Genomic DNA, 71,193 nt, shown 5'->3' with positions numbered 1-71,193 from the left:
CATCTCACACTAGTCAGAGTGACCATTATCAAAAAGTCAAAAAATAACAGAGGCTGGCGAGGTTGCAGAGAAAAAGGAACGCTTATACACTGTTGCTGGGAGTGTAAATTAACCATTGTGGAAGAAAGTGTGGCGATTCCTCAAAGACCTAAAAACAGAAATACCATTCCATCCGGCAATCCTATTACTGGGTACATACCCTAAGGAATATAAATTGTTGTATAATAAAGACAAATACACACATATGTTCATAGCAGCACTACTCACAATAGTAAAGACATGGAATCAACCTAAATGCCTGTCAACGATAGACTGGATAAAGAAAATGTGGTACACATACACCGTGGAATACTATGCAGCCATAGAAAAAGAATGAGTTTTTTTGTTTTTGTTTTTTTTTGATATCAGTGCTACTATTGTCCTCCCTTTTACAAATACGGTCACAGGCACGACAGAACAAGCTCTTACTTGCTTACACAGTTCATAAGTGGTAGTGCAAGATTCAGCCTTGGCAACCTGGCCCCAGAGCCTGAATGCGGTGGTGACTGTGCTCTTTCCCTAGGAGGGGGAAGGAGTGGGGTTTCAGAGGTCCACAGCCCTGAGCTTAAATCCCACCTCTGCAGCTTCCTGGCAGTGTGAGCCCTATGGACACCCCATTGCAGGAATCCTGCCTCACAGGGCTCTGTGGATGTTTGCTGGGGGACAGCCAGGGAGCTCAGGTAGGGCCAGCTGGGGGGATTGCCCATGAGGCTCTGCTAGGGATCACAGCAGAGGGGACAGGGGCTCTGGGAACATCAGGCTCTCCAGGGATCCCAGCTGGCCCAGGAAGAGGGAGGGCTTTCAGCCTTAGGGCAGAGTCTGGGCAGCTCTTCTGCCTCCAGGCTGTCTATTCACCCCTTGCACTGATGTGAGCACTGGGTCTAGGAGGGAAGGAGCTTAGCACACTGATGGTGGCAGCAAAATTGAGAGCAAACGCTTCACCAATGTCCAGCCCAGGCCTCTCCTGATCAGTAATGGCAACATCTAGAAATTTCAAGGCCGGCTACCACGTACTCCTCCGGGAGCTTTTTGCAGGTACTAGCCCATTCAGTCCTTACACACCCAGTGAGGCAGGCAGGACCATCCCCATTTCACCGGGGAGGACAACTGAGGCGTGGCGAGACAGCAGCTGCTTGTCCCCTACACTTGCTACTCAGAGCCTGTGCAGTGGTGTCAGGGGCTTCCCAGGCTCACAGCTCAGTGGCTGTCCACCAGGTTTAGAGGAGTGGCTTGAAAACCCTCCTTGTACATGTCTGTGGGTGACAGTGAGTGCAAGGCACCCCAGGTGTCACAGTGGAGAGTTGTCTGGACTAGGAGTCAAAGGTGATCATTGAGCCAATTTCAAAGTCCTCAGACCCTATCTGGGGGCTTCCAGGGGTTGTGGGGTTCACCTGTTATTTCCTCTTCCTTTGGCTTATCTGAGGGTGGGTGCTGGAAGTCTGTAGACGTAAGGCTCACAGTGAGTGGGTTGGTGAGGGTGGCACATATTCTGAAAAGGAAGTGCCAACCCCCAGGACTTCAGGTGCAGCCCAGGCAGACGTGTGCAATCACTTGGACTCAGGCGGGACAGTGTCTGGGATGCCAGGCAGGGTAGTAAATGCAGTCAGGCCTGCCCTTGGGAGCTCAGCTGCCTGGGGTGGAATCCCAGCTTGTCTCCTGCCACCTGGGTCATGTAACTGCCCATGCCTCAGTTTCCTCATCTGCAAAATGGGAGTTATAATCAGGCCTTCTTTGGAGTGTTGCTGTAAAGATGCACTTAGGGGGCCCAGCTGCAGAAAGCACCATGTGTCAGCTTTTCCTGGGGTGAGCTCCTCCAAGCCTGCCCGCCCTAACCTTGGCCCTGTGCACCACCCTGGGCTAGAAGGGCCTGAGATCTTCCCACAGAAGAGCCTCTCAGAGAAGCCTGACAACGTGCCAGCGCCAGGGTGCCTCTTTTTTGGGAGAACAGGGAAATGGGATTGGGTTCTGTTTTCTATGCTAAATTATGACATATTTCAAACATACCGAAAAGTATAACCCCATCCGTGCCCACTACTCAGATTCAATGCAGTGCAACATTTCCTTTTGGTTTTTAAACAAGAAATAAACATTTGATTCGGCTGGAACCCCACTCCCTCGCCGTTGCCCCATCCTCTTTCAGAACTCATTCCCCTGTGTCTCCCTGGATGAGACACTCTTTTGAGGTTGATTACCACATTTCCTGTAGATGTTTTTATGTTTTTACTGTGTACATCCATAAATCCATTTGAGATTATTTGTGTACTTTTTCATACACATCGGTTTGCACATATCCTTCTGCCAATGGCTTTTCCCCCTCCACATAACTTTCTTTTATTGAGGTAAAATTCACGCAACATAGAATTAACCATTCTAAAGTGTATGCTTGAGAGGCACCCAGCACATTCACAACGCGGTGTGGCTATCACCTCTATCTAGTTCCGAAAGATTTCTGGCACCCCTAAAGGAGACTTCATACAATTAAGCAGTACACCAGCTCCCTGACCCGGAGTCCCCATTCAGACAACCACCAATCTGCTTTCTGTCTCTGGATTTATCTCTGCTGGAAATTTCACATAAATGGAGTCTCCAATAGCCATGTGATACCTCCAAGGCTCACCCATGGTGGGACGTGTTGATCCAGCTCCTTCATCCTAGCTGCTGTGAGGAGTCCACTGCTCTGTAGACCACAGGTGAACCCAACTACGCCCAACCCCTTGCATGCCATTCCAGGGCTTCACCAGTGGGGGGATTCTCCTTGTGCTTCTGGGGAAGGTCCCCGGTCCAGATTCTCTGATTTCCTAATGCTGCCTAACAGACCACTCAGAACTCAGTGGCTTAAAGCAACCTGTTGATTATTTGTCTTGCTTCTGTGGCTTAACTGGGGTCAGCAGGCTGTTCTGCTGGTCTCACTCACAGTCAGATGGCGGCTAGAGTGGAAGGCTCAGGGGGACACTGGGATGGCTTGGCCTCTCTCCCTCTCCCCGTGGCCACTCCAGCAGAGTAGCTGGTCCATCCATCGGGGTTCTGGGCCCACAGAAGTATGAAAGCAGAAACTGCCAGGCTTCCCTATGGCCCAGACCCAGACACCCAGGCTGTGCCTTCCCCTGGTTAAAGCAAGACACAAACTCACCTAGCACCAATGTGGGAGGGGCCCACACATGTGTGGCTACTGGGGGCCATCCCTGAGACCACACTGGGCTACGGGGCTCACAGTAGCTTCGCCAAGTCGTGGGTGTGGGCACGTCCAGTGTCCTGGAATGCTGCTAAGCTGTTCTCCCAAGCGAGCCTCCTGTCCTGCAGTCCAGCTTCTCTGTGTCTTGGACCCTTCGGTGTCGCCTGTTTGGTGTGGAATGTGTGCCATTGTCATGTTTGTCATTTTTGTTTGCTTCTCCATGATTTCTGGTGAAGGTGTATGAGTTTCCTGTTGCTGCTGAAACAAATCAGCACCACTTAGTGGCTTCAAGCAACATAGATGCTGTACTCTTTTACAGTTCTGGAGGTCAGATGTCTGACACAGGTCTTACTGGGCAAAGCAAGGTGTTGGCAGGACTGCACCCTCCTGAAGACTTTAGGTAAGAATGTTTTTCTTCTCCCTTCCCAGCTTCTCGAGATACCTCTCCTTGGCTCGTGCCTCCTTCTTCCATCTTCAAAGCCAGCAGTGCAGTGTTTTTAAATCTCTTTCCTTTGCTATGGAGACTTCTGTGGTGACTCTGAGCCCACCCAGGTCATCCAGGATGCTTTCCCCACCTCAAAGTCCACTTCACCACATCGGCAAAGTCACTTTTGCCATACGCGGTGACACATAAATAACTTCTGGGGATTAGGATGGGACATCTTTGCTGAGTGTGGAAGGTGGCTCTCCCTGACGTGTGGTTGTGGGCCACTCCCTTTTCCACTAGACAGTCAGCAGTTTTCACTCTGTCGTCTCTCTATTGTGTTGTAGACATTCACTGTGTGCAGACATCCCTGGTATCCTGGGGGATCGGTTCCAGGCCTCCCACAGATACCAATATCCACAGATGCTCAAGTCCCTGATCTAAAGTGGTATGGTATTTGCTTATAACCTATGCACATCCTCCCTGTACTTTAAATCATCTCTAGATTGTAATAGACAATACAATGTAAATACTATGTGTGTAATTGTTAAAGGGTATTTTTCAAACTCGTATTATCATTTATTTGGAGATGACATCTCACTCTATTGCCCAGGCTGAAGTGCACGGGTGCGATCTTGGCTCACTGTAACCTATGCCTCCCTGACTCAAACATTCTCCTGCCTCAGCCTCCTGAGTAGCTGGGATTACAGGTGCATGCCATCACGCCTGGCTAATTTTTGTATTTTTAGTGGAGACAGGGTTTCACTACATTGACCAGGGTGGTCTTGAACTCCTGACCTCAGGTGATCCACCTGCCTTGGCCTCCCAAAGTGTTGGGATTTACAGGCATGAGCCACCGCACCCGGCCTATTATTATTATTTATTTTAAAAAATATTTTTGATTCTCAGCTAGTTGACTCTGAGGATGCAGAGCTATCTGCAGATACAGAGGGCTGGCTGCATATCCTCCCATGGCTTACGTGTGCCAGGAATATGCTTCCAGTGTTGGCCTTATCCCTTTCTAACAAACAGGGAAACAACTGGCACCCTCAAATTTGGTTTTTGAGGAGAGTTCAAGAGAGGGACTAACAGCAAAGGCACTGAGAAACCAACAGGGGCTGCTGCAGTTCCCCCAAGCAGGCACTGAGCCACAGCCCTGCCATCCCCAGGTCTGGAGGGAGACGGAGCTGCGTGCAGAAAGCTGCCCAGCTGGTCTTATGCAAGCCCACGTGGTGCTGTCGAAGGGTCCTGGGACTAAGATTCCTCACCTGGCCCTTCTCAGCCCTACAGCCTCCTGCCTGGGCTCCTGCTGGCCAAGTCCCAAGCCCTCCCACAGGGCTCAAGGAAGACAGCTGTGGCTGGAGAGTCCAGACGACCACCTGTCTCATAGGGCAGAGAGATGCAGAGGTGACCACAGGTGTGCAGGGACAGGGGAAATGCAGTGCATGTCCCATCTTTGTGATAGCATCTTCTGTTCCATAGAAAATGTCAATTTGGTCATATAGCAATATTTCCTTTATGAGTGCTTTTTTTCCTGTTTTAAATAGGACAGTTTTCCCTATCCTAAGATTATGTAACACCACGAATACAGTATTTTAAAAAATTGTATATACATATACAATTTGTTATATATACACACAATTTATTATATATATGTATGCATGTTTATGTATAATTTTTAATTGTGGTAAATTAAAAATCCCCAGAACTGTCTTCATCTTACAAAACTGACACTCTACACCCATTAAACTGCTCTCCACTCTCCCTTCTCTCTCTGCCCCCACCCATGGCAACCAGCATTGTACTTTCTGTTCCTATGAATTTGTCCTTTTGTGTCTGGTTAATTTCACTTAGCATAATGTCTTCAAGATTCACCTGTGTTGCAGCTTGTGTCAGGATTTTATTCCTTTTCATGGCTTAATAATATTCCATTGTATGGAGAGACCACATTTTGTTAATCCATTCACCAGTCACTTGGGTTGTGTGTTAGGCCGTGCTTGCATTTCTATAAAAAAATACATGAGACTAGGCAATTTATAAGAAAAAAGGTTTAACTGGCTCCTGGTTCTGCAGGCTGTACAGGAAGCATAGTGCCAGCATCTGTTTCTGGGGAGGCCTGAGAAAGCTTTTATTCATGGTGGAGGTGAACCAGCAGCGAACATTTCACATAGTGAAAGCTGGAGCAAGAAAGAGAGTGAGGGGTGGGGGATGCCTCCCTGAACCCGGGAGGCAGAGGTTGCAGTGAGATGTAGCGCCACTGCACTCCAGCCTGGGTATCAGTGATACTCCGCCTCAAAAAAAAAAAAAAAAAGGATCATTTATAGGACCATTAAAGCAAAGAATCTTAGAATCACAGAATGTGACTTGCTTGATGTTGTGGAATTGAATTGAGCAGAAAGAAGATATGCTGTTCATTAGCTGCGTGAGTAGGAAAACTGCCTAGCCTCTCAAAGCCCTGGTTTCCTCATCTGTGAAATGGGAACAATGACCAGAATGTTCTCAACTGGAGAACATAGCCACAACATCATATACTATAGTGCTTAGAATATGGTAGGAATTCAACAACCCCAAGCCCCTTTATTTTTTATTTCTATTTTATTTATTTATTTATTTACAGACAGGATCTTGCTTGTTGCCCAGGCTGGGGTGCAGTGGCATGATCATAACTCACTGCAGCCTCCCACCCCTGGGGTCAAGTGATCCTCCTGCTTCAGCCTTCTGAGTAGCTGGGATACAGGTGCACACCACCAGGCCTAGCTATTTTTTTAAAATTTTTGTAGCGATGAGGTCTTGCTATGTGCCCAGGCTAGTCTTGAACTCCTGGGCTCAAGTGATCTTCCCACCTTAGCCCCCCAGAAGACTGGGGTTACAGGTATGAGCCACTATGCCAGGCCCCACATTCCTTTAAGCTTTATTTTCACAAACTTGAAATCCTGGAATATTAAAGATTAAAAAAACTTTCACTTGCTAGTTCAATTTCCTATACCATTTATTAATGTCCTCTAAACAATATGTAAGCTGCCTGTGTTCCTTTTAAATATAGAATTTAAATCTGAACTTTTCTGGCTCATGGACAATAAGGCAGATCTATACACAACTAAACATCAGAATAAAAAACCTTTGTTGAGCCAGTCAAAACCAATGAGTCAAAGCTGAGTTCCCTGTTTGATATTTGTGCAATTGTTTTTAGAACTAAAGTGAAGAAGATTGCATTTATATCTCCCACATTCCATATCATCAGGCTTGGCCCATGAGCTCAGGCTGGAGGGACACTATTTCATTCCCCTTTATACCCTTCCACATTCAGAGTAGGGGAAGAATCTCAGGGAATTGCATTGCAACCCACTGACCGGCCACATTTGCTGAAGAAAGTTGCTTTATGTGGCCCGTCTCTTGTTTCCTGGCTGCAACCTGTTAAATGTGCCCAGCAGGGCCTTCCAGAGCACAGCCAGGGCACAGTGTACCTGTCAGCTGTCCACCTATTCTTCTCCTTTTGCATTAGAATGCATTTTACAACTTGATGAGGTGTCTGCCTGTTGCCAACCCTAGGTTGTGTTTCTAGGTTGCAGCCTCTGAACGTCTCCTTATTATTTTTATTTTTTTGAGATGGAGTCTCACTCTATTGTCCAGGCTAAAGTACAGTGGTGCATCTTGGCTCACTGTAACCTCCAACTCCCGGGTTCAAGTGATTCTCCTGCCTCAGCCTCCCAAGTAGCTGGGATTACAGACATGCACCACCATGCCCAGCTAATTTTTCTGTATTTTAGTATAGATGGGGTTTCACCATGTTGGCCAAGATGGTCTTGATCTCCTGACCTCATAATCCGCCTGCCTCGGCTTCCCAAAGTGCTGGAATTATAGGTATGAGCCACAGCACCCAGCCCAATTTTTGTATTTTTAGTAGAGACAGGGTTTCACTATGTTGGCCAGGCTGGTCTTGAACTCCTGACCTCAGGTAAGCCACCTTCCTTGGCCTCCCAAAGTGCTTGGACTACAGGTATGAGCCACTGCACCTGGCCAGCACTGACAATTATTATTATTATTATTATTATTATTATTATTTTTGAGACAGAGTCCCGCTCTGTCGCCCAGGCTGGAGTGCAGTGACATGATCTCATCTCAGCTCACTGTAGCCTCTGCTTCCCGGGTTCAAGAAATTCTCCTGCTTCAGCCTCCCAAGTAGCTGGCACTACAGACGTGCTCCACCATACTTGGCTAATTTTTTTTGTATTTTTAGTAGAGATGGGGTTTCACCATGTTGGCCAAGCTGGTCTTGATCTCCTGACCTCGTGATCCGCCCGCCTCGGCCTCCCAAAATGCTGGCATTACAGGCATGAGCCATCGCGCCCGGCCAGCACTGACAATCTTCATGAATATGTCCTCTGATTCTCCACTGGGACTGGCAGGTATAGGAAATTGGGCTCTAATGTGAAGAAGTCAATACCTAAGAATTTAGGAAAAATGTTTTAACTTGTTCAATAGAGCTTATCTGAGCTCTGAATTGGGGTCTAGGACCTAGGTCCAGCTATTCTTAGTCATGTTGTTTTTGTTTTTTTCTTCTTCCATGTTTTTTTTCTTTTTTTTGACTTTGCCCCTCAAGTGAGGACATCTCCTTCTGAAACTCACCATTGAAGCAGCGTTGTTGTCTGGAGTAAATACCTGCAGTTTGTCGTCTTGCACCAAGAAATTTAGGACATGGACACACACGAGGAGTTTAGGAGCAGAGGTTTTATAGGAAGAGGAGGCCGGGCATGGTGGCTCATGCCTGTAATCCCAGCACTTTGGGAGACCAAGGCAGGTGGATCACAAGGTCAGGAGATCAAGACCATCCTGGCTAACATGGTGAAACCCCATCTCTACTAAAAATACAAAAAAAAATTAGCCAGGTGTGGTAGCGGGTGCCTGTAATCCCAGCTACTCAGGAGGCTGAGGCAGGAGAATCGCTTGAACCTCAGAGGTGGAGGTTGCAGTGAGCCCAGATCGCACCACTGCACTCCAGCCTGGGTGACAGAGTGAGACTCCATCTCAATAAAAAAAAAAAAAAAAGATTTTGATGCTGCTTTTCATTAAAAAGGAAAACGTTATCAAGGACTCCTGTACCCTCATTATCTGCCTAAGTAATTTCTTCTTAACTTCTATATCACCATGATGAGTGATTAGGGCATTGGACAAAATTAGAGCATTCTTAGACCCTAAACACACTATCACTATCACATTATCCTGGTATTGGTTGGGCGCAGTGGCTCATGTCAGTAATCCCAGCACTTTGGGAGGCCCAAGTGGGTGGATGACTTGAGGTCAGGAGTTCGGGACCATCCCAGCTGGAAGCAACGTGGTGAAACCCATCTCTACCAAAAAATACAAAAATTAGCCAGGCATGGTGGCCCATGCCTGAAATCCCAGCTACTCAGGAGACTGAGGCAAAAGAATTACTTGAACTCAGGAGAGGGAGGTTGCAGTGAGCCGAGATCACACCACTGCACTCCAGCCTGGGTGACAGAGTGAGACTCTGTCTCAAAAAAAAAAAAAAATGATCTTGGTATTTCAACTCATTAGGAATGGTCAAAGTCTTCACCAATGGTTGAACAAGGTAGTGTAAGTTTAGTTCCTATAGAATATAGCCAAAGAATGACCCTTTTCCCCTTATAATTATGGAAACTTTGTTTTGGAAGAGACTTTTGCAGAAACTGAACTTTACCTCCCTTCAGTAATATTCTGTTCAGGTGATCATTCACCATCTACTTGGATATGGCTAATTGTAGAAAGCTCACTATTTTGTAGAAATTCCCATAACAACTCACTAATCGCTAAATTCTACTTTAAATAGAAAAAGGGTCCATATTCCCATAATTACGAATGTTAGATAATGCCTTCCATAATTAGGAGTGTTAGATAATGCCTTCACTGCACGGAGTCACTTTGCATTTGAACTACTCCCTGCTGTGTAGTAGATGACTTTATTGTGCATAACAGATGCTCAGTAAATATGTGTTTAATCTATAAATTCAGTAGTGTTGTGTATTGCCCAGAAGTCATGGTGAGTTAGATTTATATAATGGGCCAGTCATGTCAGGAGTTTTGAAAGATGTATTAAGTCAACATAAGCAAAATCTTTTTTCTTTTAGTTTTCTCAATGTTAAAAAAAAAATAAACCCTTCCTCCTAGGCATTATAAAAGATGCTGGAACAAAATAAGATTAATAAATGTCCCTTGATGTTGAGGATCCTAAATTCTCAAGGAAAGAGAAGTGATATATACACAGTTAGTTATTTTGACAACATAACTGAGTTATACAGAGCAATGTACCAAGTGTATACACCACAGGAGAGTGGGAAGCAGAGAAAATTTCAATACATACGCATAGAACTGACCCAGAACACAGAGGTCAAGGACATTGATAACAACTCAATGTTGCAATAACTATAGCCACGTGTGCTCACTTTATTATCACTCTGTTTCTGTCCTCAACCATTGGTCTAAGTTGACTCAATGGTTAAAACCATGGAGCACCCTGATCGCCAACTCCTTGTTCTCCTTGGTGTGGGTAGATACAGAGCCCAGGGCTATGGTCAGGAAACCTCAACCTTGTATGTTCTGGCCATTAGCAAACATGGGACACCTCCAGTGTTTCAAGCATGAAGCCACAGGGAGAGGTGGGGGGCAAAACGATGTCGTCAACAAAGTCCTTGTCCTCAGAGGACAGAGTCTGGTCCTGAAAACTCACATAGAATTAAACATGTCAGACACAGAGTAATAAAACCAAAGCAGAGACATAATGCCTAAATTTATGTTTTCCCAACTGTCAGTTTATTTATATTAAAAGTATATAGTTGACACTATTTATTACCTCACCTATAGGCAATTCTCACTTTTTTTCCTAATGAAATCTCCATGTTGAGTGCAGGTAGTAGGATCTCATCCTTTGATCTCAAGAAGGAATGTCACTCATCCACAATGTGGTATGAATCATAATTTGTCTATGCCAGTCATGGTGTGGTAGAGATGCAAGCTGCAACCGAACTCTTCTACACATCTACTGCTATAGTTGTAGCAGACTTGTGTCCAGCTTGGGACTGCATTTTCCAGCCCTGTTTGACTAGGGTGACCTGCTGGTGGAACTGGAAACAAAGTAATATGTGCAATTCCTGCTTCATTTACTGAAAAGGAAATTCGGGGGTTTAAACTTCCATACTTTCCATCTTCCCACTGGCAGGAAAGGTGACACTCAGAGTAACTTTTGAGGCCATCAGCCTGAATTCCGGAGCTACTACATGGAATAAAGCTTCCTGTTACCCTGAAATGCACACCTGGAAACTTCTACTTTATTTATTTGTTTGTTTGTTTGTTTGTTTGTTTATTTTTGAGATGGAGTTTCGCTCTTGTTGCCCAGGCTGGAGTGCACTGGTGCGATCTCAGCTCACTGCAACCTCTGCCTCCCAGATTCAAGCAATTGTCCTGCCTCAGCCTCCCAAGTAGTTGGGATTACAGGTGTCTGTCACCATGCCTGGCTAATTTTTTGTATTTTTAGTAGAGACGGGGTTTTACCATGTAGGCCAGGCTGGTCTCAAACTCCTGACCTCAGGTGATCTACCCACTTTGGCCCCCCGAAGTGTTGAGATTACAGGCGTGAGCCACCACACCAGGCTGAAATCACCTGAGGTCAGGAGTTTTAGACCAGTCTGGCCAACATGGTGAAACCCCGTCTCTACTAAAAATACAAAAAATTACCTGGGCGTGGTGGCAGGCACCTGTAATCCCAGCAACTCAGGAGGCTGAGGAAGGAGAATTGCTTGAACCCAGGAGGTGGAGATTGCAGTGAGCCAAGATCACTCCATTGCACTCCAGCCTAAGCAACAAGAGTGAAACTCCATCTCGAAGGAGGAGGGGGAGGAGGAGGAGGAGGAAGAAGAAGAAGAAGAGGAAGAAGAAGAAGAGGAAGAAGAAGAAGAAGAGGAGGAAGAAGAAGAAGAAGAAGAAGAAGAAGAAGAAGAAGAAGAAATTTATATGTATTTAATAATGAAACCTTTAAATTATCTAGGTTACTTTATGTTGGAGTCCTTTTGATAGCAGCTTGACACAACCAACAAGTATATATGGAACTTCTCTTTGCTAGTGATATGATTTAGCTCTGTGTCTCCACCCAAATCTCATCTTGAATTGTAATCCCCATGTATAGAAGGGGGGATCTGGTGGGAGGTGATTGGATCATGGAGGTGGTTTCCCCCATCCTATTCTTGTGACAGTGAGTGAGTTCTCACAAGATCTGATGGTTTAAAAGTGACACTTCCCCTTTCACTCTCTCTTTCTCCTGCCACCATGTAAGATGTGCGTTGCTTCCCCTTCACTTTCCACCATGACTGTAAGTTTCCTGAGGCCTCCCAGCCATGCAGAACTGTGAGTCAATTAAAACTCTTTCCTTTATAAATTACCCAGTCTCAGGTAGTTCTTTAGAGCAATGCGAAGATGGACTAATACAGCTAGATTCTAACTTTCTTTTTTTTTTTTTTTTTTTTGAGACAGAGTCTCACTCTATTGCCCAGGCTGGAGTACAGTGGCTGGATCTCAGCTCACTGCAAGCTCTGCCTCCCGGGTTCACGCCATTCTCCTGCCTCAGCCTCCCGAGTAGCTGGGACTACAGGCGCCCACCACCTCGCCCGGCTAGTTTTTTGTATTTTTTAGTAGAGACGGGGTTTCACCGTGTTAGCCAGGATGGTCTTGATCTTGTGACTTCGTGATCCACCCGTCTCGGCCTCCCAAAGTGCTGGGATTATAGGCTTGAGCCACCGCGCCCGGCCTAGATTCTAACTTTCTAACTTTCCCTTGTCACATGGACATGTGACACGAATCTACCAAATGAAGTCAAAAAGGAAAACTTGAAAATGTTTCCTTCTCTGTCTTTCAAGGAAAAAGTGTGTAAAAGAAACCTGCTGAAGAAAATTCAGTTTTGCTTTAGATACTTTCTTTCAGTTTAAGATTCCTATATGTGATGTTGATGACTGGAGCTGCAGCAACTGTCTTGTGACTGTGAGGAAAAACCAAGAGAAAGCAGAGAAGTCCTGGTTGTTCCGGAGGCTAAGGCAGGAGGATTGCTTGAGCCCAGGAGACAAGTCTGCAATGAGCTATGATTGTACCAATGCACTGTAGCCTGGGCAGTAGAGCAAAACCAAGGAAGGAAGGAAGGAAGGGAAGGAAGGAAAGGAAGGGAAGGAAGGGAGGAGGGGAGGAGGGAAGGAGAGAGGGAGGGAGAGAAGGAGAGAGGGAGGGAGGGAGGGAAAGAGAAAGAGAGAGAGAGGGAAGGAGAGAAGGAGAGAGGGAGGAAAGGAGGGAAAGAGAAAGAGAGAGAGAGGGAGGGAGGAAGGAAGGAAGGACAGAAGAAAGGAAGGAAAGAAGGAAGGAAGGAAGGAAGGAAGGAAGGAACAGAGATGGGGAGGGAGGGAGGAAAGGAAGGAAGAAAGGAAGGATTAAGAAGGAAGAAAGGCCAGCACCCTGATGCCACTGAGCTGATGAACCCACCCTGGAAGAATCTACCTACAACTTTTTGGTATGTGAAAAGTGTAATGGTTTTCTTGCTTTGGCTACCATTAGTTTGATTTCATGTTACATGTAGTCAAAAGCATTATTAAATGATTCCAAAGTCTTAGATGTAAACATAAAATTTCTTTCTGGTCAGACGTGGTGGCTCACGCCTGTAATCCCAGCACTTTGGGAGGCCAAGGCGGGCGGATCACCTGAGGTCAGGAGATTGAGATCAGCCTGGCCAACATGGTGAAACCCTGTCTCTAGTAAAAATACAAACATTAGCTGGGCATGGTGATGGGTGCCTGTAGTCCCAGCTACTCGGGAGGCTGAGGCAGGAGATTTCCTTGAGCCCGGGAGGCAGAGGTTGCAGTCAGCCAAAATCACGCCACTGTACTCCAGCCTGGGCGACAGAGTGAGACTCCTTAAAAAAAAGAAATTTTTTTATGTTATCTATTATATTATCTTTTATACAAAATTACATGAAAAAAGTCAAATTTGCTGTACATGTAAATAAGAAACGTACATGGTCCCTTTCATCATTCACATCTACAGAGGACAGGAGGCACCATTACACTCCTTTTTTGGAAAATCTCAGCTTGTTCACTTGTTAGTTTTGTAGACTAGATTGACTAAGTCATTATTTCCAGAAATACAGAATTTCTAATATAGTAGCAGTATATAAGAAAATGTAGGTTGAGTGCAGTGACTCATGCGTATAAACCCTACACTTTGGAACCCCAAGGCAGAAGAGTCACTTGAGGTCGGAAGTTTGAGACCAGCCTGGGTAACATAATGAGACCCCTCATCTCTACACACACACAAAAAAACAAAAAACAAAAAACAAGCCATGCATGTGTGGCAGACCTCTAGTCCCGGCTACTTGGGAAGGTGAGGCAGGAGGATTGCTCGAGCCCAGGAGTTCAAGGCTCCAGCGAGCTACCATCACACTACTGCTCTCCTGCCTGAGGGACAGAGTAAGACCCTTGTTGCAAAGAAGGGAAGAAAGAGAAAAAGAGAAAGAGGAAGAGAGAGAGAGCCAGAAAGACGGAGGGAGAAAGAAACAGGGGAAGGAAGGGGGGAAGGAAGGGAGGAAGGAAGGAAGGGAGGAAGGAAGGAAGGGAGGAAGGAAGGAGAGGAGGAAGAGGAAAAAGAAGAAGGGGAGAGAGAAGGGGAGGGGGAACGGGGGATGGGAGGGGAAGGAGAGGAAGGGGAGAAGGAGGAAGGGGGGGAAGAGAGGAGAAGGGAAGGGAAAGGAAGGGAAGGGAAGAGAGAAAGAAGAAAGAAAGAAAATGTAATTGACTATAACACTGCCCTGAAACATCTGGATTACATAGCACATTCTATGTAGAACGTGTGTATTTTGCATTACACGTGTGGTTGTCTAGCTCACCTACAATGATGTATGAATTTCCATGTCAGTGACTGCTCATGGAGAATTCAAATGCCTCCTGCCCCCACTGCCCTGCTGAAGCAGCAGTCACAGCATAAAACTTCTGACAGATAACAGACCTTCCTTAAAGAGCACTGGGCAAGTTTGGCCAGGCGCGGTGGCTCACGCCTGTAATCCTAGCACTTTAGAGGCCAAGGCAGGCGGATCACTCGAGGTCCAGAGTTTGAGACCAGCCTGGCCAACATGGCGAACCAAAAATACAAAAATTAGCTGGACATAGTTGTCCACGCCTGTAATCCCAGCTACTCAGGAGGCTGAGGCAGGAGAATCGTTTGAATACAAGAGGTGGAGGTTGCAGTGAGCCAAGATTGCACAACTGCACTCCAGCCTGGGTGACAGAGTGAGGCTCTGCCTCAAAAAAAAAAAAAAAAAAGTGATATAGTGATATGCATCAAGGCAAGCAGTAATAGCTTTCCCGTTACTTAGAATCTCTAGGGGCCAGGCACAGTGGCTCATACATGTAATCCCAGCACTTTGGGAGGCCGAGGTAGGCAGATCTCTTAAGGTCAGAGGTTCGAGACCAGCCTGACCAACATAGTGAAAACCTGTCTGTACTATAAAACAAACAAACAAAAATTTAGCTAAGCTTGGTGGCTTGTGCCTATAGTGTTTTTAGGATTTTTAGGATCAAAAAGTGTTATGGACTAGGCGCGGTGGCTCATGCCTATAATCTCAGCACTATGGGAGGCCAAGGTGGGCAGATCAGTTGCGGTCAGGAGTTCGAGACCAGCCTAGCCAACACGGCAAAATCCCGTCCCTACAAAAAATTCAAAAAATAGCCCGGCGTGGTGGTGTGCACCTGTAATCCCAGCTACTCAGGAGGCTAATACAGGAGGAATGCTTGAGCTCAGGAGTTGGAGGCTGCAGTGAGCTATCATCGTACCACTGCACTCCAGCCTGAATGACAGAGCATCAAAAACAAAGAGTATCTTATATTGGTGATATTGCCCTCTGTACGCCTTTGTTTCACCATGACTTGAAAGTATTCGTTAGTCCTCTAAGAGCTAGTTTTTCTTAGTGCTATTTAATAGTATGGATTTTTTCATTTACTGGAGTGCAGAAAAGGGATTTACTTTTTTTCCCAAATAAAAAATACCTCTCTCCAGGCCGGGCGTGGTGGCTCAAGCCTGTAATCCCAGCACTTTGGGAGGCCGAGACGGGTGGATCACGAGGTCAGGAGATCGAGACCATCCTGGCTAACACGGTGAAACCCCGTCTCTACTAAAAAATATAAAAAACTAGCCGGGCGAGGTGGCAGGTGCCTGTAGTCCCAGCTACTCGGGAGGCTGAGGCAGGAGAATGGCGTGAACCCGGGAGGCGGAGCTTGCAGTGAGCCGAGATCCGGCCACTGCACTCCAGCCTGGGCGACAGAGCAAGACTCCGTCTCAAAAAAAAAAAAAAAAAAAAAAAAAACCTCTCTCCATGAATCAAGTGCATTCTTGCTACTTGACAACAGTTTCAGGTGCAAGCCCTCCATCAAGGATTCGCAAGTCAATAAATTTTGTGGCAGGCGTAATCATCCGCCCTTGCCAGGAAAGTCCTGAGTAACCCTTTGGAGGAAGCAGCCACTGGCGTCGGAAGTGCTGCCCTTCTGTAGGGTCAGGCGGAGAGCGGTGCCTGCATCAGGCTGCCTGGCACTGACTGGCAGAAGCTGAAATTCTCAGTAAGTGACATCTTGATGTGCTGGAAAGCAGGTTAGCTGTGAGAACATAGGAACAAACAGTGGGGGATTCAGGAGGGCCTTAGAAGACAGCCTTCAGGACTGGGCAAAGTGGCTCATGTCTGTAATCCTAGCACTGTGGGAGGCCGAGGTGGGTGGATCACCTGAGGTCAAGAGTTCGAGCGCAGCCTGGCCAACGTGGTGAAACCTTGTCTCTACTGAAAATACAGAAAAAATTAGGGGGACGTGGTGGCAGGTGCCTGTAATCCCAGCTACTTAGGAGGCTGAGGCATGAGAACTGCTTGAACCCAGGAGGTGGGGAGGTTGCAGTGAGCTGAGATAATGCCATTGCATTCCAGCCTGGGCAACCGAGCAAAAACTTCATCTGAAAAAAAAAAAGAAGAAGAAGGAGAAGGAGAAGACAGGCTTCAGGTGGCAGAATAGAGTGCAGTGTTGAGAAGGAAACAATGAAAGACAACCGAGGCTGGGTTCCAGCCCTAAGGTTCAGCTGTGATGACAACTTCTTGATGCCAGGTTTGCTGAGGCACCTGATAGGGGTGGAGTAAGAAGGTGAAACCTAGGACCAGAATGAGGAGGTGGTGAGCCAGGTCAGATTTAGGAGATCAGCAGGGAACAGCAAAAGATGTTGTAGGAGGGTGAACACTTAATATTTTTATTTTATTTTATTTTATTTTTTGAGACAGGGCCTTCCTCTGTTGCCCAGGCTGGTGCACAGTGGTACAAGTGCTACTTGGGAGGCTGAGTGAGGCTGGAGGATGGTTTGAGCCCAGGAGTTCCAGGCTGCATGGCTCACTGCTGGCTCACTACAGCCTGGAATTCCTGGGCTCAAGCCATCCTCCAGCCTCACCCTCCCACGTAACTGTGAATACAGGCATGCACCACCACACCCAGCTAGTACTTTTATTTTTTGTAGACCTGGGGATCTTACTATGTTGCCCCAGCTGGTCTCAAACTCCTGGCCTCAGGCAATCCTCCTGCCTAGGCCTCCCGAAGTGTTGGGATTACAGGTGTGAGCCACTGTGCCCAGCTGAATATGTAATTAAAAAGCCCAAGTCTGAATATACATTGGTAAGGCAGGAATGGGTGGACATTAAATGGCCCAGTTAGAGGCAGGAACAGGATCCAATGGTGGGACATACTGAGGCCTAAATCAAAGTGTGAACGCAGGCATAGGATGACACTATACTAAACAATCAGGTCGACAGGAGTGGGTTATGGAAAGACAGTCTGGCCCAGGAACGCTTGCTCAGCTCAGAACCCAGGCAGGGATCCTCAGCACGTGCTGGGTTGGTCATATCTTCCCTTTATACCTGAGCCAGCCTGCAGAACCATAAGCTTGTTTATTATTATTATTATTATTATTATTATTTTTGTAGTGAGTCTCCCTCTGTCTCTCAGACTGGAATGCACTCTCAGTTCACTGCAACTTCTGCCTCAGCTGCTAGTTTATTCCTTTTTTCCTGGATCCTCTAAGTCTTCCTCTGGTGTTGTGTCCCTAGCCTTTGCCATATAACAAGCCACCCAAACATTAGTGCTTTAAAACAATTACACTTCTATGCATTGGGTGCAAGTTTACTTTACTGATTTTTCCTGGGCTCATTCATCTGGCTATAATTTTTTTTTCTTTTTAAAAATTGTGCTAGAATACAACATAAAATTTACCATCTGATAGGATTTGGATGTGTGTCTCCTCCAATTTCATGGTGAAATGTGATCCCCATTGTTGGAAGTGAGGTCTGGCAGGAGGTGTTTGGGTCATGTGGGTGGATCCCTTGTGAATGGCTTGGTGCCCTCCCCATGGTGATGAGAGAGTTCTCATTCTGTTAGTTCACACAAGAGCTGGGTGTTTCAAGGAGATGGCACCTCCTTGTCTCTCTCTCTCTTTCTCTCTCTCTTCCTCCCTCTCTCTCCATCCCTCTCCATGTGATGTGCCTGCCTGTTCTCTTTTCACCTTCTACCATGAGTAAGTTTCCTGAGGCCTCACCATAAGCCTAGCAGATGCTAGTGTCATGCATGTACAATCTGCATGTACAACCTGTAGAACCTTGAGCCAAATAAACCTCTTTTTTTTTTTTTTTTTTTGAAGACAAGGCCTGGCTCTATCACCCACGATAGAGTGCTGCAGTGCTGTGATTATAGATCACTGCAGCCTCAAACTCCCAGGTTCAAGCCATCCTCCCACCTCAGCCTCCCAGGTAGCTGGGACAACAGGCATGCACCACCACACCTGGCTAATATTTGTATTTTTTGAAGAGACAGGGTTTCACCATGTTGCCAGGCTGGTCTCAAACTCATGAGCTCAAGCAATCCTCCAGCCCCAGTCTCCCAAAGCACTGGGATTACAGGTGTGAGCCTCTTTTCTTTGTAAGTTACCGGCCTCAGGTATTCCTTTACAGCATGGCAAAACAGAGTAACTCACCCGTTCTTAAGTGTACATTTTGGTAGTATTAAATACACTTATAATGTACAACCTTTATTACCGCCCACTTCCATAATTCTTTTCATCTTTAGAAACTTAAATTTTATATACATTAAACAAGAATTCCCCATTTTCCTGTCTCCCCTGTCCCTGGAAATTGCCCATCAACTCTCTGTCTATATGATTGCGACTACTCTAAGTACCTCATATAAATGGAATTATACAGTATTTGCCTTTTAGGGGCTGGCTTATTTCACTTAGGATGATGTCCTTAAGTTTCATCCAGGTTATATAGCCTGTGTCAGAATTTTCCTTATTTTTAAAGCTGAATGGTATTTCATTGTGTTAAATGAACATTGTGTTTATTCATTCATGTGCAATGAATACTTGGGTTGTTTCCATGTATTAGCCATTGTAAATAATTCCACTCTGAATGTGGCTGCACAAGGATCTCTGAGTCCGTGCTTTCAATTCTTTTGGGTATATAACCAGAAGTAGAATTGTTGCATCATTTGGTAATTTTTTCTTTTTCTTTTTTTTTTTTTTTTGATGGAGTCTCTCTCTGTGGCCCAGGTTGGAGAGCAGTGGCGTGATCTCGGCTCACTGCAACCTCCGTCTCCCAGGTTCAAGCGATTCTCCTGCCTCAGCCTCCCGAGTAGCTGGGATCACAGGCACCTGCCACTACGCCCAGCTAATTTTTGTTTTTTTTTTTTTTTTTTTTTTGAGACAGAGTCTGGCTCTGTCGCCTGGGCTGGAGTGCAGTGGCCGGATCTCAGCTCACTGCAAGCTCCGCCTCCCAGGTTTATGCCATTCTCCTGCCTCAGCCTCCCGAGTAGCTGGGACTACAGGCGCCCGCCACCTCGCCCGGCTAGTTTTTTTTTTTGTATTTTTTAGTAGAGACGAGGTTTCACCGTGTTAGCCAGGATGGTCTCGATCTCCTGACCTCGTGATCCGCCCGTCTCGGCCTCCCAAAGTGCTGGGATTACAGGCTTGAGCCACCGCGCCCGGCCTAATTTTTGTATTTTTTAGTAGAGACAGGGTTTCACCATGTTGGCCAGGCTGGTCTTGAACTCCTGACCTCAGGTGATCCGCCCGCCTCAGCCTCTCAAAATGCTGGGATTACAGGCATGAGCCACCGTGCCTGGCCAATTGTACTTCTAATGTTTCGAGGAACCACCACACTGTTTTCCACAATGGCTGTACCGTGTTACATTCCTAACAATAGTTCACAAGGGCTTCAATATCTCACATGACTGTAATTTATGGGCATATCAATTGCACAAGAAGGTCCAAACTGGCCTTACTTAAAGGTCCAACAGTTAGTGCTGGCCATTAGCTGGGCACTTACAGTTCCTCAGTGGTGCTTGTGTCAGTCCTGGTATTCCAAGCAGATGCTAAGTCTGGATTTATTTGAGAAAACTCTAATAAGAGTGTAAGTAATTTATTAAGGAAAATTCTGCAAGAGAAAATGGGAAGGGAGCCAACAAAGTCCAGGAGAGTCATCAGACCTCAGTGCAAGTCTAGCACCAGTGGAGAAGGGAAAGATGGGAACACAGTGCAGGGCAAGACTTCACACGAGGTTCTGCAGAAGTTTCTGCAAAGCTAATGGGGAGCCCATGACAGGAGTGGCACATTTCCCAGGAGTGGGCTTGCCTGAGAATCCTGCCACGCTCAATCACTGCCTGGGAGCAGTCGGGAAAGCTTGGCCTCCATGGAAACATGGTGATTGGTAGATTTCTGAGCACAGCAGCTGGGTCAACTCATCCCCTGTGCTCCAACATCTGAGGAAGATAAGTGGGAAAAGGATTGCTATAAAGAACTGCACCTGCTTTGTAACTTCATCCCATTCACAGGAAGGCAGAACAGCTTCTCTTTACATGGAAATTATTGCAGTGTATTGCAGTAGGCCTCTGGCAGGGCCTACTTCAATAGTGATACTTCTTCCCTGGACCTCTGCTGCAGTCTCCAGCACCACTCAAGGTCTCTATTCAAATGCCATCCTCTGCATAGGTTGTTCCCTGATGACCCATTTAAAATCTGAAACACCTCTACCCCAGTCACATTTCTTGCCCTACTTCCCTGCCTTATTTCCTTCTATGGCGGGTGTTGCCTTCTATATATTATGATTCATGTTTGGCTCCTTCAGTAGAATATCAGTTCTACAACTGCAGGGGTTTGTCGGTTTTATTCCGTGTTATATCCTTAGCATTTACAAGTGGGATGGCCAAAGAATGTGCTCAGTGAAACAGACTTTTACTGAATAAAGAATAGTGGCTCATGTCTGTAATCCTAGCACTTTGAGGGACCAAAGCGTGAGGATCACTGGAGGCCAGAAGTTTGAGACCAGCCTGGGCAGCACAGCAAAACTCTATCTCTACAAAAATTTTTTTAAAAAAAATCTAAGCATGATGACAAATACCTGCTTGAGCCCAAGAGTTCCAGGCTGCAATGAGCTATGATCACACCAGTGCACTCCAGCTTGGGTGACAGAGTGAGACTTCATCACTAAAAAAGAAAAAACAGAAAAAGAATGAAAAAAGTCTTTGACTTATTATGCATTGTCTTGCAGACTCTATTCATCTATGTATCATCTATCTATCCATCCATCCATCCATCCATTTATGCATCTACATATCTGTATATCATCTATCCATTCATCCATCCATTTATGCATTCATCCATCCAACTATCCATCTAGCTACCTATTCATTCATCCGTCTATTCATTCATCCATCTATCCATCCATCCATTTATCCATCCATTTATCCACCGATCTAGCCATCCATCCATTTATATATAATCTTATACAATTTATATACAATTTAATCCATTTATATATAATCTTATACAATTTTTCTCTACTTTGTTGTTATCCTTCAATGACTAAGAGCTAGAACACTCACATAATGTGTATGGGGTCACTCAATTGTAAGTGTTGGACCTTGGATGGGAACCCACGCCTGTCTCCAAATCTACTATATTTCCCAGTAACATGCATGGCCTCATTACAGAGATACAGACAGAGAAAATGAGGAAGGAAGTGAGGGAGGAGGAAGGAAGTGACAACATCCACATATACCTAAACCCTGCTAAATTTAAGTAGAGTATTCCGAGTCCTGTAACTAGAAAACCATCTCGACTGTTTATATTGTTTTGTTTATCCACTGAAATGTCCAACACTTTAGCATAGCTTCAACAAAGTACTTTTAACGATGTGCCTCCATTATAAGGGCAGAGGGAGAATCTTCATGAATTTGAGTGATTTCTGCTTTGGAATCACACATCCAGATCCGGGTGGCTTCTCTGAGCTATAAATAGATGAAAGAACTGCAAGACTCTGCACTTGCTAGTCTACCTGAGGAGAAAGCTCCCCAGCAAATTGAAGCTCTTTAGAATCCTTCTAAAGAAAATGCAGGCAATGGGTTCTTCCAAACATGGAGTCCTGTAGCCCAGGTCTTACCTGAATCAGGTAAGAGGTGGGCAAGGAAGGAGTGATCTCCCCGTGCACCCTCGCAGCCCGCTTCAGGAGTGGGACTAGCACTCCTTGGTGGGTGTGGCTCGTGTGCGTGGGCCACAACAGTCCTGGGGGGCAGGATGAGGGAGTGGTGGGTCCAGGTGGGGCTGTTGGCCATGCCCCTGCTTGCTGCGTACCTGCACATCCCATCCCCTCAGCTCTCCCCTGCCCTTCACTCATGGAAGTCTTCAGGCAAGTTTTTCACTTACAAGGGACTGCATATCTTCTACCAAGACTCTGTGGGTGTGGTTGGAAGTCCAGAGATAGTTGTGCTTTTACACGGTTTTCCAACATCCAGCTACGATTGGTACAAGATTTGGGAAGGTCTGACCTTGAGGTTTCATCGGGTGATTGCCCTTGATTTCTTAGGCTTTGGCTTCAGTGACAAACCGAGACCACATCACTATTCCATATTTGAGCAGGCCAGCATCGTGGAAGCACTTTTGCGGCATCTGGGGCTCCAGAACCGCAGGATCAACCTTCTTTCTCATGACTATGGAGATACGGTTGCTCAGTAGCTTCTCTACAGGTACAAGCAGAATCGATCTGGTCGGCTTACCATAAAGAGTCTCTGTCTGTCAAATGGAGGTATCTTTCCTGAGACTCACCGTCCACTCCTTCTCCAAAAGCTACTCAAAGACGGAGGTGGGCTGTCACCCATCCTCACACAACTGATGAACTTCTTCGTGTTCTCTCGAGGTCTCACCCCAGTCTTTGGGCCGTATACTCGGCCCTCTGAGAGTGAACTGTGGGACATGTGGGCAGGGATCCGCAACAATGATGGGAACTTAGTCATTGACAGTCTCTTACGGTACATCAATCAGCGGAAGAAGTTCAGAAGGCACTGGGTGGGAGCTCTTGCCTCTGTAACTATCCCCATTCATTTTATCTGTGGGCCATTGGATCCTGTAAATCCCTAGCCAGAGTTTTTGGAGCTGTACAGGAAAACGCTGCCGCGGTCCACAGTGTCGATTCTGGATGACCACATTAGCCACTATCCACAGCTAGAGGATCCCATGGGCTTCTTGAATGCATATATGGGCTTCATCAACTCCTTCTGAGCTGGAAAGAGTAGCTTCCCTGTATTACCTCCCCTACTCCCTTATCTGTTGTGTATTCCACTTAGGAAGAAATGCCCAAGAGAGGTCCTGGCCATCAAACATTATTCTCTCACAAAGTCCACTACTCAAATTGGTGAACAGTGTATTGGAAGAAGCCAGCAGGATCTCTGACTAAGGTTGACATAATAGTCCACCTCCCATTACTTTGACATCTGATCAAATGTATCTTGGCTTTGTTTTTGTGTTATTAGGAAATTCTGATGAGCATTACTATTCACTGATGCAGAAAGACGTTCTTTTGCATAAAATACTTTTTAACACTTTGGATTTCTCTGAAATATTTAGAAGTGCTCATTTCTGGCCCAGCCCCAACAGGAATTCTATAGTAAGGAGGAGGCAAAGAGGGCCTCCTTCCCTCTCCTTTAATGACTTTATGGGCACATGCCTTTTAAAAGTTCTTTAAGCAACACAGAGCTGAGTCCTCTTTGTCATACCTTTGGATTTAGTTTCATCAGCTGTTTTTAGTTATAAACATTTTGTTAAAATAGATATTGGTTTAAGTAATATAGTATTCTAGGTATTTGATTTAAGACTATGATTTACCTATACATTATGTATATTTTATAAAGACACTAAACCAGCATACCCTTACTCTGCCAGAGTAGTGAAGCTAATTAAACATGTTTGATTTCTGAATAAATTGAACTAAATCCAAACTACTTCCTAAAATCACAGGACATTAAGGACCAATAGCATCTGTGCCAGATATTTACTGTTATTAGCTGGGAAGACCAATTCTAACAGCAAATAACAGTCTGAGACTCCTCATACCTCAGTGCTTAGAGGCATGTTTCTCCTGAGCTACTATAGAGGGGAAGGGATTGTTGTGTAGTCTAAGTCACCATGCTGAATGTACACTGATTCCTTTATGATGACTGCTTAACTCCCCATTGCCTGTCCCAGAGAGGCTTTCCAATGGAGCTCAGTAATTCCTCTACTTTACAGACAGGAAAGTTCCAGAAACTTTAAGAACAAACTCTGAAAGACCTATGAGCAAATGGTGCTGAATGCTTTTTTTTTTTTAAGCCATATTTCATTGTCTTAGTCAAAGCAGGATTAAGTGATTTTTTAAAATTCATTTTTTATTTTTATTTTTATTATTTATTTTTATTTTTTATTTTATTTTTTATTTTTTTTTTGGAGACGGAGTCTCGCTCTGTCGCCCAGGCTGGAGTGCAGTGGCTGGATCTCAGCTCACTGCAAGCTCTGCCTTCCGGCTTTACGCCATTCTCCTGCCTCAGCCTCCCGAGTAGCTGGGACTACAGGTGCCTGCCACCTCACCCGGCTAATTTTTTGTATTTTTTTAGTAGAGACGGGGTTTCACCGTGTTCACCAGGATGGTCTCGATCTCCTGACCTCGTGATCCGCCCGTCTTGGCCTCCCAAAGTGCTGGGATTACAGGCTTGAGCCACCGTGCCCGGCCTTAAAATTCATTTTTTAAAATTAGCAACTTCAAGTATAACAGCTTTGAAACTGGAATAAGTGTTTATTTTCTATTAATAAAAATGAATTGTGACCAAAAAAAAGAGAACATACATGATTAATGAGCCATGTAGAACACATGCCAGATTCCACATGCTTTCTAAGTGCGTTCTGCATAGAAGCAGGGATTGTTGGTATCCAAGATATAAGGGCCTCTGTACACAGGATTCCTCTTCTTGTTCCAGAAAAGGGAGGAGATGAAAAATGCATCTACGGCTAAAGAGGCCTGGAAAACAGAGGTTGCTTTGAGAGAAGTATGATGTAACTGTGAAAGGAAAATAAATCTGGGGGCCCCAAATCACTAAGCTAAAGGGAAAAGTCAAGCTGGAAACTGCTTAGGGCAAACCTGCCTCCCATTCTATCCAAAGTCAGTCCTCTGCTCACTGAGATAGAAGCATATCTGATTGCCTCATTTGAAACAAAGGCTCATCAGGAACTCAAAAAAAATCCAACCATTAGTCTCTTACCTACCTATGACCCAAAAGCCTCTCCCCACTTCGAGTCACCTGGCCTTTGCCTCCAGTCGTCCCACCTTTCTGGACTGAACTAATGTACATCTTACACATATTGATTGATGTCTCATGTCTCCCTAAAATGTGTGAAATCAAGCTGTACCCTGACCACCTTGGGCACATGTCGTCGGGACCTCCTGAGGCTGGGTCACGGGTGTGCACTCTCAACACTGGCAAAATCAACTTTCTCAATTAACTGAGACCTGCCTCACATTTTCAGGTTCACATAACCTTCCTGCAAAAGAATTTGAATGCCTCTAGTTTGACAGTTTTCATGTTTAGCGGCATAACTAACACTTCTCTTAGCACTATGAACAAGGAACTCCTTATTGAAAATAGAAAGCTAACTGAGATTCTGAAGGGCTTGTTTAGTTTACAGACAAAAGCAAATACCCCATCAACACAAGATTGACAGCACCTGAAGGCCCACTGTGTGCTGCTTTGAAATCCACCTCATCTCTAGGTGATAAAGCACGCTCTGAAGAGACTCTGCAAGACCAGCTTTTCTGTAAGTGGACTGTGGGTTATTTATAGTCACTCTGCACGTGTGCTAATGAGCCATGGCCGCCTGGCAGACATGATTTAACTTTCTATGTTTCTTGGTTTTCTCATCTGTAAAATTACAAGGTCGGACAAGTTTAATTCTAAGAACTGTTGAACTGATTGGGCATGGCGGCTCATGCCTGTAATCCCAGCACTTTGGGAGGCTGCAGATCATGAGGTCAGGAATTCAAGACCAACCTGACCAACATGGTGAAACCTCGTGTCTATTAAAAATACAAAAATTGGCCGGGCGTGGTGGCATGTGCCTGCAATCCCAGCTACTCGGGAGGCTGAGGCAGGAGAATCACTTGAACTCGGGAGACAGAGGTTGCAGTGAGCTGAGATTGCACCATTGCACTCCAGCCTGTGTGACAGAGCTAGACACTGTCTCAAAAAATAAATAGATAAATAAATAAAAACTAAGAACCGTTGAACTAAAACATTCCCTGCTCTCAGGACACTGTGGTTAAAATAATAAGTTATTTTGACTTCTTCGTAACCCTGACTGTCCTTCTTCCCCATTGATTCTCAACAGAGATTTTCTGCCTGCTCTAACTTACCCAAAACATTAGCGCAGCTGATGATCTGACACCCTGAACAATGACTAAACAGTGACTGAGAAAAGGCCACTTGCTAAATGTATGTAGGTAAGTGTTCTAACCTCTCTAGGTCTCAATGCTAGTGTATGGAAGACATACTTGATAGCAATAACTTAAGCCTGAAAATAACACTATGGTCTAAGGAAATGTGTGTTCAAAGTTCCAAGCTAAGGAATCCAGAAGTGGCCAACCTGAAGATTCACTCCTTATCTGTGAAGGACATCAGAAGCCCTGGCCCATCCCCTTGAAATGCAGGCTCTACAGGGGCTTGAGGACCTTTGTTTTGGGTTACATACAGGTTGCTAGGTGGGGGTTGCCAAGTGAAAAAACGTTATAACCTGCATACATTTTTTTAAAAGGTAGGGAGTCTCCTGTCCAGCCTGCCACTCCTGGACTGCACCATTTGTAAGTCCTCAATAAACCCTTTTGTCACAGGACTCTTTGGGTGCCGCTTCACCAGCTGGAAACCTCTGTGGCTGGCAGCACCTCTGCCTGAGCTTTGCTTATGACCACTGGGTTGGCTCTGCTCACTCAGCCCAGCAGGCTGTGCTGAGCTGGCTGTGCTCGGCTCTCAATACCGGCCCAGATCCCACACTTGCTGTGAGTGAGCCAGGTGCAGAGTGGCGAGGGGTGTGTGAGCGAGCAAGCATGGGGCACAGCCATGGCACAGCCAAGTGCACCGCCTGCTAAGGTGGGGTGGGCAGCTCCAGGCACCAGCACAGGCATAAGCTCTGTACAAGGCTGTGGCTGGACCAGATGTGCCTCAAGTGGCTTCCGCCTTGGGTGCTGGCATCTGGATAAGGGGAACATGTTGGTGCCTGAAAATTCAGAGACACCAGCAACCACAGAGGCCTAAGTGCATGTTACACCATATCACAGCTCTGGATCAGGGAGTCCCAAGACCTGGGCCCCCAGAAGTTTTACCACTCTTCCCTTGTAGTCCAGCAAATGAGTGTGTCACCACCCACTTCTTGGCTGGCCAGCCAGGAACTTGCTACAGCCCTTTTCGCTCCTGCCATTTAGCAAGCTCTGGGTTCTTGTCCCATGACCAAGAATCAGGTTATGTGGACAACCGGAGAGAGCAAGGTGGAGAAGAGTTTTATTGAGCAACATAACAGCTCTCAACATGAGAGGGGAACCCGAAGTGTAGCCCCTTCCCCAAGGCAGGTAGTCCCAGTGTGTGGCTGAGTCTGGGGTTTTATGGGCTCAGAATGGGGGAGTGCGTGCTGATTGATCCATGGGTGGGCCTGGAAAAAGCATCATTTGATTGTCTAAAAAGGCATAGAGGAAGTTCTCACTCCAGCCCTGGGCTGTAATAGCTAGGTTTTCGGGCTTTGAGCTGTCTTTGGCTTGAAGGTCAGACTTCACCAGGGACCTGCCTCTGGCTGCCTAGGAATTTGTCTTCCTCCTGCCACTGACATTATGTCACCTTCACTGGCTCCGGGTCTCCTCTTTGGCTTCTGGGACATGCTGCCATCTCTACTGGAGTCAACAAGGGTCCGGCGCAATAGCTGGAAATTTGCAGAAGAAAAGAAAAGTTGCTCAAGGATGGGTGATGAAACAAATAACGAGGATGAAGCTAACAAATAGCATTCTATTTCTCAAGATTATAACAGCCCAAGATTATTGAAAGGAAATCACATTTGGAGTTGTCTCTCTGGGCTAGTTTGCTGGCAGATCTGCATGGTGGACCACACTGTCACCTGTCTTTTGTGTCCTTCAGCATGATGAACTCTGCTGTACACGTCCTGGTGCTGGATCCGCTATTACCAACAAGCTAATTGAGTTTGCTGGCCTTGAAAAGGCATCCCTGTAGGTAATGTGATGATGTAATGCTGTGTTCCTGCCCTCTGGATTTCCTCCTGCCATTATGGAGGCCTTATTTATAAGAATGGAAACAAAATCAAAAACAAAAAAAACAGGATCGCCTTTTGATGTGACTTAAACAAGGCTGGAACAGAGCCTGAGGCTTAGCTTTCCACATGCCCCTGAGATGCCAGGACTCAAGTGAAGCAGGAAAATCCCAGAAAGCAGGTGGGGGTCCATGAGAGTCTGGTGGACACAGGTCTGAGAAGGACAGGAACACAGGTGCAGGGAGGATGCCTGGAAGAAGGGTGAGCAAATGGCAAATGCTGGATGCACAAGCACCACTTACGAACAGAAGGAGGATGGAGCTAGGTCAAATAATCCAGCAGACACTGAGATGAGTTTGGAGGGAAGGCAGGACCCCTCTGAAGTCTAAGGAAAAAGAGCATGACAGACTGCCCAGGGCAGGTGGTATGCCCAACACAGGACAAGCTGGAGACAGACGGGGAAGTCCATCTGGGCTGTGCAAGGGAAAGCTAGAAACTATCACAGCTGGTCATCACTGGAAATTCAGTGAGCCCCTCTGTGCCAGAGGTGGGGCTGTGGAAAGCCAGGCAAGTCACCTGCCCTCATGGAACTAACCTTCTAGTGCTGTAAATCAACCGATAGGGCGTGAAGACAGACACACAGACCAGTGGAATAGAATCAAGTCCAGAAATAAACCCTTGTATATGTAGTCAAATGACTTAGAACCAAAAGCATTCAGTGCTGAAAGGACTCTTTTTTTTTTTTTTTTTTTTTTACTTTTTTGAGATGGAGTCTCACTCTGTCACCTCGGCTGAAGTGCAATGGCATGATCTGGACTCACTGCAACCTCCGCCTCCTGAGTTCAAGTGATTCTCCTGCCTCCACCTCCCAAGTAGCTGGGGTTACAGGTGCCCACCACAATGCCCGGCTGTTTTTTGTATTTTTGGTAGAGACGGGGTTTCGCAATGTTGGCCGCTGGTCTTGAGCTCGCGCTGGTCTTGAGCTCCTGATCTCAGGTGATCTGCCTGGCTTGGCCTCCTAAAGTACTGGGATTACATGCTTGAGCCACTGGACCAGTCCTTGAGCTATACAACTTTCTGAAAGCTGCTCAATTGTAAATTTAGGTGCTCAATTGCTATAAATTTAGGTCCCTTAATCAGTCTGCCTTTTTTTTTTTTTTTTTTTTTGAGACAGGGTTTTACTTTGTCACACAGGCTGAAGTATAATGGTGCGATCATGGCTTTCCACAGCCTGAAACTTCAGGGCTCCAAGGATTCTCCTGCCTTAGCCTCCTGAGTAGCTGTGGCTACAGGTGTGCACCACCACACCTGGCTATTTTTTTTTAATCTTTTGTAGAGGGGTTTTGCTATGCTGCCCAGGCTAGTCTCAAACTGCTGGCCTCAAGTGATCCTCCCAACTTGGCCTCCCAAAGTGCTGGGATTACTGGTATGAGCCACTGCACCTTGCTACTAAGGCTGCTTGAAGCGGAACAGAGACAATGAAATAAAGTGGTTATTACCTGGCAGACACAGTGCATCCGAGAAGATAGTCATGTTACTTCAGTCTCTTTTGTCAAAAAGCTTTCTGATAAAAGTCAAAATGAATTATGAATTTTCATCATGAATCCTCTCCTTCTTTCTACCGGTGTAGTGAACAGAGCCTCTAAAGTTGCCCTTGGGGTATCTCTTATCATACCGTTTTGCTCTTCAGCATTCCCACCATAATTTACTTTTTGTGTTGCCTTTCATTTAGAGCTTCGCCCAGGGCAATGACTGCCTCCTAGCAAACACTTCATGTCCTCAGCAGCACAATGAAGTTAGAAAAAAATGCAAAAATACTTCCTGAGTGAGTAAATGACGATGTTTTTTGTAATGCAATGCACACACAGACACACACCACTTCCAATGAAGGGAATCATTAAAATATTTTTAACCCCTTTCACATCAATATTGTCCATGTTAACTGAATCGCTACTTGGCAAAATGAAAATATATATATATCATTAAATTGGGCTGTGAGAGCTGAGCATAAACACGTTGCAGAAGAAAAGTCCTGGTTTGTGATGACAGGTGAAAGGAAATAGTGCTTGCCTCCTAATGGAAGAGAAATTTCCCAGGAAGGGAAAGAATAAAAGCAACCTGAAACAAAAGCAACAAGAATCAATTTCATTCTGAAAGGAACACAGTGAAACAATGTTGCTAAATGAGACACCATTTCCGACAAAGATCTTCTCTGTTCTCCAAGAACATTTATTGTGCTGTGCTTACCAAGAAGTATGTGTTTTCTTCCGAAAAAGAGACAATGTACTTTATTTTATGCTGGTACCTCTCTTTGTCTCTTCTCCCCACTTGCTGCAATTTAAGCTGTCTATTGTAGTGCTCTATCTCTAATCAGCCCTAAATATCTGAAAAGTCCTGAGTTTGCAAGAATTAAAAAAAAAAAAATAGGGCCTCAGGTTTGACAGCAATAGATCCTACTGTCCCCTCGGGATGACATTCCCGCACCGTGAAGACCACAGATCCTCCAGTAACAAACAGTAGCTCCTGTTTGCCTCATGTCTTTGTGTAGAGGTCACAATACCTGCAAGGGAAAGAGCATTGCTGGGAGAGCGTGGGCTACTTTTACGAAACACAGCAGGGGCAGCTTCATGTTAGAGGCAACATTTGGGTGAGAGGGAAGGTAGAGATACAGTCCTTGAACTCAAGGATGTCACAATGGAAAGCAAAGTTTACGATGGAAAAATGACCCTTTACACTTAACCCCAAATTGCTATAAGCTACTTTCTTTATTTTTGGAGACAGGGTTTCACTGTGTTGCCCAGGCTGAAGTGTGTGCAATGGCGTGATCATAGCTCACTGAAGTCTCAAACTCCTGGGCTCAAGTGATCCTCCTGCCTCAGCCTCTGAGCAGCTGGTATGTAGGTGTGTGCCACCAGGCCCAGCTAATTTTGTAAATATTTATTTTTTGTAGAGATGTTTCCCTGGCTGGTCTGGAACTCCTGGCCTCAAGTGATCCTCTCTTCTCGGCCTCTTGAAGTGCTGGGATTACAGGCGTGAGCCACCATGCCCAACTGCTATTCAGCTACGTTCAAGCACTATGCCCTTGCCTCCTTAAACCTCGGTTTCCTCATCTCTAAAATGGGATAACAGTAACATCAGCTGCAAAGGATTGCTGTAGGGAGGAAATCATATCATACACGCAAGGCTAGTATCACTGTGGTAAGAGCTGGAGAAATACCACTTCTTGTTATTATTTGTATAGTGAGCTTTTTATACCTTAGCATTCCTTGGTGTAGTGAGTGATTAATACCGTCTTATTTTTAATGAATGAACAATTAGAACCCAATTAAGCAAAGAGAATTGCATTACTTTTCTGATTAAAAGCCTGATACCCAAAGGATGAAATTTGAACTCTGTCGCGTGGCTTTCCATCTGGCGCCACGCTCACCCACTGGCCTCTTCCCTGTCAGTGCAAGCTCTGCTGAGCCGCCTGAAATTACACACACTCACTGAACATTCACCGCATTTGAACTTGACTTGTGCCTGTGGGTCCGAACATAGCATGTGCTCAGTCCTTTCCTCTATGACCAACAAATGGCAGATGGGAGTGGGTCGGAGAATTCCTATGTGATCTTCAATGCCCAACCCAGATGCCCCTTTCCCTGTGAAGCCATCCCTTGGCACCCTCCTCCGGGTTCACACCATATTTGATGCCAGTGCTTCTCAAATTGTGGTCCCTGGACCAGAAGCAGCAGCATCATCTGGGCACATATTAGGCCGGTATCACTGTAATAGAGGCTGGAGAAATACCACTTGTTGTTGTTGTTATTATTATAGTGAGCTTTTTGTACCTTAACATGTGTTAGAAATGCAAATTACTTGGCTCCATCGTGGACACTTTGAACCAGAAACTCTGGGGCTGGGACTCAGCAACCTGCACTTTAAGGAGCCTTTCCCATGATTCTGATGCACACTCACATTAGAGAACCATAGCTCGAGGCAAACTTCCACTTTACCGTACCTCCTGCACTTTCAAAATCACGTGCTTAAACATATGACTCTGTCCTACAAGAGTTAGCTTTTAGCCAACTTCTTTTACCTTCCTGTGTCCTAATTTTCTTCATCTTTTAAAAGTAGGAATGATCATTTTACCTTACAGGAATGCTTAAAATTAGCATTAATAAATATAAACTGTGATCTATAATATCTCGAACACTAGTGTCCTCCAGATCCCTCCACCCTCACCTCTCAACTGTTTATTCATGATTGCCTAGTGTAATGGTCTGCATCTAAAACTGCCCATTGCTTTGCCAAAGAGACCCACCCAAGAAGTATAATTCCAGGTGGAGAGTCTGCTAGGCTTTGGGAACTGAGAGATCTATCGCAAACATCAACAAAAATGACTGAACTATTACAAATGAGTGAACCATGAGTAAACTCTTCAGCATGAGGTAGAGATGGCAGGAAAGGGAAGAAAGATTTATGGCTAGCTCCTAGAGAGGATGAATCAAGCCAGGGTCAAGAAAGGATAAGTTAGAGGGATGGATATAGAACTTTGCAATCAACTTACTGTGATCGTGCCTTTGGGGTGGCTGCGTTGTATGTGAGTTTTCCCTCCATTGCTAAATGAGTATGCATAAAGATCCCAGAAATTGCACCATTTTGCCCATAAGCCTGGTTCTATACACATGGAAGGGCCTGCATGATGGATAACTGAAGGAGGCATGGTGGCCACAGTGACGTCACCTATGTGGCTCACGTACCAGATAAAAATGTGTCACAGGCTCCATGCAGGTTTCCTGGCTGGAAGAGTTCTACAGATTTGGTGAACACATACTAAATGTTTTAGGAGTCAGGCAGGGCTTGTAGTCATCAGGGAAGACTTCCCAGAAGTGAGCCATGGGTTTAAAGAGATCTGGGGTTCAGATTGGCAGACAGCGTTCAATGAACATTTCAGCCAAGGGAATAGCTGAGCACCCCCCACTAAGCGCTCTCATAAAACACCATTTGTTTATCTCATAGCACTTTTCACAATTTGTAATTATTGTTCATTTATTTAGGGTTGGTTTCATCCTTCTCCTATACATGCTAGTTGGGCAAGGGCCACATCCAACCTTTTTTTAAAAATTATTTTATCCTGAGCATCTTAGAACTGGACCTAGTATGGGGTAGGTTCTCAATATATGTTTTTAATGTTCATCTCAATGAACACTGTTTAAATGAATGAATGAGTCAGGCCAGCTGACCAGGTAAGGCAGTGCCTAGTTCCAGAAGACTCTGACATCTTTGCTGGAAAATCTGCTCTTAATATCATAGTCAGTAGACAATTGTGAGCTCCTGGAAAACAAAAATTATTGGCCGGGCATAGTGGCTCATGCCTATAATCCCAGCACTTTGGGAGGCTGAGGCAGGTGGATCACTTGAGGTCAGGAGTTCAAGACCAGCCTGTCCAACAGGGTGAAACCTTGTCTCTACTGGAAAATACAAAAATTAGCCAGGAATGGTGGTGGGCGCCTGGAATCCCAGCTATTCGGTAGGCTGAGGCAGCAGAATCTCTTGAACCCAGGAGGGAGAGGTTGCAGTGAGCTGGGGTTGTGCCACTGCACTCTAGCCTGGGCAACAGAGTAAGACAATGTCTCAAACAAACAAACAAACAAACAAACCAAGATTTCCCAATAATCATTAATTCAGTGAATTTATTCAGTAGTAGACTGTGCCAGACACCATACAAAGTTTAATCATAGAGCACCCCTACATTAAAGGAGACCAGACTCTGAATGTGGGCAGGGATTGGCTGTGTACATGAACAGCAATAACACAGAACAGGAAGGATGCCTGCTGCATGGGAGAGGTAGGAGTTCAATGTGGAGAGATGGAAGGACAGAGAGCTTCAAGTCTGTCTAGAGACAGCTTGTTGATGTGGAGCTGTGGAGACCGGGAGAGAGCAGGTGGTTGAGTTTGGCTACATCCTCTTTGCCTCCCCCACAATGTTTAGCATACTGCATTGCACACTGCTGGCATTTAATGACAGTAATGTCTGTTGCATTATTACTTACTTCCTTGATCAAGGACGTGACAGAAGGCAACTGTGAATATTTTAAATGCAACTTTATCCAAACTGGAATTTGTTTTTTTTCACCAACCAAATTAACATTCAATTTATAACAGGTCCTAAAGGTTCATCCATCAAAGGGGGATAGAAAGGATGATTTGTGTGTGTGGAGTATTGAGTCATTTATCATTGCCTGAGAATTTGTAAGAGTTATGCAAGTAGGCAAAGACGGCCCATGTATGGCTCACATTGTGTCAAGGGCTTCATCCTAAAAGCAGCCTTTGGACAGTTTTAAAACTGGGGCATTTGGTCAGAACCTGCGTTTTAGGAAGATCACCTGTATGGTTTTCTTTGTTTTGTTTTCGAGATGGAGTCTCACTCTGTCACCCAGCCTGGAGTACAGTGGCACAATCTTGACTCACTACAACCTCCACCTCCCAAGTTCAAGCGTTTCTTCTGCCTCAGTCTCCTGAGTAGCTGGGATTATGGGTGTGCGCCAACATGCCTGGCTAATTTTTTGTATTTTTAGTAGAGATAGTGTTTCACCATATTGGCCAGGCTGGTCCTAAACACGTGACCTCGTGATCCACCCGCCTCAGCCTCCCAAAGTGCTGGGATCACAAGCATGAGCCACCATGCCCGGCCTCACTTGCAAGGTTTTTGAGGGATGGGTTGGTGGTAGGAATGGCTAGTCTTCCTCCCTGCTCCAATAGTAACTACACTTCTCCCCTCTCTCATTGCAAGCCTCTCATGGAATAGGATTGTAATTATTGGCTCATGTGTCCTTCCTCCCACCAGAGAGAAGGGCAAGTTTTTGAGGTCATGGAGTGGGGCCTTATTCTTAGCAATCTCTCAGTATTGTATTAGCTAGCAAATTGTCAGGAGGGAAAACAAATGACAAACAATTTCAGTAATTCTGGCAATAAATGAGGCTAGCCTGAGCTAAGGTAACATTTGTAAAACACGGAGGGCAGGCACAGTGGCTCACGCCTGTAATCCCAGCACTTTGGGAGGCCATGGTGGGAGGCTCATGAGGTCAGGAGATGGAGACCATCCTGGCCAACATGGTGAATCCTTGTCTCCACTAAAATTACAAAAATTAGCTGGGCATGGTGGCACGTGCCTGTAATCCCAGTTACTCGGGAGGCTGAGGCAGGAGAATTGCTTGAAACAGGGAGTCAAAAGTTGCAGTGAGCTGAGATCATGCCACAGCACTCCAGCCTGGCGACAGAACAAGACTCTGTCTCAAAAAAATGAATGGAGTGTGGGCATCAGATGTCTGCTACGCTTTAGCTGGAAGATATACAGGACTTTGTCACAGACGGTGGGGGTGAAGGAGGAGGAGTCAGGGATTTGAATGACTTAGGTAGAGAACGATGGGTGGCTCTTTGGGACAGGGCACAGAGGAGGAGAAACACATTTAGAGAAGCATAGCACAGGTTCAGTTTGGGGCATGTTGTATTTAACAAACCAATGGATCTTTGAAGCAGAGATGTCTAAAATGGGTTGGATTTGCATGTATAAGGTTCAGAAACAAAGTTGAGCTAAGGAATTTGATGACTCCAAAAATCAATAGAGTGATAAAGACAGAGAAAGACATGAAGTCAGTCACCTGCTGTACAATATTTGGTATTATCTAATTTTTGCCAACTGGGCCATTATAAGACAGCATCTCAATGCTGTTCTACTTTTCATTTATGTATTTATCTATATTCTTTTTTGCCTACCAGAGCTCCTTCTTCCACGAATTGCCTGAAATATCTTTGGCCTATTTTTCTATTTTTTTCCTGTCCTTTTTGTCATTGGAGGATTTCTTTGTATACTCTAGAAATTATTCCCTTGACTGTTTTAGGCCCTGGGAATATCTTCCCACACCCTGCAGTCTATTTAATTTGTATTTGCAGTTTCTAGCTTATGCCAGGGGAAGTAATGCATTAACTGAGCCCCAGAAATACAGTGGAAGAAGCACATTTCAGAGTAAGGTAAGGTTGGAGAGTAGACATATTGATTGAAGAGTGTAGGAATTTGACAGGCAAAGCCAAATATGTACCAACTGATGGGAATGGCATGTTTTTACGGGCTGTAATGTGGTTTGGATGTGTTCCCACCCAAATCTCATGTCAATTGTAATTCCTCGTGTTGGGTGTGGGGCATGGTAGGAGGTGATTGAGTCATGGGGGTGGATTTCTCATGAATGGTTTAACACTAAACTTGGTGCTGTTCTCATGATCATGAGTTATCTCGAGATCTGGTGGTTTAAAAGTGTGTAGCACCGCCCCCACCCTCCTCCCCCGCTCTTGCTCCTTCTCCAGCCATGTGAAGTGCCTGCGTCCCCCTTTGCTTCCCACCATTATTGAAAGCTCCCTCAAACCTTCCCAAAAGCAGATTCCTCCATGCTTCCTATACCTCCTGCAGAACCAGGAGCTCTTCTTTATAAATTACCCAGTCTCAGGTATTTCTTTATAGCAAAGCGAGAATGGCCTAACACAGGGCACAGTTACAGAAAAGCCCAGGTGTGGGGTGTGAGAGGGTGGAGAGCCGTAGGGAGGAAGAGTGAGCACGAATGAGATGTTCATGTTGACAGAAAGCCAGGGGAGAGGGATGGGGGAGCTTGAACCAGTCTATAAAGAGCAGCAGATGTCAGTCTAAACATCTGGGGGTGGTGGAAGTTAAGCAGAGGAGAGACCTGGCCAGAGATTTCCTTTAGTAAGCTTAGCCTGGAAGTGGCATGGAAGGCGCTCAGAACAGGGGAGACTAGAATTGGCATGCCAATTTAGGGAACCTGGCAACAGGGTAGGGTGGTGAGTTTTATGTGTCAACCTGGTTAGGCTGTGGTACCCACTTATGGAATTAAACACTAATCTAGGTGTTTCTGCGAAGGTGTCTTGTGGATGTGATTAACAGCTCCAATCCGTTGACTACTTCTTATTTTTGAGATGGAGTCTTGCTCTGTCGCCCAGGCTGGAGTGCAGTGGCATGATCTCGGCTCACTGCAACCTCCGCCTCCCAGGTTCAAGCGATTCTCCTGCCCCAGGTGATCCGCCCGCCTCAGTCTCCCAAAGTGCTGGGATTACAGGTGTGAGCCACCACACCTGAACAATCCATAGACTTTAAAGTAGCTTTAAGTGAAGGGGGCTTAAGTCAAGTCCGTGAAATGGGTGGATTCCTCTTCCCACCCATGGATTCTTCTTTCAGTTGAAGGCCTGAAGAGTAAAACTGAGGGCCAGGCGCAGTAGCTCACACCTATAATCCCAGCACTTTGGGAGGCCAAAGCAGGCAGATCACCAGAGGTCAGGAGTTCAAGACCAGCCTGGCCAACATGGCGAAACACCATCTCTACTAAAAATACAAAAATTAGCTGGGCGTGGTGGCGGGCACCTGTAATCCCAGCTACTCAGGAGGCTGAGACAAAAGAATCACTTGAACCAGGGAGGTGGAGGTTGCAGTAAGCTGAGATCGTGTCATTGTACTCCAGCCCAGGCAACAAGAGTGAAACTCCATCTCTGAGGTTTTCTGGAGAAGAACATACTCTACCTCAAGACTGTGACAGACTAATTCTGCCCCCGTTTCCAGCCTGCCCTTATACATTTTGGACTTACCAGTCCCTACAATCATATAAGCCTATTTCTTCAACTCTCTTTCTCTCTCTCTCATAACACTCATCCCTAGGGGAGAGAGAAAAGATAAATAAATCCTATCAGTTCTTTCTCTGGAGAACTGATTGACACAGGAGGTAGGTTATTGGCCTTTGAAGCTTTCTGTTGTTGCACGCCATCAACTGAAAATTAAATTTTAAAAGACATACACAATTCAATATATGTATATTTTTATTTAGAAATTATTTACATGTACCCAAGTACTAATATGTTGTATATATTACAAAACAGGAAAATAGAAGAATTTTAAAGAATGAACTACGGGTCGGGCATGGTGGCTCACGCCTGTAACCCCAACACTTTGGGAGGCTGAGGCGGGCTGGTCTCAAACTCCTGACCTCTTGATCTGCCTGCCTTGACCTCCCAAAGTGCTGGGATTACAGGCATGAACCACCATGCCCGGCCTCACCTGCATAGTTTTTGAGGGATGGGTTGGTGGTAGAATTGACTAGTCTTCCTTCATGATCCCATAGTAACTATGCTTCTCCCCTCTCTCATTGCAAGCCTCTCATGGGATAGGATTGTAATTATTTGCTCATGTGTTCTTCCCTCCCATCAGAGAGAAGGGTAAGTTTTTTGAGGTCATGGAGTGGGCCTTATACTTAGAAATCTCTCAGTAGTATATTAGCTAGCAAAATTGTCAGGAGGGAAAACAAATGACAAACAATTTCAGTGATTCAGGCAAGAAATGAGGCTGACCTGAGGCAAGGTAACATTTGTGAAAAATGGAAGCCAGGCACAGTGGCTCACTCCTGTAATCCCAGCACTTGGGGAGACCATGGCGGGAGGATCACGAGGTCAGGAGATCGAGACCATCCTGGCCAACATGGTGAAACCCTGTCTCTACTAAAACTACAAAAATTAGCTGGGCGTGGTGGCATGTGCCTATAATCCCAGCTACTCGGGAGGCTGAGGCAGGAGAACTGCTTGAACCAGAGAGTTGAAGGTTACAGTGAGCCGAGACTGAGTCACAGCACTCCGCATGGTGACACAGCGAGACTCTGTCTCAAAAAAAAAAAAAAAAGGAATGGAACGTGGAGAACAGTTGTCTCAAAATATACGGGACTTTGACACAGACAGTGGGGTGATAAAGGAGAAGGAGGAGTCAGGGATTTGAATGACTTAGGTAGAGAATGATGGGTGGCTCTTTGGGACAGGGCACAGAGGAGGAGAAACACATTTTGAGAAGCTGAGGCAGGAGGATCACTTGAGTCCAGGAGATTGAGACTGCAGTGAGCGATAGTTGTGCCACTGCACTCCAGCCTGGGCAACAGAGCAAGACTCAGTCTCAAAAAAAAAAAAAAAAAAAAGAATTATCAAGATACTCAATTGTGGATACCATCTCAGGCCAGTCAGGATGGAATTATTAAAAAGAAACAACAGATGCCGGTGAGGCTGTGGAGAAATAGCAATGCTTTTACACTGTTGATGGGAATGTAAATTAGTTCAACCATTGTGGAAGATAGTGTGGCGATTCCTCAAAGACCTAGAACCAGAAATACCATTTGATCCAGCAATCCCATTACTGGGTATATTCCCAAAGAAACAGAAATCATTCTATTATAAAGATACATGCACACGTATGTTCATTGCAGCACTCTTCACAATAGCAAAGACATGGAATCAACCCAAATGCCCATCAATGATAGACTGGATAAAGAAAAAGTGGTACATATGCACCACGGAATACTACACAGCCATAAAAAGGAATGAGATCATGTCCTTTGCAGAGATATGGATGGAGCTAAGCCATTATCCTCAGCAAGGAACAGAAAACCAAACACCACATTTCTCACTTTTATGTGGGAGCTGAACAATGAGAACACATGGACACAGGGAGGGGAACACCACACACTGGGGCCTGTTGGTGGGGCAGGGGAGGGAGAGCACCAGGATAGACAGCTAATGCATGCGGGGCTTAATACCTGTAGTTCCATAGGTGCAGCAAACCACCATGGCACATATTTAACCTGCATGTTCTGCACATGTATCCCAGAACGTTAAATAAAATTAAATAAAAAAAAAAAAAGAAAAAAAAAGATGCTCAGTTGTGGAATGACCTGGTTCTTAACAACATGCAATCCAGAGCAAAGCCTTGCTTCCTTGTGCTATTTTCCAAAGCATACAACACCAGCATGAATCCTAAATACATCCTTACTGAGGTGCCCTAGGGGTTTTCCATGATCTGTGTGCTCTTCTTGCATCGCATCACTTTGTTCAGCTGTGTGTTCCTGGTGGTCTTGGAGGGGCAGGGCCAGCTTCATGTGTGTGGACCTGTGCAATCCACAAAGTCCTGGGCTTAGAAGCATTAATCCCTTGACCAGATTAATGTTTGGCTGCTGCCATATTGACTTCTTTTAAATATTTTAGAGACAAGGTATCTTTCTCTGTTCCCCAGGCTAAACTGCAGTGGCATGATCACAGCTCACTGCAGACTCAAGCTCCTGAGCTCAAGCGATCCTCCTGCCTCAGCCTCCTGAGTAGTTGGGACTACAGGTGCAGCCACCATGCCCAGTTAATTAAAATAATTTTTTTTCAGAGGTGGAGGTCTTGCTGTGTTGCCCAGGCTGGTCTTGAACTCCTGGGTTGAGGCCACCATGCCTGGCTTGAAATTCTTAATAATTTTTGTACAGGGGGCTCCCTGTGTTCATTTTTCACTGGGCCCCAGAAGTTCTACAGGGAGTTCTGCTGAAGGGCAGGGCCAGTGGGTAACATCAGGGTCATCGTGGAAGAGGATGTGAGAAGTGGGTGAATTTAGGACTTTTTGGCTAGGATCCATAAGACTGGCTGATATTTGGGATTTGGGTGGGAGAAAGCAGGGAAGAGAGAGGAATCACTCCTGCATGTGGGCTGGGACTTGCGCAATGAGCGCCCTTTATCCAGACGGGAAATATTGGGTAAACAAGTCAAGCAGATTTTAGAGTGGGCAGGTGGGGTCAAGAATCTGTTGAAAATAAGCTTCCAACCAAATATTATAAAATAAGGATAGGATATTACATTTAAAAAAATTGCAGACCCGCCAGGTGTGGTGGCTCATGCCTGTAATCCCAACACTCTGGGAAACTAAGGTGGGAGGATCCTTTGAGGCTAGGAGTTTGAGACCAGCCTGGGCAACATAGCAAGACCCCATCTCTACAAAAAACTTTTTTAAACAGTAGCCGAGCATAGTGGTGTGCACCTGTAGTCCCAGCTACCTGGAAGGCTGAAGCTGGGGAAGACTGCTTGAGACCAGGAGGTAGAGGTTGCAGTGAGCTATGATTGTGCCACTACACTCCAGCCTGGGTGACAGAGTAAGGCCCTCTACCAAAAAAAAAAAAAAAAAAAAAAAAAAAAAATTGGGCCAGGCACACTGACTCACGCCTGTAATCCTAACACTTTGGGAGGCCAAAGCGGGCAGATCACCTGAGGTCAGCAGTTTGAAACCTGCCTGGCCAACATGGTGAAACCCCATCTCTACTAAAAATACAAAAACATTAGCCAGGTGTGGTGGCGGGCACCTGTAATCCCAGCTCCCTGGGATTATGAGGCAGAAGAATTGCTTGAACCTGGGGGGTGGAGGTTACAGTGAGCTGAGATCATGCCACTGCACCCCAGTTTCCAGACAGGGCAAGACTCCATCTCACAGCAAAACAAAACAAAACAACCACAAAAAGATAACCCAATATTGTACTATAGTTTTGCAAGATGCTACCACTGCAGGGGAACCAGGGAAGACAGTTCAAGAGCTCTCTGTAGTATTTCTTACAACCACATGTGAATCTACAATCATCTGAAAATTAAAAGTTTCATTTAAAAAAAACCTGGAAAATTGGTGACCCAGAAAATCAGGATGTGAATGGAGCAATAGGCGGCTCAGGGCAAGTGTTGCTCATTTTTATTCCTCAGTTTTCAAATCTGCAAGGAGTTTGGGGGCAGCGTGCAGAGGCGGACACAACTGGAAGCAGTGAAGGGACTGTTCGTGGTGTCTTGGGGGACGGTGGCAGCAGCTCTGGCACCTGAGCGTCTGTCCTTCCTGGTGGTCTGGTGGTGAGGGCTGATGGGGTGGACAGCAGCTCATCTCTTGGAGGCCCTGCCAAGTAAAGGGGTGAACTTGGCTCTAGAGGACAATATCCTTGGGTCTGAGGACACTGACTTCAGCGCTCACCTCCTCTAGTAATTTCCGGTTACTTTGGCAGTGGGACAGACACAGGGGCATGAAACCATGGGTAGGAGAGGAGGTCAGCATAAGCCCGGTTGGTGTTCACTTTCAAGCTTTCCTTCACTACAGTCAGGCGCCCGGCGGGGAGAAGAGCATCTCAGCATAAGATATTTGCAGATGTATTCACGGAACTTCCCACGTATCTGCATGAGGATATACGACTTGCACCCTGGAGGAAAGAGTTAAATGAATCGTTAAAGCACAAAATGTTCCTGTAAAATTGCTTCTATATTTTATTAGATGCAGATGAGCATGAATTATTGTGAAGCCTACAGGGGAGTTTGAAAATTTTGTTCTTACCTTTTTCCATCAACAACCCCCCCTCACCTAGATGGTTATGGAAGGACTGGTTGAGGGATGCTGGTTTGGGGTTGGACCATTGAGTAAAGAGCTCATTCGCTTATTAATTCATCCCATCAGATGTTTATGGGGCACCTACTGTATGTCAGGGAATGCAAGTGCAATTACAGCTTGCAGGTGTCATTCTTGTTGATCAACCTTCCAACGACACCACCAAGGTCCTTCTGAGATGGGCCATTTTTGTTTTACGGTTATGCTGGGGATGGCTTTTCGGGGAGGAAGCTTCCTTTTGAGCCTCTCAGAGTGCCACTGTCTTAACTATGCCATAGAAAAGAAGGCGCATTTCACCTACCCCTCCAAGGTCAGAAATGCAAATTAACATTAATTTCACTTTCCCACAATCTCCCCGTTTGCATCAAGGTGTGAAACTCCATGGGGGGAAAATGGACACAGTTGTGCAAAACTGTTTTTCCAGCTGAACAGATCTGATTAATTTCTTACACTCTGTGTGGCTCTGCCAATATATTTTTTCTATTTATTTATGGGACAGAGTCTTACTCTGACACCCAGGCTAAAGAGCAGTGGCACGATCTCGGCTCACTGAAACCACTGTCCCCCAAATTCAAGCGATTCTCTTGCCTCAGCCTCCTGAGTAGCTGGGATTACAGGCGAGAGCTACCACACTTGGCTAAGTTTTGTATTTTTAGTAGAGACGGGGGTTACCATGTTGGCCAGGCTGGTCTCGAACTCCTGACCTCAGGAGATCCACCTGCCTCGGTCTCCCAAAGTGCTGGGATTACAGGTGTGAGCCACCATTCCCGGCCACTAGTTTTTCTTTTTAAAAAAAGTTTTTGGCCAGATGTGGTGGCTCACACCTGTAATCCCAGCATTTTGGGAGACCAAGGTAGGAGGACTGCTTGAGGCCAGGAGTTTGAGACCAGCCTGGGCAATATAGTGACAGCCCACCTCTACAACAAAAAATTAGCCAGGTATGGTGGTGCGTGCCTGTAATCCCAGTTAGCTGGGAGGCCAAGGCAGGAGGGTCACTTGAGCCTGGAGTTCAAGACCAGCTTAGGCAACATAGTAAGACCCCATCCCTGCAAAAATTACAAAAATTAGCCAGGTGTGATGGCACGAGCCTGTAGTCCAAGGTATTCAGGAGGCTGAGGTGAGAGGATCACTTGAGCCCAGAAGGTTGATAGCACCACTGCCCTTCAACTTGGGAAACTGAGCAAGACTGTCTCAAAAAAAAATTTTTATTTATTTATTTTTGAGATGGAGTCTCGCTCTGTCACCCAGACTGGAGTGCAGTAGCACAATCTTGGCTCACTGCAACCTCCACCTCCCAGCGATTCTCCTGCCTCAGCCCCTACAGTAGCTGAAATTGCAGGCGCATGCCACCGTGCCCAGCTAAGTTTTGTATTTTTAGTAGAGACAGGGTTTCGCCATGTTGGCCAGGCTGATCTCAAACTCCTGACCCCAGGTGATCCACCTGCCTCAGTCTGCCAAAGTGTTAGGATTACAGGCATGAGCCACTGTGAACTGGCAAAAATTTACTTATTTATTTTTATTTTTTGAAACGGAGTCTCACTCTGTCCCCCAGGCTGGAGTGCAGTGGCACTATCTCAGCTCACTGCAAGCTCCGCCTCCCAGGTTCACGCCATTTTCCTGCCTCAGCCTCCCAAGTAACTGGGACTATAGGCACCTGCCAAACCTGGCTAATTTTTTGTATTTTTAGTAGAGTGTTTCACCGTGTTAGCCAGGATGGTCTCTAACTCCTGACCTCGTGATCTGACCGCCTCGGCCTCCCAAAGTGCTGGGATTACAGGCGTGAGATACCGTGCCCAGCCGCAAAAATTTATTTTTAAGTTTTTTCATTTCAATAGCTTGAAGGGTACAAGTGGTTTTTGCAGACATGAAGAATTCTATGGTGGTGAAGCCTAGGATTTTACAGCATCTGTCACCTGAGTAGCGTACTTTGTATCCAATAAGTAGTTTTTCATCCATCACCACCTAACATCATCCCCCTTCTGAATCTCCAATGTCCCCACTCTGTATGTCTTTGCGTACCCATAGCTTACCTCCCACTTATTGGTGAGAATGTGCAGCATTTGGTTTTCTGTTCCTGAGTTACTTCACTAAGGACAATGGCCTCCAGTTTCATCCAAGTTGCTGCAAAAGACATCATTCTTTCTGTTTTGGAGACAGGATCTTTCTCTGTCACGCAGGCTGGAGTGCAGCAGTACATGATTCACTGCAGCCTTGGCCTCCCAGTTTCAAGCAATCCTCCCACCTCAGCCTCCCAAGTAGTTCCAAGACTACAGGTGTGCAACACCACACCCGGCTAATTTTTAAATTTTTCGTAGAGATGGGGGTCTCATTATGTTGCCCAGGCTGGTGTCGAATTCCCGGCCTCAAGCAATCCTCCTGTCTTGGCCTCCCAAAGTGCTGGGACTTCAGACATGAACCACCTCACCCTGCCTCTATTTCATTCATTCATTCATGCATTCATTCATAGATGAAATCTTGTTCTGTCACCCAGGCTAGAATGCAGTGGCATGATCTTGGCTCACTACAACCTCTGTCTCCTGGGTTCAAGTGATCCTCCCACCTCAGCCTCCCTAGTAGCTGGGACTACAGGCATGTGCCACCACGCCTGGCTAATTTTTGTAATTTTAGTAGAGATGGGGTTTCACCATGTTCGTCAGGCTAGTCTCAAACTCCTGGCCTCAAGTGATCCACCTGCCTTAGCCTCCCAAAGTGCTGGGATTACAGGTGTGAGCCACCACACCTGGCCTCATTTTTTTTTTTTTTTTAGGCTGAGTAGTATTCCATAATATATACACACCACATTTTTCTTTATCCACTCATCTGTTGATGGGCTCTGCCAGTTTGATCCCAGCTGGACATCTGAGGGGCCTGGCTGCCCCTTAGCACCCCATCCCAGGGTAGGGGCACTGGGGATGAGAGAATGCACATGTTGTATTTCTCAGCTCTCCTTTAGAGATTGGGTATAGCAGAAAGGCTTGTAGGATCACTGGAAGCTAGAGTGATTGGAGTCTTTCACAGGCCCTGTCTGTCCCCACAGAGGAGGGAGTGAGGGTTGTAAAGAGCTTGTCTCTGTTGACTTTGGCCTGAGCTGCTGGTAGGAGCAGTGGCAGCTGGTCCCAAGGCCTGTGGGTGCTGGCTCAGTTGAGGGGTGGGGGGTAGGCCCTAAACGCACCTAGGAGGGCTTCCAGGGCTGTCAGGAGCACAAGAAATTGACATCTAGAGGCTGCGGAACCTTTTTTTTTTTTTTTTAAACAATCAGACGGAGACTCTCTCGGTCGCGCAGGCTGGAGGGCAGTGACACGATCTCAGCTCACTGCAACCTCCACCTCCGAGGTTCAGGCGATTCTCCTGCCTCAGCCTTCCGAGTAGCTGAGACTACAGGTGTGTGACCATGCCTGGCTAATTTTTGTGTGTGTGTTTTTTTAAATTTTATTTATTTTTTTGGAGACAGAGTTTCACTCTTATTGCCCAGGCTGGAGTGCAGTGGCATGATCTTGGCCCACTGCAAACTCCACCTCTCGGGTTCAAGTGATTCTCCTACCTCAGCCTCCTGAGTAGCTGGGATTACAGGCATCTGCCACCATGCCCAGCTAATTGTTTGCATTTTTAGTAGAGATGAGATTTCGCCATGTTGGCCAGGCTGGTCTCATACTGCTAACCTCAGGTGACCCACCTGCCTTGGCCTCCAAAAATGCTGGGATTATAGGCATAAGCCACCACACGCGGCCGTGGAAGCTGTGGAATCTGTCACGAGGAGAATTCCTGAGGAAAACCAGAGGCCACATTGATGGCCCTTCACCTGCGTGGCCACATGGGATTCTCACAGCAGCCCAAAGTAGGGCCTTGAGCAAGGGAATTCTCCTGGCCCCCAATTTAGGGGCAGAGAAACAACTCAGCAAGACCCAGAACTTATCTCTGATTACCCAGTGAGTTGTGGAGATTGGATTTCCACTTGTCATACTGCCTTCACATCTTGACTTTTCAGCGAGAAGCTGTGCATTCAGCCCCTTTCAAAGGCAGAAAAGTGTTGCCGAAAAATGTACCAGGGGCCAGGCACAGTGGCTCATGCCTGTAATCCCAGCACTTTGGGAGGCTGAGTCGGTTGAATCACCTGAGGTCGGGAGTTCAAGACCAGTCTGGCCAACATGGTGAAACCCGTATCTGTAAATACAAAAAATTAGTCAGGCTTGGTGGCAGGTGCCTGTAATCCCAGCTACTCAGGAGGCTGAGGCAGGAGAATCACTTGAACCTGGCAGGCGGAGGTTGCAGTGAGCTGAGACTGGGTCATTGCACTCCAGCCCTGGAGACAAGAGAGACTCCATCTCAAAAAAAAAAAAAAAAAAAAAAAAAGATAACTATACCACGGTGGCTCATGCCTATAATTCCAGCACTTTGGGAGGCTGAGATAGGAGGATTGCTTGAGGCCAGAAGTTTAACACCAGCTTGGGAAATATACTGAGACCCTGTCTCGTAAAAAGAAAAAAAAAAATTAGCTAGGTGGTGGTGTGCACCTGTAGTCTCAGCTACTCAGGAGGTCAAGAAGGAGGATCACCTGAGCCCAGCAGTTTGAGGCTGCAGTGAACTATGATCACTATCATGCCAGTACACTCCAGCCTGGGCAACAGAGGCCCCTGTGTAGGAAAGGGCACCCTTTGCTGCATCTCTCTTTCACTCTCTCTTTTTTGTTTTGTAAGATATGCAGTCTCGTTGTGTTGGCCAGGTTGGTCTCGAACTCTTGGTCTCCAGCAGTCCTCTCACCTCAGCCTCCCAAAGTGCTAGTGTTGCAGGCATAAGTCACCATGACAGGCCTGCATCTCTTTTTGTGTTAAATGGTGGAGAATGACCCAGAAAATCTACAAGTTTCTTCTTCTGCAGTCTGAGGGCTGCAGTTTATGATCAAGCCAGGCAGGCACACAGGCTCTCTGCCCTTCATTCCAAATTGTGGGTGCCTGGATTGCTCAGAAATTTGGAAAACACGCTGGGAACAGTGGCTCACACCTGTAATCCCAGCACTTTGGGAGGCTGAGGCGGGCGGATCACAAGGTCAGGAGTTTGAGATCAGCCTGGCCAACATGGTGAAACCCTGTCTCTACTAAAAACACAAAAATTAGCCAGATGTGGTGACGTGCACCTGTAATCCCAGCTACTCAGGAGGTTGAGGCAGGAGAATCACTTGAACCCGGGAGGCGGAGGTTGCATTGAGCCAAGATAGTGCCACTGCACTCCAGCCTGGGCAAATGAAAACTTCACCTCAAAAAAAAAAAAAAATTGGAAAACAGAATTGGCTAGAAACTGGAATTCACACTAATTACCCCCAGGATGCAGAGGGCTCAGGGAATCGGTGGGCAGGGGGAATACTGGGTGTCTGGTTCTCATTAGTTGAGAGATCATCACCAGCACCCCCCTGGTTGAAACTTTCAGATTTATACTAAAAAAAAATACCCAGAATGTCCATGGAGTAGAATAAAGGTGGCTGCGTCATGGCTGGATGAACTGAGGATCTTTCTGGGGCAGGGTTTTACACCTGACTTCTCAACAGAAGACCCGTGCTAGAGTCTGGCTCTGACATCTCTCTGCCGTGGGACTTCAGGGAAGTCCCTGCTGTTAAGCTACAATGCTTTCCCTCTGTAATGGCGGGGAGAGAGTGGCATTTGCTTTATGGACCATTCAGGGGCATGTAAAGCTTACATTAAATGAGATGATCTGTCTTCTCACTTTGATTTTCACATCACTGTGCAAGCACACATTACCATTACCAACCAGGTGGAGGGGTGTCAGAGAATACAGGAACAAATGTCTTCTAAAATCCAGGTTAGGCCAGGTGCGGTGGCTCACATCTGTAATCCCAGCATTTTGGGAGGCTGAGGCAGGTGGATCACCTGAAATCCGGAGTTTGAGACCAGCCTGGCTAACATAGTAAAACCCTGTCTCTACTAAAAATAGAATATCAGCCACACGTGGTAGCACAGTCCTATAATCCCAGCTACTCGGGAGGCTGAGACAGGAGAATTGCTTGAACCTGGAAGGTAGAGGCTGCAGTGAGCTGAGATAGCACCATTGCACTCCAGCCTAGGCAACAGAGCTAGACTCCGTCTCAAAAAAAAAAAAGGAAAAGAAAAACAAAACCTAAAAGTAAAATCCAGTTCAGGCTTAGGAAGTTTCTTATTTTCTCTTTATATCTCTCTTTCTTTCTTCTTGTTTTTGACAGGGTCTTGCTCTGTCCCCCATGCTGGAGTGCAGTGGTGCAATCACAGCTCACTGCAGCCTCGACCTCCAGGGCTCAGGAGATCCTCCCGCCTCAGCCTCCTGAATAGCTGGAACCACAGAAACATGCTACCATGCCTGGCTAATTTAAATTTTTTTTTTTTAAGAGACAAAGTCTCCCCCTAATGTTGTCCAGGCTGGTCTTGAACTCCTGGCCTCAAGCCATCCTCCCAGCATGACTTCCTAAAGATCTGGGATTACAGGTGTGAGCCACTATGCCTGGTCTGGTCTCTTCTTTTCATCTGTGAGTTGGAGGCACAGTCTTTGGTAGCTCAGCTTCCTGGGAGAGGGAATGAAACACTGAGCATGCCTGGGGCCTGGGTTAGGGCAGAATTCTTGGTGGATGTGGGAGGAAGGGGGTGAAGTGAGGAATCTGGGCAGCTGTCAAGATGAGGAATTCAAAGTGTCAAAGGATAGAGAAAGATCTACAAGAAGCACTAACATGTAATCTTTTTTTTTTTTTTTCTTTTGAGATGGAGTTTTGCTCTTATTGCCCAGGCTGGAGTGCAATGCGTGATCTTGGCTCACTGCAACTTCCACCTCCCACTTTCAAGGGATTCTCTTGTCTCAGCCTCCTGAGTAGCTGGGATTACAGGCACCCACCACTACACCCAGCTAATTTTTGGTATTTTTAGTAGAGACAGGGTTTCACCATGTTGGCCAGGCTGGTCTCGAATTTCTGACCTCAGGTGATCTATCTGGCTCGGCCTCCCAAAGTGCTGGGATTACAGGCGTGAGCACCCAGCCTAACGTGTAATCTTAATTGAGAGCCATAAGCATTCATTCATCAGATAACATTTGGTTTTTATTTAATGAGTCTATTTCTTTGAAGGTGATGCCTCATTGGAACTGGGTCTCATGGGATTAATTTGGGTTCTATTTAGGGATTCATCATCAGAATTTTGGAACTCAGCTGTTGTGTTCAGTTGAATCACTTATTAACATAACCACCCAAAGCTAGGTGCAGTGGCTCATACCTATAATCTCAGCAATTTGGGAGGCCAAGGCAGGAGGATCATTTGAGCCCAGGAGTTAGAGACCAGCCTGAGCAACATAGTGAGAACCCATCTCTACCAAAAAAAAAAAAAAAAAATTAGCCAGTCCGGGTGTGGTGGCTTGCATCTGTAGTCCCAGCTATGCAGGAGGCTGAGAGGGGAGGAAGGCTTGAGCCTGGGAGGTTGAGGCTGCAGTAAGCCATGATCACACCACTGCACTCAGCCTGGGTAAAGAGCAAGACCCCAACTCAATAAAATAAAATAATCATGCAAGATCTGAGCTGTTGTATAATTAAAAATTTGTTCTAGAATGGGCCAGGCACAGTGGCTCACACCTGTAATTCTAGCACTTTGGGAGGCCAAGGCAGGCGGATCATGAGGTCAGGAGATCAAGACCATCCCGGCTAACATGGTGAAACCCCATCTCTACTAAAAATACAAAAAAATTAGCTGGGCGTGGTGGCGGGCACCTGTAGTCCCAGCTACTCTATGTCCCCCAAATAGAGAGAGAGAGAGAGAGAGAGAGAGAGAGAGAGAGAGAGAGAAAGAATGAGAATAAAAACTGGAATAGTTGGAGAAATCTATGTGGAAAAGGCAATCCTAAATCACGTATTAAAAATAAGGGCCAGGCGCGGTGGCGGCTAACACCTGTAATCCCAGCACACTGGAAGGATGAGGCGGGCAGATCATGAGTTCAGGAGATCGAGACCATCATGGCTAACATGGTGAAACCCCATCTCTACTAAAAATACAAAAAATTAGCCAGGCATGATGGCACACGCCTGTAGTCTCGCTACTCAGGAGGCTGAGGTAGGTGAATCACTTGAACCCAGGAGGTGGAGGCTGCAGTGAGCTGAGATCACACCACTGCACTCCAGCCTGGGCAACAGAGCAAGACTCTGCCCCCCACGAAAAAGAGATTTCCATTTCTAGCCATGAAAGTAAAACAGGGATCAGAGTTCCACTCCAACCTTAAATGCCTAGAACATCAGATAAACGGAAGAACCAAGGGTTTTCAGAGACTGACCAATAGACAACACAGGACATTGATCCCTGAAAGAAGACCAGCAAATTATGTGAGCTGTAGGAGTGCCCCAACTCACCACCTTCTGAGAGGTGCCATGGCTAATCCCAATGGACAGGGAGCACAGCAAAGCCAGGTGGCCTTGCAGAATTGAAGGGACAGAGTGTGGTTCTAAGGCAGAAGGCTGGAGTTGGCATGGATGTTTCCTGGAGATAAGGAGGCCAAGCCAGAGACAGAGAGAGATCCAGTGATTCATAGACCAGCCTGAACACGGCGAAACCATCTCTACTAAAAATTAGCTGGGCATGGTGGTGCACACCTGTAATTCCTGCTACTCAGGAGGCTGAGGCAGGAGAATTGCTTGAACCCTGCGGGGAGTGGAGGTTGCAGTGAGCTGAGATCGCGTCACTGCACTCCAGCCTGAGCGACAGAAGGAATGAGTCTCTGCCTGAATCTTTAAACACTGCTTTGTGCATGTGTATAAAGCAACTAGTCAAACTGGGGGGCGGGGAGTGGGCATTCCTATCCTTCCCAAACTGGGTCACTGTTCTAATGGTAGGAGTGGAGGATCATTCTAGGTAAATATTGAAGTGGTGATCAAAGTCTTCCCTAAAGTGTTCCCCTTCAGTGATATCCAACTGTCCCCCTACTCACTGGCAAATTTGTATTTACCTGGAACACCAACCCCAGATCTTTTTTTCTTTTCAGGCAGCGTCTCCCTCTGTCACCCAGGCTGGAGTGCAGTGGCATGATCAGAGATCACTGCAGCCTCGACCTCCTGGGTTCAAGTGATCCTTTTACCTCAGCCTCCTGAGTAACTGGGACCACAGGCATGCCTCGCCATGTCCAGCTCATTTTAAAAAATTACTTTTTGTAGAGATGGGGTCACCCTATATTGAGAAAGCAAGTCAGGGTCTTGCTCTCTCACCCAAGCTGGAATACAATTGTGCAAGTATAGCTCACTGCAGCCTCCAGCTCCTGAGCTCAAGCAATTCTCCTGCCTCAGCCTTTCAAGTAGCTAAGACGACAGGTGTGCACACTATGCCTGGCTTATTTTGTTTTCCTGTGTGTGTATGTAGAGATGGGGTCTTGCTATGTTGCCCAGGTTGATGTCAAACTCCTGGTGTCAAGAAATCCTCTCACCTAGGCCTCCCAAAGTGCTGGGATCACAGGCATGAGGCACCACACCCAGTCTGAGACCAAATCTTCCTATGTCTATACTGCTTTCCCTACAAATGCAAGAACCTAAAAACACATTCAGTCCAAAGCTACATCCTGACCAGAAATACATAAAAACCACCACAAACACAACTATGGCCTTCTCCATTTAGTATCGGGGACTGAAATATTTGTTGTTGTTGTTGTACACGTAATATTTTATTTGCTCCTAATAACGATGCTGTGAATGCAGGATGGTAAATGTTGCCTACTTTAAGAAACCCAGTACCCAGAGACATTATTAACTTTCCAAATCCGCACAGCAAGGTAATGGGAGAAGTGGAACCAGAATTCCACTTCTCTTAAGTAGTACTTAAGTTGATTCTTCCCATGAAATCTAAAATAAACGTGTAGGCCGGGCGCAGTGGTTCACACCTGTAATCCCAGCACTTTGGGAGGCCGAGGTGGGTGGATCACTTGAGGTCAGGAATTTGAGACTAGCCTGGCCAACATGGTGAAACCCCGTCTCTACTAAAAATACAAAAATTAGCCAGGTGTAGTGGTGCACTCCCAGCTACTATTATTTAGCACGTGCTGTGTCAGACATCGCAGAGTACCTGGGAAGCAACAATAAATAGAACTCTTTCTCTCTCCTGAGCCCACAGTCCAGTCAAAGAGAGGCAAAGAAATAATGACAGTGCCTGGTGAGAACGCTGGGAGAGCCAAGTTCGGGCTGCAATAGGGGCAGAGCACGGGGAAGCCTCCCTCAGCCTGGAGCAGGCGGGGTAAACCTCCCCACAGCGGGACAGCTGTGAGGAGACTCGGCCAGTGAACAGAAATCTTTTCAGTCATGCATCGTGTGACTCATGCTCGTATTCCCAGGACTTTGAGAGTCTGAGGTGAGAGAATCACTAAGGCCAGGAGCTCAAGATCAGCTTGAGAGCGAGACTCCACCTCTACAAAAAAAAAAAAAAAAAGTTTTTTGAGATGGAGTCTCGCCCTGTCACCCAAGCTGGAGTGCAATCGCGCAATTTCGGCTAACTGCAACCTCTGTCCGGCTAATTTTTTGTATCTTTAGTAGAGATGGGCTTTCACCATGTTAGCCAGGCCAGTCTCGAACTCCTGACATCGTGATCTGCCCACCTCAGCCTCCCAAAGTGCTAGGACTACAGGTATGAGTCACGGTGCCTGGCCCCCAAAATTTTAAAAATAGGCTGCCCATGGTGGTTCATGTCTGTCGTCCCAGCTACTCAGGAGGCTGAGGTGGGGGAATCACTTCAGCCCAGGGGTTTAAGGCCGCAGTGAGCTATGATGACACCACTGCACTCCAGTCTGGACAACAGAATAAGATCCTGTCAAAAACAAAAACAAAAAAGGCTAGCACAGTGGATCACACCTCAAACCTCAGCACTTTGCGAGGCCAAGGCAGGAAGATCAATTGAGTCCAGGAATTCGAGACCAGCCTGGGCAACATAGCAAGAACCTATCTCCAAAAACATAAAGAAAAAGAAAAGGATATTTTAGTTGGTGATTATTGTGGGGAAAAGAGAGAGAGATCAGACTGTTACCGTGTCTATGTAGAAAGAAGTAGACATAAGAGACTCCATTTTGTTCTGCATTTGAGATGCTGTTCATCTGTGACCCTACCGCCAACCTTGTCCTTGCAAGAGACAGGTGCTGTGGTGACTCAAGGTTTAAAGGATTTTGGGCTGTGCAGGGTGTGCTTTGTTAAACAAGTGTCTGAAGGCAGCTTGCTGGTTAAAAGTCATCACCATTCTCTTAATCTCAAGTACCCAGGGACATGTACACTGCCAAAGTTCACAGGGACCTCTGCCTAGGAAAGCTAGGTATTGTCCAAGGTTTCTCCCCATGTGATAGTCTGAAATATGGCCTCATGGGAAGGGAAAGACCTAATCGTCCCCCAGCCTGACACCCGTGAAGGGTCTGTGCTGAGGAGGATTAGTATAAGAGGAAAGAAGGCCTCTTGGCAGTTGAGATAGAGAAAAGCATCTGTCTCCTGCCCGTCCCTGGGCAATGGAACATCTCGGTGTAAAACCCGATTGTATGTTCTGTTTACTGAGAAAGGAGAAAACCGCCTTAGGGCGAAAGGTGGGACTTGCTAGCCAATGCTGCTCTTTATGCACTAAAAAGGTTTATGGAGATGTTTGCAAATGCGTATCAAGGCACAGCACTTTTCCTTAAACTTATGTCACAGAGATCTTTATTCATATGTCTTACTGTTGAACTTCTCCCTACCGTGATCCTATTATCCTGCCACTTCCCTTCTTCTAAGATGGTAAAGATAATTATCAATCAATACTAAGGGAACTCAGAGACCGGTGCCAGCGTGGGTCCTCTGTATGCTGAGCGCCGGTCCCCCGGGCCCACTTTTTCTTTCTCTATACTTTGTCTCTGTGTCTCATTTCTTTTCTCAAGTCTCTCATTCCACCTAATGAGAAACGCCCACAGGTGTGGAGGGGCAGGCCACCCCTTCAATTATGGTGCCAACATGGGCATTCCAGGCAGAAGAAACAGCTCAAGCAAGAGCAGGAGAGCAACGAGGGCAGTGGAAACAGATCAGTGGCTGGGAGTGAGGGGAGAAGAGGATGAAAATCCAGGAGAGAGCAGAGGACACTGAGTGTCCTGACCAGGGATTACGGCTTTGTCCTGTGGGCCTGGAGGAGCCAATCACAGGACTCCCAAATTTTAATCTGTGGCCCGGCACAGTGGCTCACACCTGTAATCCCAGTGCTCTGTGAGGGTGAGACAGGAGGAACACTTGAGCCCAGGAATCAAGACCAGCCTGGGCAACACAGCAAGACCCCATCTCTATGAAAGTAAAAAAATTAACCTGGCATGTTGGCATGTGCCTATGATCCCCGCTACTCAGGAGGCTGAGGTGGCAGCATTGCTTGGGCCCAGGAAGTTTAGGTTGCAGTAGTAGTGATCACACCACCACACTCCAGCCTGGGTGACAGAGAAAGACCCGGTCTCAAAAGCAAACAAATACAATTTTGGATTTTTTAGAAAGACCACTTGGGCATGGGTGATAGGAGGCCGTCTGGAAACAAGGCTGGTAAGGAGGCCACCTCTGAGGACCAAGCGAGTGGGGCAGAGGCCTGGCTGCTGGCAGGAAGGGAATATGGACGGGACAGAGGGAGGTGAGCCCAAAGCTGAAGTGAGGGGAACAGTGCAGTGGGCGCAGGGCAGGCTGGGGGAGGCGAGTGACATCTCTGCCCGGAGATAACACATAAGCAGAAAGTTCAATAGCACTTACCTAATGAAACCCTGCAATCATTTCCGCTCTGTACTTGCTCTGAATAATGGGTTTCTGAAACATCTTACACCAGTTCTCAAACTGGGTGGCCAGCTGCAGCTGAATCAACTCCAGGTGCCTGTAGTCATGATACCAAGAGTAGCAGCTGTTCACACAGATCACATCCACATACGGAGCCTAGGACCAGAGCAGGAGAGCCCGTTCAGCACCCAGAAGACTGCATGATTCAGAACTCACATGCTTTGGGGGCTCTTCTGGCAGAGAAGGTAAGAAGAGGATGTAATCGACGCACTCAGGGAGGCTGAGGCAGGAGGATGGCTTGAGGCCAGGAGTTCGAGACCAGCCTGAGCAACACACCAAGACCTCAGCTCTAAAAGTATAGTAGTAAGACAGTTAACAGGGCACAGTAGCTCATGCCTGTAATCCCAGCACACTGGGAGGCCAAGGTGGGAGGATCGCTTCAGCACGGAAGTTTGAGACCAGCCTGGGCAACATCGCATGACCCCATTTCTACGAAACAAACAAAAAAACTAGAAGAGGAAGAGCTGCCTCTCAGGACTGAGAACATCCAAGTTCACCAGTTTAGATCCTGAAATTACCCTGCCCCACAGGCAGGAAACATGGTCACAAAGTAGCCCAAAGGAGGCAGGCCTGTGACTCTGCACCGACGTGCGCAGCTGAAAAGGACTGTGAGAGGCAGAGCAGCTGCCAACGTGCAGTCCTCAGCCAAAGCCGAGGGCCCCCGCCACTGGAGCTGACTCCTCTCCAGGCAGCAGTCCCATCACTGGGACTTGCCCTGGACTTACCTTGCCCTGGAGAAGCGCTCCCACCTGAGGGGCCGATGCAGTCATTCTCACAGAAAATCTTTTTCTGTTTTGTTTTGGATACAGAGTCTCACTCTGTTGCCCAGGCTAGAATGTAGTGTCATCATCTCGGCTCACTGCAACCTCTGCCTCCCACGATCAAGTGCTTCTCATGCCTCAGCCTCCCAGGTAGCTGGGATTACAGGTGCGTGCCACCACATCCAGCTAATTTTTTGTATTTTTGGTAGAAACAAGGTTTCACCAGTTGGCCAGTCTGGTCTCTAACTCCCGACCTCAAGTGATCCACCCGCCTTGGCCTCCCAAAATGTTGGGATTGCAGGTGTAAGCCACTATGCCCGGCCATCACAGATTTTTTTTTTTTTTTCTTTTTGAGACGGACTCTTGCTCTGTCGCCCAGGCTGGAGTGCAGTGGCTGGATCTCAGCTCACTGCAAGCTCCGCCTCCTGGGTTTATGCCATTCTCCTGCCTCAGCCTCCTGAGTAGCTGGGACTACAGGCGCCCGCCGCCTTGCCCGGTTAGTTTTTTGTATTTTTTAGTAGAGATGGGGTTTCATCGTGTTATCCAGGATGGTCTCGATCTCCTGACTTTGTGATCTGCCCATCTCGGCCTCCCAAAGTGCTGGGATTACAAGCTTGAGCCACCGCGCCCGGCCCATCACAGAGAATCTTGAGGCAGCTTTCATGAGGCAACACTGTGGGCTGCAGAGGGCCTGAAAGAATCCCACCTAGCAGCAGGGCAGAGATGACCGAGTAGGACCACCATCAGCTTCAGCAAACTGGTGCTCAGGGCTGAGCAGCAGATGCTTCTGTGTCCAACTGGCTAGTTTCTAACGCGTCCTAAACACACTACTTTCTAGTAAGAATGCTGGCTGGGTGTGGTGGCTCATGCCTGTAATCCCAGCACTTTGGGAGGCCAAGGTGGGTGGATCACCTGAGGTCAGGAGTTCGAGACAAGCCTGGCCAACATGGCGAAATCCTGTCTCTACTAAAAAATATAAAAATTAGCCAGGCGTGGTATCGTGTGCCTGTAATCCCAGCTACACTGGAGGCCGAGGCAGGAGAATTGCTTGAACTCGGGCAGAGGAGGTTGCAGTAAGCCAAGATTGCACCATTGCACTACAGCCTGGGCAACAGAGCAAGACTCCATCTCCAAAAAAAAAAAAAAAGAATGCTAATGTCAGCCAGGCATGGCAGCTTGTGTCTGTAATCCCACTACTTTGGGAGGCCAAGGTTGGAGGATCACTTGAGCTCAAGAGTTTGAGACTAGCCTGGGCAATATAGTGCAATCCCATCTCTGCAAAAAGATTTAAAATTAGCCCAGCACACCTGAAGTCCCAGTTACTCGGGAGGAAGAGGCAGGAGGATCTCTTGGGCCCAGGAATTCAAGGCTACAGTGAGCTGTGATTGCACCACTGCACTCCAGCCAGGGCAACAGAGTAAGACCTTGCCTCTACAGAAGAAAAAGAAAAATGCAGGCTCCAACTTTGGAGTTACTGAATCAGGATCTCAGAATGCAGAGATCTGCCATTTCAAAAAAAAATTCCCCTAGAGATTCTGAACATCCAGGCGTGGGCCAGATGAACTCTAAGCCCCCTTAAACCTTTGACATTCTATGAGTCTATTAAATCAAAGTGCAAAAAACGCTGAGTCCAAACTGAGCAAACAAATCCCATCTCCCTATGCCCAGCCTCCCTGGATTCAGAAAGCCACGCTGCCTGGCGAGTAAACAGGGAGAGAATTCTCATTAACCCAAAGACCATCTTTGAAAACAGACTGGCTGCAGCTGGGTGCGGTGGCCCACACCTGTAACCCCAGCCCTTTGGGAGGTTGAGGCAGGAGGAGGATCGCTTGAGCCCAGAAGTTCGAGACCAGTCTGGGCAACATGGCAAGACCCTGTCTCTATCTTTTTAAGTAAAAAAAAAAAATAAAAAATCGCTGGCTGGCAGCTCATACTTCTTTCCAGCTGTTCCCATGAGCAGACTTCAGGACAAGCCCAGGCAAAGGTGGGGAAAAATGGGGTGGGGACCCCCAGGCTCACCCCCTTGTCCGCTGCATAGTTGGAGTTAGTCACAAAGGTCACAGGCCGGGAGGGGTCCAAGGCTTTGGAGTGAGCAATCACCATCCTGTCCACAGAAGGCAGAAGACACAGGTTCCGTCAGTCCAGGAAGGGCTCGAACACCCTCCCATCCTCTCTGTCCCATCTTCCCCCATCAGAACTCAACACGGGGCCAGGCACGATGGCTCACACCTTTAATCTCAGCAGTTCGGGAGGCCGAGGCAGGTAGATCACTTGAGGTTGGGAGTTCAAGATCAGCCTGGCCAACATGGCAAAACCCTGTCTCTACTACAAATACAAAAATTAGCCAGGCATGGTGGCACATATCTGTTTAATACCACCTACTTGGGAGGCTGAGGCACAAGAATTGCTTGAACCCAGGAGGTGAAGGTTGCCGTGAGCCAGGATCACACTGCAGATCCAGCCTGGTCCATAGAGCCCTGTCTCAAAACAAACAAAAGAAAATAAAACACACACACACACAAAGCATAAAGCCACTGCTTTCTTCCCTACTTGAGATGTATTTTACATAAGGACACATGATCCTCTAGTCCTAGACCGAGCTCTCTAACATCACTCTTTCTCCCTCCGCCTCCGAATCCTATCCCCCCAGAGGAGAGCCACCCTTCCAGGCACACAGATCTGAGGTCAGTGGGCTGGACACTGCCAAAAATGAGGTTGACTCCCTGAAACAGCTCTTGAACACAGGAGTGGATGGGTGCAGATTTGGGTGGGATAATATTAATGCATCAAGCAAACAGGGAGTGCAGACTCTCAGATGGGAAGTTTCAAAGCCTTGTGACAGCCTGGCTGAACCTCTCCAGGCTGGGCGGCTCCCTCCAATTCGTGCCCCAGCAAACAGACATCTCCTCTGGCCACCTCCCAAAGAAGCCTGTCTGTCAGGCACCTGCTCCTGGAAGCCTGTGCTCTTCACCTTCGCAACAAAGGTCCTGTCCACCCAGTCCTGCTGAGCACACCCCTGTGCCCCAGAGCTCTGAACTGTTCTTTGTCCAGGCTGGGACGACTTCTCAGAGCCTTCTGCCTACTGCAGACTTGGCTCAGCCCAAAGCACTCCATGAAATCGGGGTGTAGTGTCTGCCTCGAGGAGCATTTCTACAACCTCTACTGCCTCTGCTGCAAGTGAAAAATCTACCTCTGAATGCTGAGTTAGAACTGCATGATTGTAAGGAATAAAGGGGGCCCGGGCACAGTGGCACACACCTGTAATCCCAGCACTTTGGGAGGCTGAGGCAGGTGGATCACTTAAGGCCAGGAGTTCAACGCCAGTCTGGCCAACATGGTGACACCCCGCCTCTACTAAAAATACAAAAATTAGCCGGGCACAGTGCCTCATGCCTGTAATTCCAGCACTTTGGGAGGCCAAGGCAGGTGGATAACCTGAGGTCAGGAGTCCAAGACCAGCCTTGCCAACATGGTGAAACACAGTCTCTACTAAAAAATGCTAAAGTTAGCTGGGCATGGTGGCATTAGTGTTGTGGTGCGATCTCGGCTCACTACAACCTCTGCCTCCTGGACTCAAGCGATCCTCCCACCTCAGTCCCACAAGCAGCTGGGACTACAAGCGCGTGCCACCATGCCCAGCTAATTTTTTGTATTTTCGTAGGGACAGGGTTTCACCATGTTGCCCAAGCTAGTCTGGAACCCCTGAGCTCAAGCGATCCACCGCCACGGCCTCCCAAAGTATGGGATTACAGGCGTCAGCCACTGGGCCCGGCCCAATTACTTTCTTCAGTCTGAGCATGAGCGCTGGAAGAAAAGCTCTCACTTGCAGGTAAGTTTTTAGAGACAGAGTATCCCTCTGTCACACAGGCTGGAGTGCAATGGCGCAATCTCGTCTGATTGTAACCTCAACCTCCCGTGCTTGATCTTTTATATAATCTCGGCTCACTGTAATCTCAACCTCCTGGGCTCGATCGCATACACGCATACACACACACACACACACACACACACACACACATACACACACACTTGTTTAGACAAAGTCTCGGTCTGTCGCCCAGGCTGGAGTGCAGTGGTGCGATCTCGGCACACTTCAACCTCCGCCTCCCGGGTTCAAATAATTCTCTGCCTTAGCCTCCCCAGTAACTGCGATTACAGGCGCCCGCCACCACGCCCGGCTAATTTTTGTATTTTTAGTAGAGACGGGGGTTTCACCATGCTGGCCAGGCTGATCTTGAACTCCTGACCTCGTGATCCACCCGCCTCGACCTCCCAAAATGCTGGGATTACAGGCGTGGGCCACCGCGCCCGACCTATCGGTCATATTTTTAAAAAGATGTTTTCTTCGTTTTCTAGCCCCTTTTACACCGCTACAAAGTTTCAAAGGCTTAATGCGATTACAACGGCCCCTGAGAGATCGAGCTCGGCGGTGCAGCTCCCTAATGCGGGGCAACCTCAGAGGGGGCCTACCTTGCCCAGGATGAGCCGCGCCAGGTGGCTGGGGACGCTCCCGGGGGTCCTCGGGCCCTGGCTGGGGGAGGTGTTGTGGGATGCACGTACCCGGGATCAGGTGAGGCGAGTGCACGGCCGGGTCTGCAGCTGCCGCTGGCCATTGAGGAGCTTCTCTGCAACGGGCCCGCCAGGAGCCGGCCGGTTGGGGCGCAGCGCCTGCTCGTGACGCGTCTGGCCCTTGCTACGCCCGGCCCTGCAGGCGGGGAAGTCGTAAAGCTCCTCCCGGTAGCTTATGGGCGGCCGCAGCCGGGCCGAAGCTTGCGGACACAAAAACGCCAGCTCAGCTGCCGATTACCTCCCCCCGGCCGCCTGTGGCCAGCCGTCCGCGCATGAGCGCTCCTGGAAGACCTGCAGCCCCGCCGCGAGTTCCGATTGGCTCCGCTTGAGGAGCGGGCCTCTGTGACGTCACAAGCGCGCGCCTTCGGTGACGTCACAAGGATGGGCCTTGGGGCGACGTCACAGGCGGGGGCGTTCGGCGGCGTCACGGACTTGGCAGTGTCAGTAGGCAGTTTTCTCCTGAGAGTGGAGCCTGGTAACCGCGACCTCCCCTCCCGGTGCTGTGTGTTGCTGGCTGGAGAAGGGTAGTTGACAAACTCAGACCCAGCGCAGTGTTTATATTGCTCAAAAATACAAAAATATGTCCAGGCGCGACCAAGGAGGGGGAGGATCCCTTCAGGCCACGAGCAGTCTAGCAACATGGCGCGACCCTCAGTAGTCCTACCTCAGCTCCCCAGCTACTTGAACCCCAAGGTTCAAGGCTCCAGTGAGCTATGGTCCCACCACAGCATTCCAGCCTGCGAGACTGAGGTAAACCCTGTCTAAAAAAGTAAAAAAAGAACCTAAGTGTGCAACAGGGAGGGACTGCCAAATAAAACTGCCATCCCAGTACTTTGGGAGGCCGAGGCGGGAGAATGGATGGCTTGGGCTCAGGAGTTCTAGACCAGCCTGGGCAACATGAAGAAACCCCTTCTCTACAAAAGACACAAAAATTGGCCGGGCGCGGTGCTCACGTGGCCTAATTTTTGTAATTTTTGTAGAGATGGGGGCTCGCTATGTTGCCCAGGCCAGTTTCGAGCTCCTGGGTTCAAGCAGTCTTCTCACCTTGGCGCTCAGAGTCGTCAGGATTACAGGCATGAGGGACTGTACCCCTCCTGGGTTAGGCTGTTTAATAACAGGAAAGTGCTCGGCCAGGCTCGGTGGCTCAAGCCTGTAATCCCAGCACTTTGGGAGGCCGAAGTGGGTGGATCACCTGAGGTCAAGAGTTTGAGACCAACCTGGCCATGGTGAAACTCAGTCTCTACAAAAAGTAGAAAAATTAGCCGGGTGTGGTGGCACATGCCTGTAGTCCCAGCTACTCCTCGAACCCAGAAGGTGGAGGTTACAGTGAGCTGAGATTGCACCACTGCACCCCAGCCTAGGCAACACAGCGAGACTCCAGAGTATGACACCAGCCTGGGCAATGTAGTGAAACCCTGTCTCTACACAAAAAAAAACCCAGGTGTAACTGTATCCACCTGTGGCCCAGGCTACTTAGGAGGCTGAGGCAGGAGGACCTCTTGAGGCCAGGAGCTCTGATCATCCCACTGCTCTGCATTCTGAGCAATAGAATGAAAGCATGTCTCTAGATAGTTAACTAGCTAGCTAGATACGTAGTTTTCAATTTTTTTCCCTAGATTTGAACATGTTTTTCTAAAGTAGCATTCAACACGTCAGCATTTTACAGTTTTATTAGTTGTTAATATGATTCTGTCTTTCTGAAATACAGTATCCTTCACAAGCAGTTTTGTCTTTCAGAGTACATAGATAGATCCTCAAGTGAATTTGTCTGATGTTGGCGACCTTGGTACCATTTTCTCCATTTGACTGGAATAGTCAGTCAATAATTTCAGGTCACTGTTGGCCTTAGAAGAAGAGCCCAAAGGCAACAAGCAAATGTGCTGGTGTCCAATCACCTTCTAGAAACATTTTCACTTTCCTGTAAGGTTTCCCTTGATGAACATAGAAGTAGTGTATGTAGAACTGACCCAGTGCTGCCGTGGCAACTTTGTATATTAGGCCAAATTTACATTTCTTACCTTTATGAGAGGCACCCTGGTAGGCTAGTGGAGTTACACACGAAGTCTGATCTCAGCTGCACTGTCCAGAGATGCAACACGGTCCAATCAAGTAACATTCTCTGAGCCTGTTTCTTAAGCTGTAAAATAAGAATAACAATTATACCCGTCTAAAAAGACAGCTTATTGTATTTGAGTGGTCTTTTATTTTCTACAAAGCTGTGTTTAACACGGTAATTATTTTTATTTCCATACCACATTTGTGTTTTGTTTTGCTTTTGTTTTTGTTTTGAAATGGGGTCTGTTTTTGGTTTTTTTTTGAGATGGAGTTTTGCTGTTATCTCCCAGGCTGGAGTGCAGTGGCAAGATCTCCGCTCACTGCAACCTCCACCTCCCAGGGTCAAGCGATTCTCCTGCCTCAGCCTCCTGTGTGTGTGTGTGCATGTGTGTGTATATATATATTCTTAGTAGAGATGGGGTTACATCATGTTGCGCAGGCTTGTCTCAAACTACTGATGTCAAGTGATCCACCTGCCTCTGCTTCCCAAAGTGCTGGGATTATAGGCGTGAGCCACCACACCTGGCCTGTTTTTAAATAAGGGTTTCTTGGCCAGGTGCGGTGGCTCACGCTTGTAATCCCAGCACTTTGGGAGGCCAAGGTGGGTGGATCACCTGAGGTCGGGAGTTCAAGACCAGCCTGACCAACATGGAGAAACCCTGTCTCTACTAAAACCACAAAATTAGCCGGGCATGGTGGTGCATGCCTGCTATCCCAGCTACTCAGGAAGCTGAGACAGGAGAATTGCTTGAACCCAGGAAGTGGAGGTTGCAGTGAGCCGAGATCGCACCGTTGCACTCCAGCCTGGGCAACAAGAGCAAAAGTCCCATCTCAAAAAAAAAAAAGATTTTTTAAAATGATATTTTCAGTATTTTATAGATATGTGAGCAGCGATCTTAATAGGACATTACCTGACACTTTGCGTGACTAGACGATGACAGAGGCAGCTGATTTGATCCAGATGTCTAATTTATTTTTTTTTCTTTCTTTCTTTTTTTTTTTTTTTTGGAGACAGTCTTGCTCTGTCACCCAGGCTGGAGTGCAGTGGCATGATCTTGGCTCACTGCTACCTCCACCTCCCAGGTTCAACCGATTTTTCTCCCTCAGGATCCCGAGTAGCTGGGATTACAGGCACGTGCCACCAGGTCAGGCTAATTTTCGTATTTTTGATAGAGACAGCGGTTCACCATGTTGGCCAGGCTGGTCTCGAACTCCTGACCTCAGGTGATCTACCTGCCTCGGCCTCCCAAAGTGTTGGGATTACAGGCATGAGCCACTGTGCCTGGCCCAGATGTCTCTAATTTTAACAAGAGATGTATTGCAGGATCATAGCAGATTGAGTTGCTGGTGTATCCAGAAAGAAGTAAGCGTGGAACTCAGGACAGCTGTCCTGAGTAGTGTGTGTGTGCTGTGCTTGAATATCTCACTGCTCATTTATACACAGGCTTTCTTGTGACCGAGTCAACAGTATCTGTTTCATAAATAATGTAGCTTGCTTGCTTTCTTGCTTTCTTTCTCTCTTTCTCTTTTTTTTTTTTTGAGACAGGGTTTTACTCTTACCCAGGCTGAAGTGTAGTGGTGCGATTGCAGCTCACCGCAACTTCAGCCTCCCAGGTTCAAGCAATTCTCCTGCCTCAGCCTCCCAAGTAGCTGGGATTACATGTGCCACCACTCTTGGCTAATTTTTGTTTTCTTTTTTTTTTTTTGAGACGGAGTTTCACTCTTGTTGCCCAGGCTGGAGTGCAATGGTGTGATCTTGGCTCACCGCAAGCTTTGCCTTTCGGGTTCAAGCGATTCTCCTGCCTCAGCCTCCCAAGTATCTGGGTTTACAGGCGTGCGTCACCATGCCCAGCTAATGTATTTTTAGTAGAGACAAGGTTTCTCTATGTTGGTCAAGCTGGTCTCAAACTCCCGACCTCAGGTGATGTACCCGCCTTGGCCTCTCAAAGTGCTGGGATCACAGGTGTGAGCCACCGCTCCTGGCCTAATTTTTGTATTTTTGGTAGAGATGGGGTTTCACCACGTTGGCAAGGCTGGTCTCGAATTCCTGACCTCAAGTAATCAGCCTGCCTTGGCCTCCCAAAGTGTTGGAATTATAGGCATGAACCACCATGCCTGGCCAGCCCTATTTCTTTAAGCCTCCACATTTTGCACTTGTTAAAAGTATTTGAACATACAATCACCCAGCTTCCCTTGTTTATGTGTGCTTGAATTTTGTATAATCTTAAATATTTTTTTCCAATCTAAGCTTTATTTTACCCCGTTTCTTCTATATTTGTATAACTTTAGGTGGCTCTCTTCATTGAAAGTTTTTTCTCAAAAGCCTTGAAATAGATTATTGTTCTTGGCAGCAAGTTGAAAGCTATTTGAGGAGAAGGGGAGACTTATGATGATTCAAATGAAGCAAACTAAAAAGTAATGAAGCAAGACAGAAGAAAAAGCAGTATTCACTTGCGCACATCCCAAAAGAATAACATTTCAAATATAACTAGAAAAAAGTATGCTGAAGTTCGCAATACAGAAATAATTATTAATACTCAAAATAGCTTTAAAGCCCTCCTCAGATTTTGAATGTTGGGAATTGACCCGGAGGTGGCTGTAACCTAAGATGGTTCCTTCAGTAATGAGCATATGTTCTTTTTCAAGATGATGATGATTCTCCACCTTCTAAGAGACCAAAGACCATTGAGACACCACAGCCACCAGTCCTGTAACCTGCCAATGTTGGGCAACAGAAAGTGAGGGAGTTCAACTCTGGTAAGTTCTCAGCGAAATCCACTACCTTTTCCTTCATCTTCTGGACTCTCAATGTGACTGATGAAAGTTACAACATTCTCTGCAGGGGGAAATGTTTTAGCATGTATTACTACATTTTAATCACATCTTTGTAAAGCCAGGAGCATTTTGAAAGTCACATTACAGACATTGTTTAAACATAGTTTGTATTTGCCAAAACATAGGACACTGTGTCATCTCATGTTAATTAGTTAGTTGGCTCAAAATTAGTGCTAATGACTTAGTAATTCAATGATTTCTCTTAGCTTTAAAACCCTTTTTATTTCAGAACTATTTCACCTCTTGGTTTTCATTTTTGCTATGTGTCACTGCCTGCCAGCTGCTAATTTATTAACTCCCAGTGAATCATGTGTCCTGTGAAGGGACTGAATGAGATGTTAGTGGCAAATTATGTTGATGATTTGTATTTTGAATAGTTTGAATAAATAGAACATTAAGCTTGTATACATTTTGAAAATAGTATTTTAATATTCTAGTGTCATAGTCACAATGATTGGATATATATTGAATTTATATGTACTTTAGGATATATTTTGAATTTGTATGTATATCTTTTTTTTTTTTTCTCCACGAAAATTAGACTCTGATTTATTGAGGCATCTGTTTGATGCCACGTTAGGTGGCCCAGGCTCTTTGTAGGGGGTGAGGTTAAAGCAAGAAGAAGGATGGTGAGAGGCAGGGGTGCCAGGTTTAGTTTGGAATACCTGGGGGTACTCTGAGGCTCCCCAAGTTTCCTTGGTCCTGGCCGGCTGTGCTGCTGGCCTGGGCATCTGATGAGCCTGCAAGGGTGACTCCCAAGAGGTGAGTGGTCCAGGTAGGGCAGGGACTTTCGAGTCATGCTGTTTGTTGGCTTTGAATCCAGACTCATACACTTGGTAGCTGTGAACTCTCCATGCCTCAGGGACCTGCAGAACTGAGCTCTGTCTGAGCCAGGTTCCATCCAGGCACTGCAGATCCATCCAGAGGGAAACCGCCCCAAGTTGCTCACTATTCAGTGCCTTCTCAAGCAGACCCTTGTCTCACAATCCAGTGGAGGAGACGAAACTCATCTGCCTCTGTCCCTCTGGGTGCACCTGGTGCCAGGTGCATCTGTGGACCTGGGCCATGCTCCTGGGCTTCCGAAGTTGGAGAAAGCTGCCAGGCTCAGGTGGGTACCTCAGAGCAGCTGCTGCCCTCTGGACACAGTGACAAAAGAACCCTGTGGGTCTGGAGCCCTGGTCTGGGGCATTGGGCAAGGCTCTTGCACTTCTCTGAGCCCATTTCCCCATCTGGATAGTGTGCTGATTCTATCTCCCTGTGGGCACTGAGGGATCAGTGTTAGAGAGTCAGCATCTGGGGTTTGGGCTGTAATTCCCCTTCAGCCCCGTAGCTGGGGGGAGCCAGGGACTTTATCGGGATTAACCTAGGTGTCATTCTAGCTTCCTGCCCCTGGCTTGGGTTCAGCATCTGAAGTAGTCTAGGCGGCAGGTGGTCCTGGTGGGGGTTGGGGCTTTTCCCCATTCTGAGGTCACACCCAGAGCCAGAAATGTTAGTGCCTGCTCTGGGCAAAGGTGGCAGCCTGTGTGACAAGAGCGAAACTCTGTCTCAAAAAAAAAAAAAAAAAAAACCTTCCAGCATTTCAAGGGGCTCACATCTCCCTAAGGGCCTGGTAATTGGCCTGATCTGGCCTGCACTTGGCCCCCAGGGTGCAGGTAACACCCCACCTTACCTGGCTTCTTTCTGCCAGGGCCAATCTTCAGACCTCAGGACTTTCCAGCCTATCCTACCTCCCTCTCTGGCCAGTCTTGAGCCCTTGTGGGTCCAGCACATTTTCCAGGCTGTCTCCTGGTTGTCCTTCTGCCTCAAGGTCTGGATCATGCTGCTCCCCCTCCCACTCACCAAGACCCACAAGGACCACAGCTCAGCCCCATCCCCTCGGATAGTCCTTTCTCTTTCCTCAGGTGGCCAGGTGCATATCTTGGTGTCAGGACCTTCACTGCACCTGGGAATGCCTACTGGTCACCTCGGTGACAGAGACCAAGGCATTTACTTGATATGACTACCCTGGTTCACTGTCTACATGGTCAGGGAAGAAGTCAGTATTAGGCTTTTGACTTGCTGAAAGGATCAGTTCTCCTGGCCCCCTGGTCTAGGGATGGAGGATGCTGCAGGAGATGCACCCCTCACTTCCCAGCTGAGGACTGTGGGTCATCTCAGGGCAATTTCACAGTCCCCACGTGCCACACCCCCTCAGCTCTGCAAATACCAAGCAGTGCAGCCTGCCTAGGGGACAGTGGGCTCAGGGGTGCCCAGGTAATCCCCAGAATGCCCTTGGCAGGCCCCTCACCTAGGTGCTCCCACAGCTCTGTAGCAAGAGTTCTAACCTTTTTTGATTGTGGAGCCTGCTGAGAATAAGCTGTGGACTGTTTTCCAGAAAGGTATGTACATGCTCTCCATGCAAAACCTTGCATTGTGGCCAAGCGCAGTGGCTCACGCCTGTTATCCCAGAACTTTGGGAGGCCGAGCCGGTCGGATCACCTGAGGTCGGGAGTTCGAGACCAGCGTGCCCAAAATGGCGAAACCCCATCTCTACTAAAAATGCAAAAAATTAGGCGTGGTGGCAGCCACCTTACTGGTGGCCTTACACCTTACAGCCTACTCTGGAGGCTAAGGCAGGAGATTCACTTGAACCCGGGAGGCAGAGGTTGCAGTGAGGTGAGATTGCACCACTGCACTCCAGCCTTGGTGACAAGAGTGACACTCCATCTCCAAAAAAAAAACCTTGCATCCTTTCAGGGGGCTTACACCTCCCTAAGGGCCTGGTAGTTGAACCCCTTGGACCTGAGGGTGAGAAACCTTGCTTCAGTTCTTCCCTGGGTGATCAGCCCAAGGTAAAGAAGGAGAAGCCAAAAAGGAGGACCCATGAGAAGGGCCCCCTCCAGGAGTTTGAGGCCCACTCCCTCCTCCCCTGCCTGTCCTCTGTCCAGGTCTCCTCCCTGCTGTGCCCCACTCCTGGGGCCATAACCATTTGGAGCTGTGTTTTTCTACAGGCTCCTGGGCACAAAGTGGGCAGGCTCACCTGGCGGGGATCAGAGTAACATGAGAGGAAATGAGGGGGAAAGCTGCCCTGGAACCGCGCCTCTCTTTCGTCTCATGTCACTGGGGTGCACTCCTCCCTCACCTCACTCAGGCAGCGACATGGGTTCCATGTGAGTGCTGTCCTGCTTCCTCTGCTGCCTGTTTTTTTCCTTAGGGCTATCATAAAACTTTCTCTTTCCCAGCTCTGCCAATCTGGTGGGACATTGGGCTTCCCTCTCACAGGGTCCTGGGGACAGGCCCGTCCTGTATCATACCTGCAGAGAGACCCTGTTTTTCTCCGGGGCCTGGGAAGCAGCCAGGTTCCATGGGTGAAACGCAGATCTGAACCATACCAAGCTGGGGTTGGGTTCCACACTCTCCTCTACTGAGAAGGAGCTAGGGATTCCAGCTAGGTGAGAGGGAGAGTGGGCAGAGCCAGACCAGACCAGGACTGATCCCCTGGAAAAAGCCTGCCATCAAAGGCCTTGGCGAGTGCTCGGTGCGGTGGCTCACTCCTGTAATCCCAGCAGTTTGGGAGGCTGAGACAGGTGGATCACTTGAGGTAAGGCGTTCAAGTCTAGCCTGGGCAACATGGCAAAACCCCATCTCTACTAAAAATACAAAAATGAGCTAGGTGTGCTATGTTCCTATAATCCCAGCTACTCAGGAGGCTGAGGCAGGAGAATTGTTTAAACTGGGGAGGCAGAGGTCGAAGTGAGCTGAGATTGTGCCACTGCACTCCAGTCTGGGAGACAGAGTGAAACTGTGTCTCGGAAAAAACAAAAACAAAAAACACCATAATATGGCTTTGGCAGACAGCCTGGCCCGGCAGTGCCTTCCCTTGGGTTTCTCCTGGGTAGACCTCTGCCATGAGGAGGCGCTTCCTTTTGCCTGTTCATGGCCTGCAGCAATGGAATGTCTGCTTCTGGGGGTTGGGTGGGGGACTGCTGGCAGAACTGGAAACCTTCTTCAGGTGGGCTTTTTGGTTTGTTTTGTTTTTGTTTTCGAGATGGAGCCTCACTCTGTCACCCAGGCGGGAGTGCAGTGGTGCAATCTCAGCTCATTGCAGTCTCCACCCCGCAACCCCGGATGCAAACAATTCTCATATCTCAGCCTCCTGAGTAGCTGAGATTACAGGTATGTGCCACCATGCCCGGCTAATTTTTGTATTTTTTGTAGAGACAGCATTTCACCATGTTGGCCGGGCTGGTCTCAAACTTCTGACCTCAAGTGATCTGCCCTCCTCGGCCTCCCAAAGTGCTGGGATTACAGACATGAGCCACTGAGCCCAGCCCCTTCAGATGGGTTTTGAGGCTTCACTACAATACTAGTTTCCTGTGGCTGCTGCAACAAATTACCACACACTTAGTGACTTAAAACAACACAAATGTATTCCCTTACAGTTCTGAAGACCAGAATTCTAAAGTAAGTCCCGCTGAAGCAAGGTGGGAGCAGGGTTGTTGCCTTCTGACACTCTGTGGGAGAATCTGTCTCCTGGCCCTGGAGGCGGCCTGCACTTCTCAGCTTGTGCTGCACGTCCTGAATGACTGGAGTTTCCTGCTTCCGTCACTACACCTCCCACCCTCTCCATCACCTTCTCTGCTCTTATAAGGATCCGGGTGAGTACATTAACCCCGCCAGTACAAGCCAGCCAAAGACCCTTAACTTCATTATATCTGCGAAGCCCCTTTTGCCATACAAGGTCATGTTCACCAGTTCCCGGGATTAGGATATGGGCATCTTGGGGGCATCAGCCTGCTACAGCTAGGCTGCAAAACTGTTACACCCTCCTGGTGTTTCAAAGATTGAGAGAAAAAGGGTTGGCATTTTTTGCTTAGGGGTCCCTCTTAAACTTGTACCTTTAAGGTCTGGGGTCCCTTTTAACCTTGTTTTTGTTTTTGTTTTTTCTTTTTTGAGGTGGAGTGTTGCTCTGTCGTCCAGGCTGGCAGTGGCATGGTCTCGGCTCACTGCAACATCTGCTTCCTGGGTTCAAGTGATTCTCCTGCCTCAGCCTCCTGAGTAGATGGGACTATAGGCACCCACCACCATGCCTGGCTGTTTTGTATTTTTGGTAGAGATGGGTGGGGGTGGGGAGGGGGGTTTTGACTATGTTACCCTGAGCTCAAAGCCATCCGCCTGCCTCTGCTGCCGAAGTGCTAGGATTACAGGCCTGCACCACCACACCCGGCTGCTGTAAAGACTTATTTCCACACATCTGAGACATGTTTTAGGAAGTTTGCCAAAAGACCCCTGGAGACCTCCTCTTTGTGGCCTCCCTGTTACTGTGTTTAATTTGATTGAACTTTTCTGCCCTCCTGCTTTTCAACTTCTCTAATAGTCTCTCATTAAACCAATTCTAAGAACCACCAAAAAAGGGAAAAATTTTTTTCAAAGCAGTAAAATGATGTGGACTGTAGAATGTAAAATATATGAAATAAGTTCTTACATGTTAGTGCTGCTCTGACATAGGGACATATTATTGAGAATCAGCTTTTGCTCAGTTTTCAGAGAAATGGAATAATCGTATTGCTGATCTACATAAGCAAGTTGAAGAATTGTCTGAAAGAAAATATGGTATGTCTAAACTGGAAA

The 71,193-nt window shown here is 47.1% G+C and overlaps 1 protein-coding gene and 1 pseudogene across 9 annotated transcripts; one reads left to right on the top strand and one right to left on the bottom strand.

Annotated features, from left to right (window-relative positions):
• The first annotated feature begins 22,154 nt into the window (after window positions 1-22,154).
• Window positions 22,155-23,698, top strand: LOC119620649 (mesoderm-specific transcript homolog protein pseudogene; annotated as a pseudogene).
• Window positions 23,699-27,552: 3,854 nt separating this feature from the next.
• LOC140708559 (beta-glucuronidase-like) lies at window positions 27,553-61,004 on the bottom strand. 9 transcript variants are annotated; one of them, XR_012090251.1, is made up of 6 exons: window positions 60,595-61,003; window positions 58,144-58,228; window positions 55,283-55,459; window positions 44,595-44,685; window positions 42,160-42,382; window positions 41,868-42,084 (listed from the first exon to the last, which is right to left on the bottom strand). XR_012090251.1 is itself a non-coding variant. In XM_073008825.1 (4 exons), exons 1-3 carry the CDS (start codon window positions 60,735-60,737, stop codon window positions 55,283-55,285), a joined length of 405 nt encoding a protein of 134 aa, XP_072864926.1. In that variant the 5' UTR covers window positions 60,738-61,004; the 3' UTR covers window positions 27,553-27,986. The 9 variants fall into 9 exon arrangements, 3 of the variants coding, with proteins under 3 accessions (XP_072864926.1, XP_072864925.1, XP_072864927.1); XR_012090249.1 differs by having other exon boundaries at window positions 41,868-42,382; XR_012090250.1 differs by lacking the exon at window positions 44,595-44,685 and having other exon boundaries at window positions 60,595-61,000.
• Between the last annotated feature and the right edge of the window lie 10,189 nt (window positions 61,005-71,193).

The sequence above is a fragment of the Chlorocebus sabaeus genome, chromosome 21 (genome assembly GCF_047675955.1).
Source record: "Chlorocebus sabaeus isolate Y175 chromosome 21, mChlSab1.0.hap1, whole genome shotgun sequence".
Lineage (NCBI taxonomy): Eukaryota > Metazoa > Chordata > Mammalia > Primates > Cercopithecidae > Chlorocebus > Chlorocebus sabaeus.
Note: the sequence above shows the minus strand (reverse complement) of the source record. Positions and strands in the feature narration are given on the sequence as shown.

Coding starts and splice junctions, on each gene's coding strand:
- LOC140708559 (XM_073008825.1), bottom strand. CDS start 60,737: ATGGCCAGCGGCAGCTGCAGACCCGGCCGTGCACTCGCCTCACCTGAT. Junction 58,229..60,594: donor CGCGGCTCATCCTGGGCAAG/GTAGGCCCCCTC, acceptor TTCTGTGGACAG/GATGGTGATTGCTCACTCCA. Junction 55,460..58,143: donor ACTATGCAGCGGACAAGGGG/GTGAGCCTGGGG, acceptor CTCTGGTCCTAG/GCTCCGTATGTGGATGTGAT.